The sequence below is a fragment of the Oculina patagonica genome, chromosome 4 (assembly GCF_052425735.1).
Source record: "Oculina patagonica isolate OP01 chromosome 4, crgOcupat, whole genome shotgun sequence".
In the NCBI taxonomy this organism is placed as follows: Eukaryota; Metazoa; Cnidaria; class Anthozoa; order Scleractinia; family Oculinidae; genus Oculina; species Oculina patagonica.
In genome coordinates this window covers 48,333,202-48,405,290 of record NC_135761.1, presented here as the reverse complement: position 1 = coordinate 48,405,290, position 72,089 = coordinate 48,333,202, and the positions used below count along the sequence as shown (strand labels likewise).

The 72,089-nt window shown below is 38.3% G+C and overlaps 3 protein-coding genes and 1 pseudogene across 4 annotated transcripts; 3 read left to right on the top strand and 1 right to left on the bottom strand.

Moving 5' to 3' along the window:
- Positions 1 to 1,200: 1,200 nt before the first annotated feature.
- Positions 1,201 to 12,482, top strand: LOC144652658 (uncharacterized). The gene is made up of 4 exons (XM_078512738.1): positions 1,201 to 1,389; positions 1,854 to 1,937; positions 2,726 to 2,809; positions 12,316 to 12,482. The coding sequence occupies exons 1-4, from the start codon at positions 1,336 to 1,338 to the stop codon at positions 12,475 to 12,477; spliced, it is 384 nt and encodes a 127-aa protein (XP_078368864.1). The 5' UTR covers positions 1,201 to 1,335; the 3' UTR covers positions 12,478 to 12,482.
- A 12,916-nt stretch (positions 12,483 to 25,398) lies between these two features.
- Positions 25,399 to 50,184, top strand: LOC144652489 (uncharacterized; annotated as a pseudogene). Its single transcript, XR_013570553.1, has 15 exons — positions 25,399 to 25,602; positions 33,208 to 33,291; positions 34,822 to 35,503; positions 36,049 to 36,228; positions 36,856 to 36,951; positions 37,709 to 37,765; positions 38,089 to 38,172; positions 39,660 to 39,755; positions 40,750 to 40,892; positions 41,051 to 41,195; positions 42,586 to 42,640; positions 42,901 to 42,996; positions 43,104 to 43,153; positions 44,284 to 46,666; positions 49,563 to 50,184. The product of XR_013570553.1 is annotated as an uncharacterized LOC144652489 (transcript).
- Positions 50,185 to 54,032: 3,848 nt separating this feature from the next.
- On the bottom strand, positions 54,033 to 57,822 carry LOC144648791 (uncharacterized). The gene is made up of 2 exons (XM_078508248.1): positions 57,740 to 57,822; positions 54,033 to 56,103 (listed from the first exon to the last, which is right to left on the bottom strand). Exon 2 carries the CDS (start codon positions 56,071 to 56,073, stop codon positions 54,343 to 54,345), a length of 1,731 nt encoding a protein of 576 aa, XP_078364374.1. The 5' UTR covers positions 56,074 to 56,103; positions 57,740 to 57,822; the 3' UTR covers positions 54,033 to 54,342.
- A 1,405-nt stretch (positions 57,823 to 59,227) lies between these two features.
- LOC144652647 (universal stress protein Slr1101-like) lies at positions 59,228 to 67,122 on the top strand. Its single transcript, XM_078512726.1, has 4 exons — positions 59,228 to 59,391; positions 60,717 to 60,800; positions 64,328 to 64,428; positions 66,621 to 67,122. Exons 1-4 carry the CDS (start codon positions 59,310 to 59,312, stop codon positions 66,819 to 66,821), a joined length of 468 nt encoding a protein of 155 aa, XP_078368852.1. The 5' UTR covers positions 59,228 to 59,309; the 3' UTR covers positions 66,822 to 67,122.
- The last annotated feature ends 4,967 nt before the right edge of the window (positions 67,123 to 72,089 follow it).

Sequence of the window (72,089 nt, the reverse complement as noted above, 5' to 3'; positions counted from 1 at the left end):
TGGTGTGCCATTTAGTTTTAAAGCAACAAGTCAATCATCCCATGGGCTCATATTCTGGGGCACAGTTACCACTAATTCAGATTCACCTCCCATGTCTTTCAAACAACCTGCCCATATTTACACTAATATACCAACTTAGGTATAAGGTGCAAGTACTTGAAACACACCATATTTTATTGATAACAAAACAGTTTGCAGGTGCAATTCTTCACTGTTTTGATACAATTATAGTTTTGTTCTGTTAGACAAATATTTAACAATTATTCCATGAGTGCGCATTGGATATGTGATGGTAGATATCCAAAAAAGCGCGTAGCGCCAAGTTGGCTATAATGATCTCATATCCAACAAGCGTGAGTAGAATAATTGTTTTATTAAATTAAAAACGCCCAAAGAATTGCAATATTTGAGCTTCCGGTCAGCTGTTTTCGTTGATGCGTATTGGCTACCATATTTGTGGTCAATGGTATATGAGCTCATATACCATTGCCTGTTAACCAATCAAAACTCAGGAATTGCAATATACCATTGCTAGTTTTTAATAATGAATGATATCTCACTTTTTGATGCTGCCAAATAACGTCCTTTTATTATTTTTGTTTAGTGATTTTGGCACTGCTCAAAATGGTCTCAGTTAAATCTCCTGATGAGAAATGAATCATGGAGAGTTGTTCAGGAATGCACTTGGAAGCAAAACCAGGAGAGAAGCGGAAAGGGAGAAAAAACAAGATGAGTTAGCAGTGTGTCGGATCAGAAGAAGTGAAGACGGTCAAAACTCACAAATTCTCGGTTATGGCTTTCTGGTCAAAAACCTGCAGATTAAGCCAAGCTATTGTCCCGATTTCTGTCTCATATCAAGCGACAAAGTCTTTCCCAGGGATGACTTCAAGATTGCAGAAAGTTATTACTTGGAGTTTAAGAAGTTAAAGTCAAACAAGGTGAAGACAGTTCAATTAAGGGACATTGTTGTCAAGTCAACCAGCATCCATCGAATTTCCGGCTTGGCTGTAATTCACATCAACCCCCCTGAGAAATGCAGCGCAAAAAAACGTATTTTTAAGTATCGACCATTTGAAGTCACCAAACGAGGAAGGCAACCTGATGTCATATTGCGTTGTTATTTCCTCAATGAATCAGGCGCAGCAAAATTATTTGATGTGAAACAACGAAAACAACAACAACAGAAATGGAAGACAATGAAACAATCAGATGTCCCAGGGCAGTACAACCTTCCAGAAGTCGATGAAACTGACGTTACTTGTGAGGGGGATCTGGCTGTCATCTTAAAGCATAGTAACGACAAATTTGCGGTTGTTGGTGCTTTAACTTTTAAAGATGATGATCACAAAAAGATATCTCCTGTGTTTTTTGATAAACCACTCTTTCCAGGTGAGAACCATGCAATGTTAACTGTGTCAAAATTGTTGCAACCATTTTATTTCCCTTCTCAAACTCTTCATTTATCAAGCAGCTGTAATCATGCCCATTTTGTAGTTTAATTAATTTCCGAATTAATTACAATAGGACGATGATGTTTCTTTCAAAAGATGTTGACAAAATGTTCACTTTTCATTGTCGCTGCTCATTAACCAAATTATGGCAACCTTTTTCTGTAAATAAATGATTATGTTTAGATACATAGTGCACTTATGGAATCATATTTAAATTCAAACTTTCTCCTGCTTATTGTCACCAACTTTGTTTTTACTTTCTTTGTTATTTATTTAGTATTTTACTTCATTCATTTAGTATTATTAATTACATTGTACTGTATATTAGTCACCTTTGTCCAACAAAAACCCTGCTTATTTCCCATGCTTCCTATCAATTTGACAAGGTTTCTTTTTTTTCAGACATTTCAGCAGCAGAGGAAAGTTCAAGGAGGGAGTCACCATGTTCAAGTGACCATCCAGATACTGAACAAAGCAGGATTGCAGGTAATTTTTTTAGGAGCAATACAATCAGACAAGCTGAGTTCACCCCAAGTGTAAACTTGAAAATTTAAAATCGAATACCTGACTCCAGTGCTTCAAGCTCAAGTTTTTCGGAAGTCGCCCTTTGTCGACTTCCTTTTGTAAAATGGTCGCCACTAGAAAAAATTGGTCCCCAAAAGCAAAAACGTTTTAGAAGAAGACACTTCATGTCGCTTTACATATAGTAATACTGCTGACCATGATGAGCCGAATAGAAATTGTTCGGTGAACGTTTCGACGCGGTAATTTTCGCTTGCATTCCAAAGTTTTTTGGTTGTGAATAGTAAATAAATGATAAGAGAAACAGGTAAGGAAGATAAACATGCAAAACAAGTTAATTCTCGTGCAGTACAGTAAAATAATAGAAACATAAATGTGGTGTTCAAATTAATGGCGGCTCCACGATCCGAAGACATCAAACAGCAAGATGCACGACTGAAATAGTTGTAATGGAAAATTTTGTGATGAAATTGCTTAGTAATTATACTGCAAAAACAAATGATGTCTAGCCAGCCCTTTACACTGCACTGGTCGCCAAATTGGCGATCTGTTTGGAACATTTAGTCGCCAAATTTTTTTTTCACTCGCCATGGCGACCAAAATGGTCGCAGCTTGAAGCGCTGAACTCCCACCGAGATTCCCAGCGATATCCCACCAAGATCCCGCTTTATTTTTAAAAGGGTAATAACATTTACAGCTATGGTATGATTTTCCATGCTTCCTATCAATTTAACAAGGTTTCTTTCTTGCAGACATTTCAGCAGCAGAAGGGAATTCAAGAAGAGATTTGCTATGTTCAAGTTACCAACCAGATACTGAACAAAGCAGGATTGCAGGTAATATTTTTAGTGGCAATAGCATCAGACTAGCTAAGTTCACCCCAAGGTGTAAGCTAAAAATTTTGTAACGAATACAGGGTTCAAATAATTAATATTTTTCAGACAGTTCTCGGTCATGTTGACAAGCCAAACAGATTTTAGCTCGGTCGCATGTAGTTGTACATGTAACTGACCGATCAAAATATTAAAAGTAGCAATTTTAAAGTACCACTCATGTTCATTCATTAGATCATCTTCGTTTGCTTGGCATAAAATAATTCACGTTTTCTTCACTGTTTTGGCTGCAATTTCTTGAATAGATTACATCTTAATGCCCTTGTAAGATGTGATAGGGACATGTAGTTAACACTAAATATACAGTTAAATCGCGATAAATTGATCCCTCAGTAACTTGAACCTCCCGGTAACTCAAACCTTTTTGTCTCGTGACATTCTACAGGGGGGAAAGGAGCATTCCATGCGTGTTTGCTTTCTGAGGCCGCCGAATTTTCCCGCCATGTCAATATTTTTCCCGCCATGTCAACATTTGCTTTGTGAGGCCGTGGAATTTTCCCGCCATTTGTTTTGTGATCTGAGGCCGCCAGAATTTCATATCAAAGAACAGATAATGTTTCTTTACAAAGGTCGCAACTAACGCGCTGGTTTATCAAACAGTAGGTTAGGAGTATTTATTGTAAAGGGCTATTATGTAAAAATACAGGCACGCTAAAAAGAGATGGCGTTTTTTCTGAACTTGCAGCAAACGAGCAAATTTTAAGTGGTCCAACAGGCAATAAAAATGGAACAGAAATAAGGCCCCTTTTAGCTGGCAACAGTGCCTATCCGCTAACGAACTGGCTAGTGAAACCCTACCCGGACAGAGGACGCCTGACTCAGGAGCAGAGAAAGTTTAAAACCTAAATTTCGGTGCGCTACGATCTGTAGTGGAACGAGCATTTGGCATGTTGAAAGTTCGTTGGAGAATTGTGTTGAAAAAGGTTGAACAAAAAACGAGCATCCTAAAAAAGACTATGATTGCTACGTGACTTTTGCAAAACATTTGTATTGAAAGGGGTGACCTTTGTGGCATGAATAACAACAATTTAATAACAGAAGATAAACGATTCGATAAAGACAATTATTTTGATGCCAAATCTTTAAAAATGTCAACTGTGGCGTTTGTTTGTTCCATTTGCTGCTCTGGGCGTCACGGAACATTTCAGCCGATCGTTCAAATCTTGCGTTGTGCTGTTCCATACTTTTTCCCACATTTCAAAAAAGAACTCTGCCAGTCTGGAGTCGTACTTTCTTGCCTTTCTTTTTTCAGGCGGTTCTGATTCATCGAGAGAAACATTTACACTTTCGATTTGCAAAGCCTCGTTTACACTCGGCTCTGAGGTAAAGGTAGAACTCAATGTATGACCGAAAGAGGGAAATTATATTTGAGGAGTTTTCTTAGGATTGAAGAGCAGAAATGTCAATCTAAAGCGCAAAACATACATTGTTTTGTATTTTTTTGACCCGAAGATTGACCTGAGTCAAGAGGCACTACATGTAGGTTCATATATCCTGCTGTGAATTCCACGCTACAATGAACACAACTTTTATAGACGACAACAACAGCCTTTTCAGTAGATGAATGAAACTCTAGATGTGACGCATTTTTTTTTTCTTTAAATTAGCTGTACGCTTTTCAATTTTGGATATATTTGAGCTGCAGTCAGCAGTTATCAAGAAAAATACAGACATGTTTTACGTTCTTAAAATAACATTCTAACCTTTGCGACAAGATTGTACTGAAAATTAATGAAATTAATTGTAACTCAAGCAGAAAACGCGTAAAAGAAGAATGAAATACACCAGGTTATTACAAACGCACAATACAATGTACTAACCGAAAGAGAGAAATTATATTGATGAGTTTTAGAACGGATCTGAAAAGCAGAAGTGTCTAATAATCAACAAGATGTCAGTAGATAGACCTGCCTGTAAAGTTTTCGTTGTCGTTGTTGTGCATATAACGCTAGTATACCGCAACTTAAATTGAGCGAGAAAAGCAGTTTTTAACATGAAGCTCTAAAATCTCTTTGGAGTGTCTTGTCTTGTGGTCGCTTGTAAAGTTTTGATTTGTGCAATTGTAAGATGTATCAGAATAACAGCTTTACTTTGCCAATTTAAAGAATAGCGTGCTTTCATTTGATATCTATTATTTTATCTTGAGAGTTTTGGAAAGTAGTTGAAAATCATTTCTGTTTACAACGCGTAGGAAAATGGTGCAGGTTTCAACAGGATATTTACTGTTACAACTGTATTTATAGAGATTACGGTCGTGGAATATAGCAGATATAGCTTTCATATCAACGTAACTAGTATACGATGTAAATATCAGTTGTTCGATCTGTAAGCATTGTTCTTATCTTTGTGTAGACAACTTTTTTTTTAATTAGCCGTGGGGTTAAAGAGGGATTGTAATCTAAGCAATTAGTTGGCGGTTCGGGATTGAATGTCAAAGTTAATTTTGCACACATAGCACATATCGTTTGAACAAAAGGTTTGAATCGTTTGAATCGTTAGTCGATTGAATACCCAACCATTTTAAAGTTATGACCAGTTATGGTACAGCGTAGCTCTGTGTAGAAGTTAAAGTCTCTCTTTAAAAGTGAGATTTGATAACGATTTTGTGCGAGTTAAACACTACTACATAGTTTATTGCGTACGTTCGCGCGGAATCACGTGTCAAGCAAGATCGAATGTTTCCTATTTAGCAGAACCTAGCAGAATATTTCATTCAGTAGATTTCATCCAATAACCCGTACGAAACATAAGCCGTTTATGCAGCGCTGTTTTAGCCACTCATGAGCGCTGCAACCAGCGCTGCGTGTAGGTTGCGCGAACGCTGTTTTCGTAGCGCTGCAGAAGTTTCGAAAAATGACTGCGTGAGTGCTGCAGGAGCGACGGTGAGCGCTGCTCGAGAGCTGCAGGAGAGCTGCTGATCATAACCCACACGAAGCCATGGGGTCGATAAAGCAGCTGTAAAGCAGCGCTTTGCAGCGTTACTTTAGGCTGCAAATACGACCGAAGCGCACGGCGCTTCCCTGATACACTCAGTGAGATACAAAATACATCACGCTAATATGACTATGCAAAATTTGCTAGCGCTAGAAAGACTACAAAGTTTTCTAACTAAAAGAAACGTACACAACAATCTATCTTAGTAAATCAACAAATCAAAACTTTATTTTCATTATCTTGAAGTCCAGCAATCGCACAGTCTATGATCTAGAGTCATCGCAAACAAAATTATGAGCTAATTAAGTTTTTATATCAGGTGGGTGTTATATGCTCGTGAGTTTTAATTATGAAATCAAACATACAAGGTTAAGTATAAACTACAACATCCATGTGATTTGGCAAAACTTCGAAATTTAAGTGGAAGTCCCGCTTAAAGCGGTCCTCTCGTCTTCGCGCCAAAAGAAAGTTTCCGTTTATTTTTTGCCTGTGTAAAGGCTTTGGTACACACATACAAAAAAGCAATAAATTATTTTATAGTTCTTTATTTTCGCTTTGCTACAGACCAAAATTGAATTTTAGCCGACATGGGGCCGCCAACGGTAGTCGAAGGGCTAAATTTCGACCATTTTGTGAAGCGCGCTATGTCCACAAAAATGTACTTGACGGAATATCATTTGGCACAAATTCTAAGACACCTTTATTTAGTTCACTGACGAAACGAGGAAAATTTTACGAAAATTCTAAGCATGCCAGCGCTTCTGAAATATACCATACTCTGAGGTCTTTATTCACACGTTAAAATTTAGGTAAATACAAGAGAATAAAACTCAAAAGTTTCAACATAAATTGGAGTAAAAAAGCACATCAATGTAATCTTCTTACCTCAATGAATCGTTTTATACTTTCAAACCGGTGGGTATCTCCTTGGATTGCACGCGAGAACAAATTAAAATCTGCCATATTCAGTGTGTTTACATAATTGTCGCTTCGTGCCAAAGCTCATTTGCATAACCTTGCAATCGATGAGAAAACTCCCTCCACCGTCCAAACTCGATTAAATACCTTTAGAATAAAAGGAAGTTGCTTCTTTTGATATTCCTATACCATACAAATCCAGCGCTGAGAAAAATTGCGTTGAAGATGACAAGAATACTCGCGGCGTGCGAGACTCCACAAAGTAAATATTGACGGTTAATTACACTGGTCGCACTTGTCCCATAATTTAAGTTCAATTCGCTCCCGTAGTATCTCTAGGGGAAGAAGAAGAGTCGAAATTCAGCCATTTAATAAATATAAAACGTGTTAAAACGACAAATTGAATTCTGACAACGGAAATCGATCATGCAAAGACAACTTATAACTTTACGACCAAAAGCATCACTTACAGGTTGCTTACTGAGGAAGCGTAGTCGCCAGATACAATCCACAAGTTTGAATAGAACTGTTTTATGTTATGAAGTGATGAAAAGGCATAAGCTTCAATTCATTCTTGATACGTTTGCTTTCGTAATCGGTCATTCGAAGCCACAATGGAAGGCTTGTGCTTCGGGATCCATCAACTTCATTTTTCCCCTTGCGACACGATGTCACACAACTGAATTGTGACGTGACTGGCTGATCAGAGGTCAAACTTTGGGGGTGGTGGGGAGGGGGTTGGGTTGTCGGTCGGTATTTACAGCAGGAGAAAACTTGAGGGATTGAAGAGATTTTTTCAAAGCAAGAGAAAACTCAGCAGTTGAAAGCATTTAAATGAATTTATGCTTTCCATTGGTCAACATTTTCTTTATTTTTCTTTGAATATGTTATTATGCCACTAAAAAAGTTCACTGCGACTTCAGCCAAACAAAATTATTAAACATAACTTGAATGAAGTAAAAGTACTTATGCCTAAATGGATATAGCGAAAAATCACTGATGAAAAACTCAGTGTTGGTTTGCGTTTGTACATCTATCCTGCTAGAAATGTTGTATTGCGTAGTAACCCGTCGCAAAACGAATGTCTGTTTGCCTTTGTCAAGTCCAAATATATCCATGCGACCCTCATATACTTGGAAAAGCCACAAATGAAGGGCGATAAAGGAAGGAGTGTAATTGGTATGACATTCTCTTCGAATTCTTGTGCATGAAAAGGAGTAAGAAACGCGTACGGGGAATAGAGACAAGTTTAGGGAATGGAAATGATTTAATGGAAAGGGAAGGTCATAAACGGGATACGTAATGAGAACTAAAAACAGTTCAACGGGCCGATTAGGAAATGAAAACGGGAACTGAAAAAGGTTTGAGAGAATCATTATATTTCCCCTCTGTAATGGCCCTAGATCACATATCGTAAAATTCCGGTTATAAGCCCTGGGCTTATACAACTTTGTAAGGGTTTTTTGGTGGGCTTATAAGTGAAGGAGCTTATATCCGGGAGGGCTTATATATAATTATAAGCGGGATAAAAAAACGTTCCGAAACGGGCCACGGGAGTGTTGATCGAAATACGTTTTTAAGTTAAAAACGCATAATAAAGCAACATTTAGCCCTGTTCAGTACTGTCATACGGCAGAGGGGGGCTTATAATCGGATGTATTTTTTTGTTTCCTGGTAGATGGGCCTATAACCGGGGGGCTTATAAGCGGAGGGGCTTATAACCGGAATTTTACGGTATGTACATGTCGTCAGTCCTGATTTCAATTCGCATTTTTTTAATTCCCTTTCAGCTTCTAAATTTTCCGCTGTCAAACGACTACGCTAATTAGATTTAGAAAGCACGAACTGTTCTTGCAAGCTTGCGGCTTGTTATCGGTAAAAAAAAATGCCTGTATGCTTTATGAACATCAAGGATGGAGGTGGGTGTGGGGATTAAACAAAGACCCAGGTGCAAGGATTTTTTTCGAGACTTGCAGCCAAATGAAGTAAAGGTACAGTTAATCAAGTAGAGGGCGAAGTCGATGACGACGATGACAGTCTCATCGAAGACGAAATTGTTTACCTTGATGACAAAGCCAGAGTGAAGCAGTAGAAGATATTGTCAGCCAAATGGAACTGGTCTTATGACGGTCATGATATTTGCGAGCATGCCAGACTCATGACACATTATCGAAATTCAATGTCACGACGCTAAAAGCCATGTGCGCTCACTTTGAACTTCCACACAAATCCAGAGATCTTAAGTCCTCCTTAGTGAACAAGGTAAAGGACATAGCATTTTTCATAATGCCCGTGCTCATTTGAAAAAAAAACTAGCAAACAAAGAGAGTAAAGACCTATAAAAAGGGACTGAACGAAGTTGTAAAGCAAGAAATTTCAAGAATGTGCACAAGATTATATATATTTTTTTCACAGATGCCCGTGACAGTAAGATAAAACACAACTAAGGGTAGCATTTTTTCATTTCAATATTGAAAACAGTTTAGCACACTCCGCCTTTTATCGGAACCTTTTCTTGGATTTTTTTTTTTTCTGTTCTGTCTTTTTGCGATTTGCTCCTAAATGCCCGACCACAGAGGTAAATTAGCAAAGGCACGTTACACTTGAGTGATACAAGGTGGAATAAGAAATAAGGAAAAAAGAAATATTTAGCGATAAAAACACGAGTCACTTATTAAAAATAAAAGATTATTTACTACTTCTGAGTTTTCTCTTGCTGTGAAAAAAGCTCTTTAATTACTCCTAATCTCGTACCCAGATCTTCTCAACCCCGGGAGAGAACATCTGGTAAAGTCGGATTTTGCTCGCGTCAAATGTGTCAGGAATCTGACACACGACGCGATTACGCATGCTCGGCAATTTAGTGGATGAAAAGCTCACTTGGCCGTTGTAAATAGTTCATGAACGTCTTTCCTATACAAGGAAAGTCAGGAAAGACAAGTGACACAATCTTGAGATAGAGTTGGTGAAGAAAAAAAGCCGCCACTCATGTTTTGCTGCTTAATTAAAACACTCAACCCAGCCTTCAACGGCAGGGAAAGGCGCGCACTAAGTTTGACGCGTACATGCTAGCTGTACGCGTCAGATTTTCAAAGCTCTTTACCCATCTTTTTACCCACGAATATCGTCTTTTTAAAACATTTTGTACTGACAAGCTTGAACTACAAACTGTACCTGTAGTTTATTCGCATTACTAACGTTCAAAACACGAACGCGTTTTCAGAAAAACCTTCAAATACGAATATTTTCTTACTAGCTAACGTACGGTGCGCGCGTGCGAAACAAAATTTGCATCATCCGCGCGCAAATGCGGAAGCTGTGAAAAAAGCTCTTCAACCCCTCAAGTTTTCTCCTGCTGTAAATACCGACCGACAACCCAACCCCCTCCCCACCACCCCCAAAGTTTGACCTCTGATCAGCCAGTCACGTCACAATTCAGTTGTGTGACATCGTGTCGCAAGGGGAAAAATGAAGTTGATGGAAGCACAAGCCTTCCATTGTGGCTTCGAATGACCGATTACGAAAGCAAACGTATCAAGAATGAATGGAAGCTTATGCCCTTTCATCACTTCATAACATAAAACAGTTCTATTCAAACTTGTGGATTGTATCTGGCGACTACGCTTCCTCAGTAAGCAACCTGCGTGAAGAAAGCGTGAAGAAAGCACATGGAAGTCATAGTATAAGTATACAGTAGAATGTATGCTTAGTGAACCAAAGTGCAATACAGCGTTTTTCCACAGCTAACTATTGGAGTCCTATAACTGTTCAACGGCCAGATGCTGAAGTGTACTTTGAATTTTGTTTTTTACATGATGTTACATACACGCTTTTCAATTTTCGATATCTTTGCAAGCAATAAATAGACATGAAAAGCGATCTCTTTTTTAAATAACCGGCACGCATACATGCATGCACAGGCGATGATTGCATTTTTTTATTCATTTTAATTTTTATTTGCCTTGACTACAAAACGAACCTCCAATACATTACAAACTTACAGTATGATAAGATAAATACATTAAATCATTATGAACTTCGTCATTTAGCAACAGAAAGGCCCAGGATTGATTTCCACACCTAGTCGATACTGATACACAGCATATAGGCGTTGCGTCACCGCCTAATAAACTCTAAAAAGTGACAAGAGACACTAAGCCGACATATAATGGCATAGATCACGGCGAATATGACCGGAAAAGCTTAAATTGTGCCTCTCGTGTTACTGTCAATCACTTTCAAAGCTTCTGGGTTGAAAACTAGGCTTTCTGTTAGAGTATGTAACATACTACGCTATCATATACATGAATTTATGAAAACCAGGTCAAAGAAAAGTCTCCTCGGTCTCTTTGGTCATGTAGCTTTGGGGCTTAAGTAGGCTTAAAAGAAGGCCTTGAAACAGAAAAAAAAAACATGATAAACAGCGCGAAAGGGTTAATAAGTCAAAGGAGACGAGAAAAAAAAATGACATTTCTTTTAGTTTTTATATCGTCTACTTTCGAGATAGTTTCTGGCCAGAAAAAAACGTTTTCGACGGATTTCGCACCAAGCGCTGAAAATAACGTTGACCCCTTTTTCAAAAAATCAGACATATATTTTTAGTTGGATTTTGAGCCTTTCGCGTGAGAACCTTTTGTAGTTGGAATTGGAATAAACCTTTGTTTAATCTTTAACTGTGAAATCGTGAAGTTCAGCGCAAGCATTCACGACAAAGGTTTCTGAATTGACAAGTGAATCAAGAGTTTCGTATATCGTGTTGTGAATGTCACAACTTTTATCGAGCGACAAAAGTAGCTTTAGTTTTAGTTCAAATTTTAGGGGTGAGGAGTCTAAATGTTTCTTTATGTTAGATGCACGCTTTTTAATTTTCGATATCTTTACAAGCAATAAATAGACGTGGAAAGCCGTCTATTTTCAAATAAATTAAACTCTGAAAAGAGTCACGAGACACTAAGCCCAGAGGGCTTTTGATTTGATTCCCCTTCAGGTCATTTTCTTATTTTACCCTCAATAACTCGAACTCCCGATATCTCAACCCTTTTTCGATTTCCCTTGAAGGTTCGAGTTATCGGCAGTCGACTGTAGATTGGTATCAAAAATTTTATTTAATGTTCTTGTCATCAGTTATCATTTTAAAAGACATGTACACCTGTATTTAACCTGTCAAAATGGCCGGCAAACCGAAACTCTGTCCAGACAAATTGTTATCTTGACCAGGCGTGGTCCGCTGAATGGCTGTTATTTTGAGCCCTGCGAATATCCACATAAAAAGAATATGAAGGTGCCAGAGGCTTAAGAAGAAATTGTCATAAATGAGGCTTGAGGACTGTGTCATTTGCTCCTGGAGCATGCTGCGGGAGCTTGCTCCATATTATGGTAAATACAACGAGCATTTTCAAGTTTGCTTAATTCACCCTGGGATCTTGCCTGGGGGATCTTGCTCCCAAATATTTAACGAGCCCTATATATTGGATAACATTTTGCGGGGTGAAAATTCTCTGCCCCACAATGCACGGAGGAGCTTTGCTGCCACAGCATATGCAAACACAATTACATTCAGTACAATACAAATTTAATTTCTTGTTTTTATTATGCAGAACCCTTTGACCTTAAGGAATGCCAAAGGCAGCTACAGGATATTTACAATACCACAAGTAAGGTTAAAATCATCCCATGGGACTCAGAGTCTGCCGTTCATATTACTGAGATATACACACAGCTATCTTGGGTTAAAGATGACAGAAAGGCTAGTGGAGTGACAAAAGAGAGACTTGAAGACTACACCGACATATTCAAGGGCGATAAACATTATCCCAAGCCTAGACGTATCTTGGTATATGGCCGGCCAGGAATCGGAAAAACTGTTTTCACCCAGAAAACTACTTTCGATTGGTCAAAACAGAAAAACGAAGCCTTCAGAAAGTTTGATCTTGTGCTTCTAATTAAGCTGCGAGATGTCTGTGATTTGCAAGACATTCGTGCTATTTTATCGGCTTCTGAGCTGCTGGCAAGTGATGGCATGATTTCAGATGATAACCTGTATGACTACATCCTTAAGAATCAGGAAAAAGTGTTGCTCATTTTGGATGGCTATGATGAATACAGTGCAGGAACATCATCGCCTGTTGTTGACATCTGGGAGGGCAGACTATTGAGAGATTGTCACGTCATTATGACAACGCGGGAACTGAAATCTGGCAAGTTAACAAGACATAGCCATGTCCAGTTTGAAATAAATGGGTTTGATAGCGTGGATAAAATAAAACAGTTTGCAGGAAAGATTCTAAAGGATGAAAAAGATGTTGAAGAGTTTGTAGAAGACTTGAAAGAAAAAGGTCTCAAAGACATAGCAGAAATACCTCTTCTGCTGTTAATGCTGTGTGTTCTCTGGAACAATAAAGCCGATCTTACAGGACTGCCAAAATCACGGGCCAACATTTACACAAATTTTATCCAGACGTTATTGAATCACATGAGCGAAAAACGTGCTGATTCAGAACACACTGAAAAGTTTGATGTCTACAAAGAAACGTTCTGTCAATTAGGAAAGCTCGCGTTCGATGCACTTTTGCGAGATAATCTCTTTTTGCATTTTTCTGAACTACCCGTCGACGATCCTTTAATTACAAGATTAATCGAAGCGGGACTTTTCCAAATTCTAAATCTCAAAAGTTTGAATCCCGGGAAAGGTATTTTCTTTATCCATAAATCCATACAAGAGTTCCTTGCCGCCGTTTATCTCAAGGAGGAGTTGTTAAAAGAACAAAGTGCAAGCTGTCTGTGCGAAATTGACTCGTTTGAAAAGATTGTCAAGATGATTGAAGTTCTAAAATTTGCCTGTGAGCTGTCAGCAGAAGCTGTATGCAATGTCGTAAGTCATCTGGGGATAGTAGGAAAAAAGGAAGGTCTGACAGAGTACAACTTCACTGAGACACCTTCTATTTGGGATTTGTCAGAGCGGGAAAGACAGTTTCTTACTCTTATTTCACGCACCTTCTTTTCCTCTGCAGCCGAGAAGAGACGAGAACTCTTCTCCGTGTTTCTGTCTTACGTTGGAGGTGTTTTATTAATTGATTCCGACCAGCTGCGTAGTGTTGCCAACGAACACTTGCTGAAATCTGCCGAGGCACTAGAGTTTATTTTCTTCGATCCTGAGTCCTTTTTTTATAATGACAAGCATTCAGAAAAAAGTTATCATGATTTGATCACTGTAGTGGAAGATGTAAATGCAGTTGTTGTCAGCTGTTCGGGTGAAAAGAAAGCTTCAGATTTTCTTAAAAAGTATCCGTGCTATCCAGTAAATGAGTTTTCCCTAAAGAAGGAAGGGACGAAAATGAACATCTATATGACTGAGATCAGAGAAGACAAGGACTTCCCTTTCCTCACTGAAATGCTAAAGGAGCTTATTTCATCACCAGAGTCTACTCAGGAGAAGCCAGTTGGTGACCAGTCAAATGAACAAGACAACAGAACTGCTTTGTGTTTGACTGACAACAATGATAGTACCACTTATACACCTCGACATTACTTGTCCTTTGTCAGCGATATTTCTTTTTATGACATAGAAAGCCAAGAGATGGAGACGCTAATTGAGGTTTTACCATTTGTGACTTCTCCAAAATCGATACAGATCATTGGTAAAGCTGCAGGTGCTCCTGAGTTGGCTGAGACCCTCACAGAGACCCTGGTCTCGCGTATTAACTTTACAAACAGACTTGAGGAATTAGAACTTCAGGGTATCAATTTGACAGCCAAGGCTGCTGCTGTCATCTTCAGATCTCTGCTTCAGTCTTCTAACTTGTATCTGCTCGACTTGTCATCTAACCCTCTTGGTGAAGCAGTAAGTGATCTCACACGACATCTCAGCTGTGTTCCTCACCTGAGGTGCCTGCACCTTGAAGATGTTAAGATGACAGCGATGGAAGTGAATGATTTGACTGAAGCTGTACGTCACAGCAAGATCACCCGCTTTCTGCTATCATACCACGTAAGTTTTGTGATTTTTGTTGCTGTCTGTTTCGACTGGTTGCCTTTATACTGAATACTACTGAGCTCGATTTCCTGATTAATTTTCTTTCCGTTTTTTTGCTGCACAAACGCGAGATTTCGTTTGACTGTAAAAGACGACAAACTTTAGTGCGTAAAAAGCGATGTGAATCAGTTCAAATTATTTTTTGTTAGTAATAATTCAAACACGAAAATTTAATTTTACTTATAATCTCTCTTAGTTCCTTGCCTCCGGGTGGGGGATAGGGCCGGATAGCGGGATATAATATCTATAGTAGTTTCACTGCTTACATTGTTGTGGCTCGGTTGTAAACTTTTTTGTTTTGCTTGTGCGGTGCTTTGCAGTTGTAATGCTTGTCTGAGTGTCATTTCTATGTTGTCTTGCTTGGCGTTTTTTAGACTTGCCACAAGTCGACCTCACGAATTTTCACAGTAGTTTTCACAGTAAATAAGGCGTTTTTAATTCTCTGTGGCATGCAATGTCTTTTATTTGTTCATCCAGGTACAGCATTTCAAGTGAATTATCTTTACTTTCTGTACGACGCTTTATTAAAGTGTCTTAGCTGTTTCGCAACGGAAAGCTAACGGGCGTGCACAGTTTAAGTTTGTGTCCGTTTCTGTTTGTGTTTTCCACTTGGAGTGATAGTAACTACAATTCATCAATGATAATTAGACAATACATGTTCAATGTTTGCGAAAAGCAGCTCACAAATGTGAAACAGCAGTGCAAAATTAAATACCATTCCAAAGGAAATCGCACAGTGAAAATGTTTCGCTTTTCGGATGCAAATAAATTTAAGGGAAAGGACTATTCAGGTGAAAGGGTACGAGTTCTGACGCTCTGAAAAGACAAACTAGAGTGTGTGCTTTATACTTTGTTAAAATCAATCATTTTGTAAAATGTTTCAATAAATAAATCAATTTTAAATTAAGAAACGAAGGAACCCATTTGAAAGAAGCTTGATTGCGTTAGAAGAACCTTGTATTGATAAACTATGGAAATTTTATTCATGCTCGTTATTTCAAATAACACCCAAACTCCTGTGAATGATATTAAAAGTTTTTCTGGTCAAAATGCGATACAAGATAAAATCTGATGCTGAAGTAAATCATTTATTACTGCAGTATACTGAGCTTAGATAGCGTGACAATTCTTTGCTACATTGGTGAAACACGAATTTACCTAAATTTCCTTTGTGAGCTCCAGGAAGGCGGCTGTAGTTGAACAGACAATTCTTTAATGTTTGTGAAATAGAAATTAAATTTCAAGAAATCTATCACCCGCCTTTTTATGACTGTTTAAGCTTCACTGAAAGACCCGTAGCTAATAATCAGTGGAAGGTCTATTACATTTTGTTACATGAAAGAATATTATTGTGGAAAACCAAAAGATTACCCGAAAAAAAACCCGCAAAACTAAGATTTAAAGATAATATCTTTAAATCTTTGCTTGCATACTTTTTTTAGTGAAGAGAATTTTTGAACGAAAATACCTTTCACTTCTTTAATTAAAAAAAAATCCAAACCTGACCAGAAATTACATTGTTTTTGCGTTTTCCAAAGCCTGAGGGGATATATTTTTTTAAAGAGAATTTCCATTAGCGCTACTGTAGTCTACGCCCGGCAATCGGTTTTAGCCGAAAGTTAAATATCAAAGACTAGTGAATAAACTTGTAGACGCCTGTTACAGATTTCTTTTAAGATTTGTCAATATTTTACCATCATATAGAACAACATGTATATTCGGGTAGAAATTAATTCGTTTACCAGGCTCCTTTAGACTGACCCAAAAAGATGGCTGCGAAGAAGACTGAATCCCTTAAAGGCTGAGGCTATTTACCAAAAAAGTTTGCTTTTGAGTACCGTTTTCCACAACAAAGAAGAAAAATACCTTTTTATTAATGTCGCATGGGTTATGGATATTTAGCATACCTCGATAATTATGTGATCATTGTGGCTCCACCGTATCTCTAAATTATAAAAACATTTGAATTCTTAGTAATTTTTATAGGCATTGTTAGTAAGTGATCTTTGTTTTTTGCTAAAAGCGTTTTAATAGAAAAGCTTTTTTATTGCAAGCTTTTATATAATATAAATAACTGCGGGGAACGGAAACAGTTTTTTAAGCTAACCGAGTTTTTGTCCGCAAGTAATGACCAATGTGTGTTGATAGAGAGGATTGTTTTTAGCATTGTTTTGTGATTTATGACAGGATGAGGAAGGGAACCCCGAACCTGAAGATGAATGGCCAACAGAGGACTTCTAGAGGTGGTGGGCGGATCCTTGGTAATAAAATGAATCAGAAGACGAGCTGCAGCCTGGGTCATTGATTTGAGTCAGATTCTATCAGCGACTGCAAAGAGGCCAACAAGAGACTGGATCAGAAACTGAACAAGAGGACGAGCGGCAGACTGGAAACGGAGAATTAGTCACGTGATCAACAGAATAAGAACAAATACAACTGATTTGGAATAAAATGGCAGAAGTCCACACACCTAGACAGAAATGTATTATGTGTATAGTTATACCAAACACACAGTGGTCAAATGTTAGGTGCGTTTGCATTTGTCCGTCAAAACTGATGCTGGGAAGTGAAAACATCTGTCTCAATTTTTTTATGTCTTTAACTTTGAAGCGAAATGTTTCAACATTTGCTGAAAAAAAATTAACAACCGTTATGTACTGCAGTTTTTTGCGGCGTTATACTTCAGGTTGCTATAATATTTTGTAATGATCCAAAAAACGTTTTGGGCATTACTCTCTAAAATCTTACGAAGTTCAAGGCAATTACAAACCAGTAGTGGCGTTGAGTATTTCATGTTTGACCGCTGTGTGTTTAAAACATGTAGGACTGTGACCGAGTTATGGGAACACTTTACGGCGAGTCAAAACAAAAGAACAGAGGGATCTCACATCAAGTAAAAGAAAACAACGTTAACCTTGCGGTGTTTCGGCCATTTCGAACTAGTGTCAAGTCTAAAACTGACAAACCCTCGGAAACTGCTCGGGGCTTTAGGAAAATTTCTTAATCATGGCCGACAATAAGATGTTCCAAAAAAAAGGTTGTAATTCGTGTCCCCGTAAATTTTGTGTTCCAGATCTCTGAGTTACTAACCAACAGTGTATTTAAAAATCCAGATAATTAAGACTAACGTTACTGTGAGAGCACCCTGTATCTAAGAAGTTTTTAAAATCATTGCAGTTCGTTCTCCCAATAGCTTTGATTTAAGGTGGCTCCGCAGTTATACCGGGTGCACTAGTCTATTTAGAAAATATTGAATTAGCATATTGATTTAAATGTCCAATCCGCAAATAATTGTGAATGAAACTTAGTTATAGAGGGCATAACCTTTGACGTTTCAATGTCATCATCACTTCATTATGACGTGAAATGTTTACAAACAATTACATGGAGAACAGTTTATAAGTACCTGTGAGATGACCCGAGGGAAAATGAATAGAATAGCAGGGGAGCCATCTTAGATATCTTAGGATATTTTCTGTTTTTGTGTGTGCGCATGTTCGCTGCTCGTAAGATCCAGTGTCTTCTAACCTTGTTCATTTGCTGGTTTTAAACCAACTTTTCTTTTGCGTTATGTCGCCAAGTACAGGGTCAGACAAGGTTAAAGTCTGTACTAAAAAGCTATGGAAATGATGTACATAGAAATATTTCATTTAGCATAGTAATTAAAATTTCGAATAAGCAAATTGTGAATGAATCTTAGCTATAAGGCATAACCGTTGACATTTCAATGTCATCATCACTTCATTAAGTCAAATGTTTGCTAACATGAAGAAAGGTTTATACGTAGCTGTGGGATGACCCGAGGAGGGATGAATACTGAAAACAATTGAAAAGATGCTACCACGAAAAACAGTGATGCCACTTGATGTTAGGACTGTATAATATAATGGCAACATCAAAATGTTTTGAAGGAATAGAGTCCATCTTGACACCTTTCGTTTTAGTACCCTCATTCCATGAGACTGGTTTTCAAGCGAAGCAAGCACAAGCGCAAGCATCACAGCTATTATTTCTCGTTGAAAACGGCTTCGACACAAGCATAAGCACTTGCTTTACCACAAGCACAAGGATCAATTTTTTTCCTTTTCTTGTGCTTGCGCTTGCATTCGTGTGAAAACGAAACACCGCATAAGCACAAGAAAATTGTTTACGTCTAGCCAATTAAAGCACTCGTTTTAGATTCCCTGAGATTCCCCCGCGTCTGTGCATTTGAAAAATGTGGCGAAGGTTATGATTGGTTTTGACAGTTTCGTTTTCCTCCTCATTCATAATCGCTTTCGCTTTCTTCTTCACAAGAGTAGAAGAGCCAACAACCGGCTCGATGCCTAAGCGTTTCTGCCGCCATATTTGCCGAGAGAACTGAGTCGAGAACAGAGCCTTCTAACTTGTAAACATCGTGTGCTTGTGCTTATGCTTTATATGTCGACGTTCGTTTTCACTTGGCACAAACTACTTGTGCTTTTGCCGCAAGTGAAAACCAGGCTATAGTGTCATCTCTTATTTGTAACTACGTTTCACACAGGTATTGAAATAAATATTGCACTAGATGATGATGTCACAAGGTCATCGAAACATTGCCAAAGAAATGACGTCTGTCGTTAACTATTGTCGTTGTAAACTTGAGAAATTAAAAAGGAGTGGATTTTTAGGAAAGCGGTGTAGAAACACAAGCTGTGCAGTGGACGTGTGTTTGCACAGTTCTTTCAAGTCCTTCCAAACTTGCAAGAATGCATGTCAACAGGGACAGAAAGCCTTCAATTCCCTTTCAAAAGTTTTTTGTTTTCTTATTAATGTTAGTTTATGCCTGAGTGACCATTTGTAAATATGTTTGAAATCTTGTTTATTTTGTGTTTTTCTTAATTGAACAACAAGGAAATGAAACCTGGACTTAAGTTTTTTTCTTAAAACACGCATGGCTGAATGACAAGATAAGCTTACTTACGTAGATAATATTAGTTTTAATATTTGCAGATACTGTAGGTTATATAGATATGTAAATAAATTTCTTTTCGACAAGCACAATAAAAGTATATTAATAACTTGTGGAGAGTTGTTTATCTTGTGTTTTTTCAGGGGGCTTGGGACGAGCGACCGCCATAAGCAAATTTTTTTTGAGGGAAGTTTTAATCTTTAAATGTTGCTTCACAGGAGAAGATTTAAAGCTCACACTGTGACTGTGAGTAATTACTGTTCTAGACAGTACCAGACAGTACCTGCCACTTGGTAACGGCTTTACCATTATCTTTTGTTATTGTAATTTTACTTTGTATACATTTCTATTTTTGTATTTGTAGCTTGGGTATATATATAGCTCTAGATTTTAAATTCTCAATAAACTGAAGATGGCATAAGTCATGCCGAAACATGTCTTTAAAAAGTTGTTTCGTGTTTTTAAAATTAGTAATTTAACTAGTGCTAAGAAGGAAATATAGAAGACATGATGCAGGGACATGTGTCACGCAGTTCACCGTGTAGAACTTTGTGCGACGTGTTGCAAAGATGAGAAGGATATTTTTGAACTCAAAAATTGCTGGAAGTTGTTTGTTTCTAAGGGAGTAAAAAGTATATTTCACTAAAAATATACTGCACCGAATATTCAATTTTTTCACGTTCGCTGCCTGGTTTCCTATCCCAAAATGCTAAAAAAACTGTACTAGACAAGCTTATTTTCAAACTTTCCTTGGGGAGAACACCCCCAGACCTCTCCTACAAGTTCGCCTCTGTAGCGCGATAAAGTACCCCCGCCCCCAGCAAAAACTCATTGAGGGAGGGGAAGCAGGATATATTTCACTCTGGGATGAGATAAGAAACATCGCTAACCCGGCTTTGATAACCTCTGCAATTAAATGCCTGATGAACCGTTCACAGCCTCCCCATCTTTTCAATGCAAGAGAAACGAGTGCCATTGCAGAAAGTGAGGTGGGGATATCGAGCAAAGCGAACCAAAGAAATAAACCGGTAATTCACTATTCTCCAAAGACGACCACACCTCTCTAGTTTTCTCGTTCCTCACCCTACATCCCCCACCCCCAGTTTTCTCGCATGTTTTTTTTTTTCTCTTGGGTTGAACAATCAAGAAAAATACGACAAATGGGAGGGTTAGAACAGAGTGTAGCTTAAAATAATACTTTAATATAAAAGAAATATGTTAAAAACTTTAATTCGCCAAGAATGATGAATTCTGGGATCAATTCAATAAAACATTTACAAGTGTAACTTTTGTTTAGAGGTTGAAAGCAAAAGCTACACTTGTAAATTACGCTTGTAAATCTTTTATTGAATTTACCCCTGATTTTCCAACAAAATCACTACAATGACAAACGTCACCCAGTGGATATTGATAAGTTATATGTATCCCAAACTCTCTATATGGAGATTATTAAGAAAAAGAAACTTACCTACGAGTCTGTAGATGTTTCCTTTCTCTCGTGCTTGTGTCAATGTTAAACAATTCAACTTCATTATTCGAGCTTAAAATTCAACCACCAAGTGAGTCAGCATGATAATTTTTTTAAAAAATCACCATCTTTATTATAATGAGGGGGGTGAATAGGAAAACGGATTGACGGATTTTGGCCCGGATTTCGGATTCCGAAAACATATTTTTAAACGGATTTTCGGAACCTCCAATCGAATTTGGTCATTAAATTACAACGGATCAACGGATTCGGTCATTCTATTGTGACGGATCGGCAGATTTGCATACCACTATTCACCCCCCTCTATAATTGATCTGATTAAGTTGGTCTTTAGTTACATAATTATTGGATTTTCTCTCTTTAGTGAACAAGTTGCCATCTCAAATAACTGGTTTCACTTTGAGAAAGATATCAACTGCCCATGGAACATGGGACCACTGATAAATAGAAAAACTTTAGCATGCCTGCTGGCAGAATTAAAATGATAATTTTGTGTACCCTTAATAAAAAAAAATTAATTAATTAAAAATAGATAAATAATGTTGAAATGTGTTAAGATTTCTTGTGGATGAGCACCAGGTTATGGCCTGTTTGTAATGTTTGTTCTTGGGTTAATAAGCTTGTTAATGCATGACTGGGTGTGCTGCTGTGAGAGTTTTTCTGTGTTAAACATCTGGCCGCATAACCAACACTCGAACAGTTTCTCACGAGTGTGAACCTTCCCATGCTCATCCAGCTCTGACGTTGTCTTAAAAGCGAGTTCACACTGACTGCATTTGAAAGGCTTCTTGTCTGTGGGCATTGCTTCCAAAGACTTTAAATGTGAACCTGTTTTAAAGTGCTTTTTCAGTTGCTCTGACGATTTAAACCACATTTTACACAAGGAGCACTCATTCTGACAAACCTTTTTACATACGCTGCACTGAAATGGCTTCTCGTCACTGTGTATAACAAGGTGCTTCTGTTTGCCAAAGAGTGTTTTGAATCGTACATCGCAGTGGTTGCATTTGTAGGGTCTTTCATCACTGTGACATTGGTAATGTTTAGACAGATGAGTACATGATTTAAACCCCTTTCCACATAATGAGCATATGTGTGGTTTTTCGCCCGTGTGCACCTGTTTGTGTCTGTTCAGAGTAGAGATATCCTTGTAACATTTTCCACAATCAGGACATTTACAAGGCTTTTCGTCACTGTGTACAGTTTCATGTCGCTTTAGTTTATTCCTTGCTTTGAATGACATGTCACACAAATCACATTTAAATGGCCTTTCATCTCTATGGGTTTTTCTGATGTGTTGTCCCAAATTCACAGAGGTTTTAAAGAACTTTTCATAAAGGTTACACTGAAAAGGCCTTTCATCAGTGTGAGCTCTTTGATGCAGTTTAGCTTCTGCCGCAGTTTTGAAGCGCTTCTCATATTTGTCGCAGCTGAAATGTCGCTCATCACTACGAACTCTGTTGTGATTCCTAAGCATGACTGCCGTTCTAAAACCTTTTCCACACAATGTGCATTTAAAGTGTGTTTCTTTGCTGTGTGTTAGAATATGTTGTTTTATACCATGCCATAGAAAATACAGCCAATCAAAATACAGGAAAGCCGTTGTATATTCGACGGTATTCAACCCAACCTTCCCATAGTGCGCTGCGATTGTATTCTCGACGAAATTTAGTAAGCGTATTTTCTATGGCATGGTATAAAATAGTTACACAACACTTTCTCGTGGTATACTATGGAATATCCCACTTGTCACTTGTATTTTCTTGGCATACACACTCGCCTAAAGGCTCGTGTGTATACCGAGAAAATACAAGTGACTCGTGGGATATTGCATAGTATACCACTCGAAAGCGTTGCATAACTAGTATTTAAATTCTTTGCTGTCATAAAAGCACTTTTACACTGGGTGCATTTAAAAGGTCGATCTTGTTCAGTGTGTGTTTTCTCGTGTTCCTTCACATCAGCAAATCTCTTGAAACATCAGCTATACAGACACACTGCTTGTGACCATTTACCACGGCTAGGTCGCTTAACCTTTCATCAACAATTCTAGAGCTAATCCACGTCTTCAGAAGTCGGGAGGATGAGAATGAGCACTCGCCAGCAGCTCTAGTAGCAGGGCCTACAGCAAGCGGCGTACAGATAGTTTGGACTTCATGAATGAGCTTCTTTCTGGTTCTGGAACCTTTGTCACCGCCGGCTGCAACGCAGGCTACCGCCGACAGAATGTCGTCGAAACACGGTATCTCCTCCTTCCTCAACATAACTTCCAAAACACTTAGTTACAAGTCCCGGGGTAGCGACTCAGTTTCAACATCATTATTCGCTGTATAGTGCTTCAAGAGACTTGAACTCTCACTCATTCGAGACTCATAGTCATCACCAGCTTTAACCAACAAAGTTTTCATCTGGGCGTAGGAGTGACTCAGCTTCAACACCTACGACTCATAGTCGCCACAAGTAGCAGCTTTAACCAAGGGGGTCTCCATCTAGGCGTAGGAGCTGATGCTCCTCTGGTTGCAGCGCTAGTCATTAGCACTAACGATAAAATCAAGGGGCACATAATACACCCTTCTAAAGTGAATTTTTGGCAGTTTGGGGACCAGCACCAACCTCCAGTCTGGCTGGAGTCAGTGTGGAGTGCGTCGCTTTCTTGGAACCGTTGGCTGATCTTGGTTCGTAAGGAGATTTTCGATTGCAGTGCAGTTGACATCCTACAGAACCTATAATGAAACTATCTAATTTGTTTCACTTATCGCACCAATAACTGGTTAAATAGTCAAAAGGATTTAGGCATACTTTTAAAAAAAGCTCGTCACCCTTCTTGAAATTTCAAACGGAAAAACGAAGACAAATAGAAGAAGATTGAGTTTGCACAGTGAACCACTAAGAGAAATGTCTGCAAGTATGGAGTTCGTCGAGCGTGTGGGCAAATCACCCTAGCCCCCTTATTCGTGTTTTGCCATTCGGCAAGAACGACTGTGAAAAACATTAAACTGCCGCCCCGCAGCTTTGCTGAGCCTTTGTCTTCGTGAAGCGCAAATGCAAGAGTAGACGCGTTTTGTCACTTTCAATTGGTAAACTCATAAATTATCCATGTCAGCTGCAGCCCTCAAAGATCAACCCAAGCAAAAAAGTGATAGGGCCATAGCCTACCAGCCTCCACCCCCCTCCCCACCCACCCTCCACGGTCCCTGCAGTACCTGTCTTTTCGTCGTAAATTCTTCGCACGTACGAACGAAACACGCCGAAACTTGGAATAAACCTTTAAACTAGCTCCAGCTTAAAAAGAATGAAAACTGAAATATATTTGTTAGAATCGAATTAGGCATTGAACCATCCTTCTTTATTGATTGCTAAGTTTTGATCCAATTCTCCGATCTTTTGACTTTCACACTGAAGTTTTGGGTGATATCAGCCGGTAGGCACTGGGACTGTATAGGTATCGCATTTGTGCGGTTATTAGGTCAGACTCAGAGATTGAACAGTTTTAAGAGCAATATCGAGAGGTCGCTTGTTTGAGAAATCAACTGTTTGGATTATCATGTAACTTAGTGTAAACTTTAACTGTTTGGCACCTTGGCTATTAAAACAAAGCTCACCGTGACATATGAAAAATACTTGCATGTTTTTGAATAAATAAGGCTTTTGAAAACCACTTTAATACAACCAAAACAAATCAAGCTCGAGTGTCAAACAATCGATTATTTTATATTAGTTTAAGATTTTTCTGTCAGTTTAGGAAATTCCTAAGAAAAAGATTGAAGTTTTCTTTTCAAAAACGCGATTTAAAAACGGACCTTTTAGCCTGACAGAAGTTCATAAGCTATACGGTCCTATACCCGCCGGACCTAATTACCTAATAGAGTTATCTCTATGGGGCGGGGGGGGGGGGCGCTTATTAGAACACACACTCCCTTGGCTGATTTCGTACCCAGATGTGATAACGAAAAAAAATCAGCTGCATGACAGGGTGAGATGTTAGCACACAGGCTAGCTATACAATGCTAACTTGTTGTTAACGATGTCAATAACTTACATACAGCAATAAAGCTAGTGTAAATTCCTTCCTTTGCACTCTTTCTTGTTTCAAATAAATTGGTGAGAGACTTTCGCGTGACTAGCGTGACTCCAAATGCAAATGAGTTTGGTTAGTCACGCAACGTCTGGTTCTCTGACAACACGGGGATGACTGGGGACGAGTCTGGCGGATGGGCGGAAATGTCTTTGATTCTGTCTGCGCTGCGCTATGCGCGATGCGCTGCTAGGATAGCTTCTGGTTCGTTTACTGTCCTTTTGTGTGGTAAACAAACTAGCTTAGTGTTCAAAAGATCAATCAGTGTGTTCTCAAAGATGTAACTTACCGTCTTCACGTGTGTTTGGTGAAAACTTTAGCTGTTCTTTCTGCTACAGTGTCAGAATTCAAGGATAAGGTAAGCTTTCGTTTTGTTGATCGTGGTTTTCTATGTTTAGTTTATAGACAATTCCCTTCTTTTTCTCTGAAGTAACAAGCTTTTTTGTCTTTAGTCGTATCATAGATTACAACGTCGCAGTTTTAACTGCGTTCGCAGGCTAATAAAATCAGACAACCCTTTGCACTTTCACTTTCGATTTTCATGCATAAAAATATGCCCAACTTGCAAAATTTCTCTTTTGCATTGTTAATGTGGTGGTCTTTGATCGGGTTTCTTGTAAGCAGTTGAATCCAGGCCTGTGTTATAGTTTTTGTGTTACGTTAATGTTCTCGCTTTGCATCGATGAATCAGTTGAAGCTGTAGTAATTTGATCAAATAATTATATAAAATAAAATAAAATATAATACATAGAACTGGTTGCTTCCCTGTGGCCTATATATAAATGCTTCAATAACTTGGTAAGTGAAGATGTTTGTGTGGGATTCAATAGATCCGGGAATAGATGCCACCAAAATATCAATTTGCCTCAACTAATCACTGTGCAACCCTTATAAAAACAGGGCCACAGTTAGTATTAAATTTGCTTTTTTTCCCTGAATGTAACACTTTGAGTTACATCTGATGATATGATACGTTGCTTCCATCCTCGTACCCAGGGTCTTCGTTCCCTTTGACCCGCGGTCAGGAAACGAGCGACCCTGGAATGTTCCGATTGGAAGTCCGAAAATATCGGACTTCCGGTTGAATTGCGCATGCCTGACCGCTAAAAAGAAAGATGGCGTCTGAAGTGGAGGAAAGATAAAACCTTAGGAGAGATTCTACTGAACGGCAAGCAACTGGAGATCCTTTAGATCATTACTGTTGGAAAGAAATGTTTTGCCTGTCCTGTCAGCCGTTTTCGGCAAGTTCTTGCTTTCCAAATGACCGCATCTTTTGCGGATTTATGGATTGTGTTCGCAGTCACTCGCAAACTTCTACAAAATTTTAACTCATCAACACTATAACACTATAAAGCCACTGGGGAACCTGAAGAATTTTCAACTCATCTTTGCTCACCTCGAAACCCTGTTATTTAGAGCTCCTGAAAACGGCAGAATACGTTTTTAAATCATACGAGGGTTTAACTGTTGCACATTGTGGACGAAACACATATAGATTGCTTTGACTGACATGGTATGTAAAATGTGGATTGCTATTTTAACAGGCGATATTAAAGATAGCTATAGTTTTTAATGGTCATACTGTGTATCACAATTTTTAATAGCTGTATTGTTTGGGAAATCCTGTAAATCTGTTTCTATAAATTAAATTGTAAGATTGTTTGAAAACCTAATAATTATATTGACAAAGCAGTGCAGACAAGTGGTGGTTAATTTGTAGTTTGCCAACAGTAAAACTGTTTGTCTTATGTAAATTAAAAGGGCTTACTTTGTGTTTTAATTAAATAGGGAAACAAATCCACAAGCATACTGAAACATGTACAACCATTAATAGGCTTAACTTTGGTCCAAAAAGCTGTGAAAACTGCTGTAAAAGACAATTTCAATAATATTTTTATAATTTTGATATTATTGATTGTACTTCTTATTGATTAACTCCTACATGGCGGAGTCAAACTAAGCATTGATGCACCCATTCAACTAAATTTCTAAATTGTTTTGTTACAAGCTGGACACCCTTGGGACCAGCTCTAGCTTTTGACCTTAGACATAAATTCCCTGGTAAGACTTAATTTCCCTGACCAAGAAAAAATAGAAATCAGGTAAAATTGCAGCCTCTGACCATCCCCTACAGTCATCCTTTCCACCTATCACAAAGATAGGCTGTTTCTTTTCTTTCCTTTTTTGTTTTGTTTTATTTGTTGTTGACAAGTCAAACTGTCAAAATTGAAGTTGATTAAGGATAAATTTAGGGTGGCAGGGTAGCCTAATAATTAAGGAGCTGGACTCCAGATTGAGCGGTCTAGGTTCAAGCAGTGGCCACGGTACTGCATTGTACTCTTGGGCAAGGCACTTTACTCTTGTAGTGGCTCTCTCTCCCTGGGTGTATAAATGAGTACCAGCGAATTTAATGCTGGAGGTAGCCCTGCGATGGATTAGAATCCCATCCAGGGGGTAGAAGCTCTGGCCTAATCAGCCACTAGGCTTGAATGTAGATTTTATCTAAGGTTAAATTTCCCAGACTTTTCTTTGTAATATCAGTTTTCTCTAATTCTGATAAAAATTCCCCAACTTTTTTAAGACATTATTTCTCCAGCCATATCATATCCTGAAAACCTCTCCTGAGCTGTGGCAACCTTGTTATATCAATATCTGCCTTATACAGCAGATTCACAGGTAATCATAATGGAAGAGGGGTGGAAATTTTGGGCCCATTGGGCTTTTTTTGACCATAGGGGACCTGGGGCCTTCTCTGGATCCAGTGTGGCCTTTGGCATCAGATTGGACTTAATAGATATTGGGCTGTTTGTTTTTATATGTCATTAAAAGGGTACTTCCAGGAGGCAGTGAGGACTGGGAGGCAGGGGGATGGAAAGAAGTATTTTATCAGCAGTCCCTGAACCAGGAGTTAATATTGAGTTAATATTGTGCACTCCAAAAATACTTGTGGAGGCATTTTTAAAAAGCCAAATAGCAACATACATGTAAAATGGAATTTACAGTGGAATCCTCTACATCTTATCTCTGGTATCTGAGCAACATAATAATTTACGATACTTGAAGTGCATCCTTACAATATTTAAATCTTGGTTTCTCCACAATAAATATAAGGGAATTTTGCCCCACTTTTATTGGATGTTACTATTGAAATGACCTTCCTTTATCTATACATAACTTGCCAACCAGAAAACATTTTTAAAAAAGCACTCTACCAGTATTATTTTGCTCACTATTGATTAATTCATACATCTTCCTCTCCTATGTTAAGTTAATTTTTTTTTTCGTAAATTATTATTGTTATTTTAACCAGGGCATCAAATTTGCTAGCTATATTTTGCCCTTTTCCATTTTTCTTTTTCTACTTGTTTTGCTTTATATTTATCTTTGTAATTTTGGAATGGAATTAATAAATAATATGAAAACATGAAAATGAAAAATCTTCTACATAGTGGCTCTTCCAATCCCACTGATTCCAGATTGAAGTGGAATTTAGCAGTGTTGTAGCCTGTAAATACAGCTGACCATCACGCTCCGATCCGCTTGCCGCGTGGAGCGCAGCAAAAGTTGGGTGTTTTTGTGGAGGAACGAATACTCGAGAACCTAGAGAAAAATCCTTGGAGCAAGGACCTAGCCTGCATATACTGCCACCTCTCACGCAGCAAGCAGATCAGAGTGTGAGAGGCGGCTGTATTCGCAGGCTAGCAAGGACCAGAACCAACAACAAACCCACATATTAGGCTTGGTATGGGAATCGAACCCGGGTAACATTGGTGGAGGATGAGCACTCTCGCCACTGATTCGAACATGAACTTGGAGTACCGGTAAACTAAAATTATGTGACCTCAGTCATAAGTAGCTTAAGAATGGTATCTCAGGTCTCTGAAACTAAACTGGAAGTGTTAGTAAAAAGGCATTCTCCTATGGGGATCCAGAATGGAGGGGTATACTTGATACCCCCACATAAAGCTAACAAGGGGTGTCACCCAATAGGGTAAGTTCTTTAACCTAATTGAACATCATAAATTAAATAGGGTACTGGGAATTTCAAAATCACATTGTCATAAGCAACAGGGTACAAAGGTATTTTTTTAAATCATTTTCTGCCGTTAGTCCCTTGGATTCAACACAAACAAAAATACTGATTGTCAGGCATAGTGTCCTTTCATTTTCAATGATGGTCAAAATATCAAAACTTAAAGAAAGGTAAAATAACGAATTAATGTTTCCTTATGAAAGGTGTTACCAAGAGGGTCACTTACAATGTAAGTTAAAGGATTTTGACTGCCTGGCAGTGTCGAGCTAGCTGACCAATCCAGTAATTTTATATAACTGATTATGTAAACTCAGTTTTCATTGTGATTTGCAAGGTAGTAGAGAAAAATGTACGTTCACACAGCAAATGCTAAAAATGACATTGAACAATATTCTATTCCATTCGCTCTGTATATAAAATTACGTCCATAAAACTTTAAATAAATACTACGGCCAGGTACGGCATGTAGAAACCTACCGCTGGATAATATAATACATTTGTGAAGATCAAATCAAAATCTCAGTCCACAGTTTTGGGTTGCGGCTACAGTTGATTAATATTCCCCATGGTAGGACAAGTAATTTGGGCACTCCTTCTTCTAGCAGCTCGGTTGCAGCAACCGATGAAGCAGGTTATAACGGCCTCGCCGTCGAAGAGATTACATTAAACTCTCACGCGATCAGTCTGCAATCCTAGGCCTGTCGGCTCCAAAGCACGAAATATAGTTTATGATTCATCTACCATCTCCTAAGCCTCTCCAGTAGAATTAAAACTGATTCGTTACTGGTTTTTGTTCTGTTAAGATCAATCGAATGTTTTCTTAAATCGTTGCAGCATCTATCGATCTACAGACAAGATTTAGAGTTCGCCACTTCTCTTGTGTTCTTTCCGCCATATTGGAAATCTGGGTTACTTCCGGTGGTTTCCATTGTCTTTCAAAAACCAATCAACATCGACCCTCCAGCGGAAGTTTCGAGAGTCGCTCGTTTCTTCAAGCCTGCGCAGAAGGGACGAAGACTCGAGGTACGAGAATGCGTTGCTTCTGATTGGACTTATCATTTTTTCGCATGTGTAAAAAGCAATATGCGCCATTTTATTGTTTTTTTGGCTTTTCAGTGGGTAAATCTCAGTATGTATATAATAAAATTGCCTCCTATGCAGACGCTGCTCATCCCATCAAGATAAGCATCTCAGACTGTTGAAGTAAATGAGCATCAAACCACGCCACTTTAATAATAGTCTTCTTTTACTCGGGCTACTTTTCATATATTTGCATATGGAAGGTAGAAGCGTTGCAATTCAGGACACAAGTTTAATAGAAAACGTCTTACGCCTTCTTAGGATACAAACAATTTTAAAACTGTGTGCGTGTGTGTGTTTGTGTGTGTGTGGGGGGGCTCAATTCAAATTTTCTGACAGGCATCTTTGTACCTTTTGTAATGGGAGTCCCCCCCCCCCCCAGTCAATTAAGTGAATATCTGTATGAGAGCTACACAAAGTTGTTTAGTCATCAAAATATATTCATCAAGTTGGTACTGGACAGTTAATGAGCCCTTAGGTTATATAAGGGTGAATTTACATGCATACACAAACAATGGTAGAATTGTTTTAAACTGTATTATAGAGCTTTAGTCTCACATTATTTAGTCTAACACAACCCAAATATTATTGTCATTGTAGAGTAATTAGTTATCTGTAAGATACACTATTGATGTTTTAGTTATAATTTTCTTTCAGCGCAATCAGCCTGCAGGCCTTAAATGTCATCATGTGATTTCTCTACAACACAGGACAAGAATGTCATTATGCCTTCGTAGGTGAGCTTATTTTTCTCCTTGTTAATCGGGCAGGGCCTGGGCCCGATTCATAATCTGCACGGAATTTTTTTTGTCGGTAAATCGATCCAGACCCACGCGGCCCAGCCGGCTCTTCTGTCAGGGTCACGCAAGATTTAATATTTAATAGTGCTCAATCAGCCGATCACTCGCATTTTACATGAAGACTCTGCTCTCTGAAATGTATAATTTTGTTTCATTCCATATTTTACATGAAGAGAGCTCTGAATATAATCACATAGCGAAAACAAAGACCGCTTGAACGTGTCCAAGCTATTTAAAACTACCACTACGTCAGACCCATGTCACACGATCTCTCGCTTGTAGCTATAAATAATCATTCACCTATTTTCTGTTTGAATACTCTGCGGTCTGTTTGTGTGAAATATTTATTGTTGTGTTACTCAAGCGTTTGGCTCGGAGCGAGTACAAGTCGTACAATTTACCCGGAACGTGTTAAATATTGCAAAACGACGACTTATTTTCTGGATATCCCAATTTTTGTTTTGAGTTTACGGTATTTTGAGAATCGAAACGTTATCGAAACGTAAGTTGCAAGCTCAGCAACAATGTGTCAAAGCATGGGATACACGTCATCACGCCAGGGGATTACCAAAAGCTTGTCGGAAGACACTAAACGGAGAAACACAATGGGATGGCCTTTGTCTACTCTTTATTTTGGCGTGATTTGGCTTTCTTTTAAATGAACTGGTTGGGGTTTATTTTATTAAACATTTGAAACAAAATAAATATTTGCATGCGTAAGCAGGCATTTTTCCGGCTAGGCATGTGGTTTTAAAAAGCAAAAGATGACGTGGTAAAGGAAATTCATGTCAAGTTCACTCCGTGACTAACGCAAACACGACTTGTGTGTTTCTCAAGTGACTGCTTTTCTAAAGATTTTACTGTGCGGCACCGTGCCTTTAAGCCAAAGCACTGAAAGAGGTCAGGTGGTCAAACATTACCCGCACTATTATAAACTGCTTGCAGTTCTTGTTTATTTTAACATGATGTTATAAAAATAACTACAGTTGAGTGTTATTGTTATTTATTGTTGAGTTCCATTTATATAAGGGGGTGCCTATAATTGTTATAACTTGCTGACCATATATATATCATTTAAAGAGGTGTCCATGTTAGAAATAAAGGTGTCAATTTCAAATTATAGATTGAAGTGTTTATATTATAGCAGTGTTCTCACCAGGCTGCGGCCTTGCAGGATTCCCGCACTAAAAATTGAGATGGCGCACTACAAGCCAAGAAGATGTGCCCATTAGGGCTCAGGAGCAAGATACGAGTCAAGCGGATTTTTGAATGAAAGTTGAGTAGTTTTAATGGTCAATCGAACACCCCAGCTTTTTCTTAAATCAAATGAATAAAAACACTTTTAATTATAACAAGATTAAAGCCTTTAAATTTACTGTCTGTAGCTTCATTGGTCACAAGTATGTAGCGAAATTTGGCGCAAGCATCGTTATCGAATCGTAAACATCTTGGCCGCCATATTGGATCAGTTTGGTACTTCATGTAACAGACCATTTGGAGTGTGGGCTCAGGTTATTCGTACCATGTGATTTTTGTTGATACACCATGGTACAGCAGAGCATGACAGCATGGGAACTCTTTAGAGCATAATTTAAAAGTTTTACAAGAATTCATTTTCTAGTCTTCATAAACTTGCTGCTGTGGTATTGACATTGCTCATTCATAATGCAGACTATGAGAGGGGTTTTAGCCTTCAAAATAACCTTAAAAATTGTCAGTGGTCAGAGAAATAGACTTGTAGCAGAGAGGTAATGGACACACTCATGGTAATTACAACTGGACCACCATTACAATAGTTATTCCCATTTAGACATGCATTGATGATTGTAAGGCAGAGAAATCACGAAGGATTTTTCCACATCAGCCATGAATCATGAGTAACTTGTCCCCCTAATGTTCTTATAGGGTCCCTATTTTTCAGCAGAGGGGGCCCTGGGACTCCCCAAGGCAATATCCTGGCGAGAACACTGTTATAGTCTATTATATTACTGTCCTTCATTAAAGTGGTGTCCGTATTAGAGTAGTGTTCAATGGATTGTTTTGTTTGCAGGAAATATTAATGAAAGGGCCAAGACCTCTTGAATGTATATTCTCCAAATCAAAAGTTTAAGAATGATGCTTTCAGCAAGAATGGGTGAGTCTTTATAAGTATATATTTAAGTGTTATTACTTCACTGCACAGACATAATAACAGTGAAAGCCCATTAGGGCATGTGGTTACTGTGTGCAGTTATATATATAGAATTTATTACAATTTAACTAAGCTTCATGAATAATCTAATTTGCATAACTAATAGCTTATATATTTTTCAGCCAAGCAGCGTCACAGAATTTTGAATATTTTTTTACCTCTGTTGTCCCAAAAATACCCTTTTCTGCAAAATATAACGATCTCCTTATACTCAGAGATAAATTCAGACATTCATTCCAAGCAACAAGCAAGGTTTAGAATGCATAAAGTAAATATAAATAAGCGTTGATTGCATTTCAGACCATGTGCGTTTGTACGTAGTACACAACTCTTACCTCGATTTCAATCGATTCATCGGTTGTATTTCACAGTTGACAATCAAAATCAATAGTCATTCTATTATTACTGTCTTCTTGCTCTTAAAACAAATTCAAGAGCTCTCTTTGCCCTGACAAATGCCATTCACAAAAGCTTCGGGTCCGATGCCATTTTGAATTCCCATTTTACTTATCGCGAAATATATGTCGTGTAGGCCACATTCAAATTTGCAGGGGGATTGGGTAATAACCTTGTCACGCATTCTACCAAAATTTGTAGCAATCAAACAAAGCATAAATTTTTGGTAATTTTTTTCGCCATCATTCCTGAAGAAAAGGGTAGTACGAGAAAGAGTTTTATGGCCAGAAGTTAATAGGTAAATCCCTGTGCCGTTTGAGGTACACTTTCGTTCTTCCTTCGTGCTTTGGAAAGTCTTACTTCGAAGCAATATCCACGTGCGAACCATCATGTTCCAACTATGTTCAGCCATATGCACGTGGCAATCATCATATTCCAACTACGTTCGCCCATATGCATGTGCCAAGCATCATGTTCCAACTACGTTCGGCCAGCGGTTCATCAAAGCAATCGATTGTCGATTGTGGACAGTTTGAAAGCGCCATAATGATTGTGAAAGTGGCTTTTTTCAATTGGAATCCTCATATTTAAGTAAATCCTAACAATTCATCACCATATAACTCATATATCCTTCTATTTAAGAATTGTATTGTAGAACTTGAGAAATCCTTGTGCCGTTTCGGTACGCCCTCGTTCTTACTTCGTGCTTCAGAAAGTCTTACTTAAACTTACTTACCCAGACTGTAGCATAGAGGTTACATTGGTAACCTCAAAAATTACTATGTATACTTTGTCAGTAGTTGACAGTTGGCACATTTGTTAATTTTTAGTACCTGAAACTTTTCCTAGTTTGCCATCAATTAATTCACAACCACTGACATGCTGAATACTATAATGTTAATTAGAGAGAAGCCATAGGCACAGTGTACAGTTGCAGTACTAAGGATAACCTGTTGACCAGTAATAAACTGATGTTTGTTTATATTTTTCCAAGAGAATAAATTTTCTTTAAAAAGCTTGGCTACTTATTTGTTTTCTAATATTACTGCCGATTTTCTTTCTATACTTTGCTTGTAGGCACATCTCTAACAAATCCAGTTTGGCATAATGTCATCACCTGAAAATGAGGGTAGCAGTTCAATGGATGACAATGGAGACCCACCCCCTCTTAGTATCAAACTCACGAGACTTGGCAGTCTTCAAAAAACATCAAAACCTTCAAGTGATGTCCAGCTTCCAGTAGACATTCTGTTATTGACTGTTGAGAATTGTGAGTTCTTGGCATGTCATTATTACCTAAGAAATGCCTTTAGAAGTTATTTCCAATTGTTTGGTTTTGCATACTTTGGAAACATGGGTGATGAGCAGAAGCCATGGAAAGTTGCTTTAGTGAGGTGTTCAAGATCAGATCCTGGCGGCTCTCAAACTGTTGCTAGAAATGCAGTTACCCAGCTGAGACCCAAGGTCACCTTTTGTGTTGGCTCCTGTAAAGGTCTGAGTCATGAAAAAGCCAAGTTAGGAGATGTGGTTATATCCTCTAAGCTTACAACAGATGCCTACAAAACCCCAGTGAGCAAAGATGTTGGCAACCTAGTCAGGAATGCTGCTGATGGGTGGGAGGCACCATTAGAAAACCCAGAAGCACGAGATGTCCAAGTACACTGTGATGGAGAGATTTTGAGTTGTCCTGATCCAGTTAGTGTTGAACAGCAGTGTAAATTACACCCAGGAGCCATTGCAGCAGAAAGAGAAGGAAAAGGTGAGGTTAGGCTACACATTACTTTAGAGCTACATGTATAGACACTAACACTCCTCCCTTGCCACTAGAGAGTAAATTATCGTGATAGGAAGTAGATATTAATTAATAACTTCAAATCTCCAATCTGGAGGAATTAAAGTAAAGTAAATAAGTTTTGAGTGAGTCTTAAAGGCTACCAGCTAATATGATGTGTTTAGAAAGATTATTTCCTCAGCGAGCTCGCTTGTTGATGCATGTTGCGACGTGAATTACGTGTGCAGTAAGGATGCGCATACACAATTAGCGTGAATGTCCTTAATTATACTTACTCTTGCGAATATCGCCATGACGTTCTCACTGTTCAGATTACTTTTGTCTTCTCTACACAATTAGTCCTATTATTGGTTTGAAGTCCATAAGTAACTGACATGCAGCTAGTGTCAAAAGACATACTATTAATAATTAGTAACCATATTCATATACTTACAGTAAACAAGTGTTAATGATGTGCAACATATCCCCTTTTACCAGTTTTTCTTTCGTTTTTATCCTTTTCTTTTACTTAGGAATTTTTGCAGCAGCCCATGACATGAAGTCAGAATGGGTTGTTGTCAAGGGTGTGTCAAATTTTGCAGACAGCAGTACATGTCAGTCATGGGAGACTTTTGCTTGTGTGATGGCAGCTTCTGTTGTTTCCAATATATTATGTGATCCTTTTGTTTTTGAACATTGGCCTCACTATGGAGGTATGTAAACCAGCTTTTTCTGAGGGTTTGCATATATTACTTTTCTTTCAGATGATAAAGGAATTACAGGGTAGGGTAAGGGAGCATGTGAGCCTACTATCCATAGCAACTACCTGTTTTAGCCATGAGGGAGGGGTGGAATGCTTAAGGCGAGGGGTCAGTGGGAGGACAGGCTGTAAGGAGTCCTGAAGGGTTGGAAAGATGAGAGTTTGCAAAACAAACACTTTAAACAGCTGGCCGTGTATGCTTTGTGTTGGATAAAGCTTGGCAATTGTTTATAGTCACTTGCAGTCATCTACATTATTTATGTCTTTCTTTTTAATTCTTACTTTTTGTTTTACTCGTTGTTATAATATATTTTTGCTGTTGTTGTTCTTTAATTTATGTTCCATGTATGTCAAAAATTCAAATTGTTACATAAGATTAATGACATCATAATTTAAAAAATGTAATTGCATGTAAACAAAGAAAATTCAAATTGTACTACAAACATTTGCATCTGAAGATTAGATAGGAATGTCAAAACATGTTTTGTCAAGTTAAAACTGTTGTATCCTTTATATAAAATACGTCTTTTAAGTTTAGATGTATCATGAGCTTTTTATATCTCTATGTTTCCTCTTTCAGAGGGGGGCAGTTCAACTATTTCAACAAAGAGAGATTTACCAATATCAAGTTCTCAGGATGCTAAACGAGTAAAGCTCATGACCTCTGACCTTCCAGGTTAGTAATAATTAAGAAATTGTGCATAACTATAACATTATCCCGGTGTTGGAAGTAACCACTTTCTTCTCAAAGTCATCAGTAATTCATCAAGTTAAGACAAAGAAAATCATAACTGTGAAGGACTGGAGGTTTGGATATCGATCACAACATGTTTTCACTGCAGCAGAGAATGGCATTTAGACTTAGTTTACCCCCGAGCACAAAAACCTGAGCAAAGAAAACATTCTGAAACTGCTAGAGGCTTGAGAAGAATTTTGGGTAAATGAGGCTTGAGACTTTGAACTTTGAACAACTGACGTAACAGGCAACTAAGGTCTATTTGACAAGAGATCTAAGAACAAAATTAGGCCTATCTCAGATGTGACATCTGCCTCAGCTTCGATATCATACTGTGGTGCTGTTCTTGGTCAATGAATTTTATTCTGGTTTTTCGGATTGAAGTCAATATTTGGCAAATGGCTTCTTCATATTGACAGAATGAAGCTCATGAAGATTAATATTATAGTCTCCCTCATTCCCAACACCTGGCATCAATTATAATTGTGATTAAGTTTTTCACTATCTTCTACACAAAAAAATCAAAACAAGTAGTGAAGTGAGATGTGAAAACTCAAACTCCAATGGGTGGCGTGAGTGTGTGGAGTGAAGATTCCTTATGATGTCATGATGCTACGACAACCATAAGATGAGATAAACCAGCTACTGTAAACTACTTAACACTTTCAAGTGCAATTTTTCTGTTTTATTTTTGCAGAATCCTTTGACCTAACGGAATTCCAACGGCAGATACAGGATATTTACAATACCACAAGTAAGGTTAAAATCATCCCATGGGACTCAGAGTCTTAACCATTCATATTACTGAGATATACACAGTCACAGCTATCTTGGGTTAAAGATGACAGGAAGGCTAGTGGAGAGACTTCACCGACATATTCAAGGGCAATAATTTTAACATTATCCCAAGCCTAGGCGTATCTTGGTGTATGGCAGGCCAGGAATTGGAAAACCTGTCTTCACGCAGAAAACTAACCAGCAAACTGACTAACTGACTGATGTTTTTCCATGGTTTCTTTTCGGTGTAGTTATGCGTTGTTTTTACCAGCACAATTTGTCAATGTTTTCTCCTTGCAGACACATCAGCAGCAGATGAGAGTTCAAAGAGAGATTTGCCATGTTCAAGTCACTGTTCAGACCTTGAGCAAAGCAGTATTGCAGGTACTATTTTCAGGGGATATGTAGCGGCAAACTTGCTTAATTGTTCATTCTCAAGCACAGATTTGAAAATGTTATAAAGAATATACCCATGTGAAAACAATACAAGGGGCCAGGCAGGCAGACAGATCCTTCGAATTGATTGAATACAATTCATGAAGTTCACTGCTAATCTGCTTCATTCCTAACACCAGCCATCAAACTAAAATTCCTAGGACTCACGGAGCCTACTATTGTTTACATTAGGTAACTGAAATTGTCATTAAAGGGACTGTGTCATGGCTAAATGACAAAACCATAGCTTTATTGCAACCAAATGTGTCTTTCGGGCGTTATAATTTAAAGTTACAAGTGAACAAGATTAACTTTGAAAACTGTTTAGCCCAACAATATTTCTAAAACCGATATGACAATCTGTTTCAATCTTCGTTGCTTTTGGCCATCCATACGTTCTTTTGTATTTGGTGTGTTTTTATAATGTTTGTCGACTGTTTAAAGAGGTTATTTTTATATTTCAATGAACTAGATGGTCATTTCCCATGCTTAAATTGTATACTTCACAGAGTTGTGAGTGCAGGTCTTATAATTATTTGTTCAACATCCCTTTCATGGGGGGGGGACTATTTTTGAGGAGTGCTTAAATAAAGGGGGGGTGGGGGTGGAATTTTGCATTTCAAAAGTTTTCTGGTTTCCAGATCTAGACAGGACACTGTGTCTGGAAATCGTTATCCACACAGCACAATTTCCAGACGTTAATCAGGCAGTGTGAGATATAAGCCAGCCTTGTTTAATAATTACCATTACTGCTATTTCTTTTAACAATAAATATAAACAATTTGTTAAAGTACTCCAGCACAAAAAATTATGGAGATCAAAACAAAAACAAGCACCCTAAAAAATTCCCTAAACACTCAGGAGAAAAATAACAAAAATATAAACACATGGCTGTCAACTGGTAAACTAAAAGTAGCACCACTCCCTGGGAGGGCGGAGGGTTCATTGAAGGAAGGACTTCTACTTTTTATTGCTTGTGCAATTACATATAAAAACGCTAAACTAAGTTATACCAGCAAAAATTGTAACATATAGTCAATTTGAAAATAAAACTGAAGCTGGGCAAGTATAAACCCAAGCTAAATGGTTTCATTTAAATCCACCTCGGACTAGTACAGACACCTTCATTAGTGTCCCTAATTAACCTAAAGCTAATTACTTTGACACTTACATAAAGTTCATTCATTCCCAACACTCAGCACTACCCCTTTGGTTTCCATTTTAGACAGAGTCAATCAACTATGACAAAAATATAAACGAGTGCACAAACAAACAATCAAAAATGAAAGCAAATAGGCTGGAATGTATAAAAAGGACAAAGATTATTTTATTAAAACAGGTTACACATATATTTTTTATGTGCCTTAGTTAAATATAACAGGTCTGTTTGTCTAACTAAGCATCACAATTTGACAAGAATGTTTTGCTGCTTGCAGAGGAAGATACTTCAATCATTTCAACAAAGAGAGATTTACCATTTTCAACTTCTCAGGATCCTAAACGAATCAAGTTCTTCACCTCAGACCTTTCAGGTAATATTTAAGAATTTTTACAGGGATCTATAAAACTCTAAAACGATTACTGCATGTCTCAATGAGCCTTGGATAAATTTATTTGTGGCCAGGAACTTTCATAAATTAATAACAAGGTCAGCAGCAAAAATGAAAGGACTTAATTTGTCCTAAAGTTTATGTAGAATCTACTATACAGTAATCTAAAGTTTAATCTAATGTACAGATAATCTAATGCTGACCTTTTGTGAACTCTAAGGAGAGTGTGGGAGAACTGCAAAGTCCTTGTGTGAAAACAGTGTGAGAAACAAGAGTTTATAAAATTGTATTACCCTGGTAGTAAATTAATAAACTTTACAGCTGGCAGACTCAAAGTTTCTGTTAACATCCTAACACAGTAATCTTTAATGTGACATCTACATTGAGGGGGTCTTTCAAAGGGAGACATACTCCCATCACTTCAAGACATTAAATGAAAAATAAAGAAGTGTGGGAGGGATAAAAGACCTTAAAAATATATAACGAAATATGTACAGAATTTAAAAAGATAACTAAGAAAAAAATAACAAAATTAAAGAACCGGAAGTATAGTCTCACTGGAAGTACTTGACCAGCTTGAGCTTTTACCCAGTGATACTGAGCATTATTTTTTTTCACTGCCAGATTGCTGTTATTGATATTTGTGTAAGTTGGATTTATTTGCTTCGAGGTTCGATTTATTTTTGCACCATTCGATTGATTTTTTGTTATTATTTTATACTTTATGTAAATGACCTTCGTTTTATTTGTGACCATTTAATGATATTTATACGCATTTCATATTGTGTATTTTGTGCCTTCAAGATTTTGGCTGAAACGGAACACCATAAATTATGTTCTTGAGCGAAATTATTATTATACTGCTGTTCAGATTAAATTTAGCCTGAAAATCTGGAATCAGCAAAATAACACCTGATCCTTTTCCCTTCAATTTGGCACGTCAAATAGTCCTAACTTTTTTCTCTACTGACTGCAGCCCAACCTACTGAGCAGCATATGAATGAACAACAGGAGCTGGATCAGTATAAAGAACATGATACTTGGTTGGAGTTGGTCAAACGGGACGACATTTCTTTATTTGGCCTGCTCAGGGAGAAACGGACGGACCAGCAACAAAAGGTTTGTGTCACATAATAAATATTAAATAATAAATACACCATTTAAATTCTTATCACAGACCCAAATTGTCTATGAAAAAAATGCCAGGCGATCAAGATTAAACTGATACCACATATAGATAAGTTAACATAAACACAATTTTTGTTCTTCTCCTCTAGCAAATGAATCTATTTCTCGCACGGTTCCGACACCACTTTACTGAGTACCTATTTCGGTGCAATGGCTGTCACGTGAATCTGTCAGGCAGGTATTACCGCTGCCTTGACTGCATTGATGTTGCCTTCTGCTACGACTGTTACGTGGGTGAGTAGTCATGATATTCTTAGCAGCCAAAAACAGTATTGTAAGGGGTAATATCACCTTACTATTTACAGGAAAGGTTCTCTTTAGCTGTCAAGCACGAGTCAAATCATTTTTATGTAATAATGATAGTTGCCTCAAACTCAATTTTGCCCTTAACCTTCCATAATTTGACTTCACTCACTGACTGTCAGACTGTTCTTTGTAATTTAAGGGTTTTTTGTCCATGTCCTTAAGCTAGTGGTAGGTGTAAAATTCATTTCAGAGGCAAACTAATATATTTATGTCAAAACATTAAAAGCATCACAGAAGTAAATAGCTGTGGTTTACATTACATGTTTTTTTTATCAGACTTATTTGATGCTTCATTGACCTTCACCTGAAATAAAATAAATAAAATAAATTACTATATTTAGAGAGGAAGCCACATCAGCGCTAGCTGGTTTTCATGCGGGTCCTCTGTCCAGGTCGAATTGGAATTTGGAAGTGTTGGTTTTTTCAGGAGGGAGGAAAACCGGAGAACCGGGAGAAAAACCCTCGGAGCAAGGCGAGAACCAACAACCTGCTAATGAGAGTCTAAAAATGTTTGGGTTGTAGCCAGGCATGTTAAAAATTACGAATGAAAAAAGTTGACACTGGCTTAAAATATTGTTTTTGGACGTTTCGGCCACTTCTGTTGCCTTCTTCAGCAAGATAAAAATGCAAATGTTCAACGGCGTCCTGTTAAAATACTATGTAACGAATGTGTGAAAACTAAATGAACTTTCCGAGTGCAACAAAAGTCTCTAGAGCATTCTTAATGATCGAGTCTATAAATTCTTAATGCTATTGTAAACGTTTGGTAGCGCTATGTGTTCGTTTATAGCGTTCCTATCTCGCACAGAATACCAAGCTTCAAGAATTAGTCGTTGTTTCCACACCGTTGACCTGTCAACAATTTCGACGCTCTTCAAATCTATTTGATGGTCGTTAAGCATATAGTGTTTTGCCAACAAAGAGTTTTTATCCAATGTTGTGATGGACTTTGCGTGGTTTGTTTGTGTTTATTATGTAGCATATATTTTCTGAGAAAGATCTTTATCACAATAAAAGAATACTGAATTCTTCCAGCCAACAGGAGTCCAAACCATGACCATGTCTCTGGCACACTCCCTCCCTCCCCCTCCCCACATAATGTACCCTGTCAACTGTTAGAATGCCCATTCTATTTCTGTGGGACAATGGGAGTTGCAGAAACTCATGTCCTTATCTCAGCACAGATTTAAAGCGCGGATTGGCCAAAAACACGACTTAATTGTTTGTTTTCCTGTCAGGGGCGTGTTAGTAATTAAATAACAAATATCATGAATATGTTTTATGCTTGACATTGAATTTTTTTTTGACACACAAACAGCCGGGATAAAACTGGAAGAAAACCACACAGAAAATCATGAAGTTATTGAAATAAAGTAAGTGTTGAAATTCACAGCTCACAGTGAAGTTAATATGGTTGTACAAACAAAAGAATAGAAAATACGGAAGGAATAAACGTACTAGGTTTTGTTAGCCATATTCACTGGGTAGCTTTTTCTATTCACATTTGGTTAAACCTTACAATTTGACCCGTACTAAAAAATCAAACTTTAGAACTACTTGCCATGAAATGGAGTATTTTTTCATTACTTGACCTTCCAGCTCTAATGATGTGTTTGGTTATTCCGTTATTCAGATACAAGTGTGGTGTTTGTAAAGGTTTCATACTTGGGACCCGGTTTTGCTGCTACGAGTGTGAGCACTTCTTTTTGTGCATTGTATGTCAATCAAGGTAACATACATTTTCTTTTATAGCAGTAGGTTACCAGCTATATCAGCTTTTTTAGTTTTCTAAACTTGCTTAGTTATTAATATTTGCCAACAATATCTTTATTTTAGGCACCCTGCTGCCCACAAAGTGACGAAATTTCCAATGAAGATCAAGAAAGGTGAGACAGGCAGAGTGGTAAACGATCTGGAATTATAAGTCTAATTTATCAGTTTTTTCCTGAATACAATTTTGTCACAACTGCAATCATTAAGAAGCAACAAACGTCCGAAATAAAAGTGCTACCGTTAAGTTCCGTGCATAAGCTGCACCGCCGATTTGGGAGCTCAAATTTCGAAAAAGAAAAAACACTAAAGACAATAAGTAAAGTTTAAAGTTTAAGTGAAGTTCTATTGGTAAACAAAATGGGAAACAATCATGGTTTCAAAACACTGACACGGTGGTTTTCGCAAAGGTTAATATGAATTTAGTCTTAATTTGTTTACAAGGTGGACAAGAAAGTAACGGCAGTCTCAGAGTCTACGCTTGATTATGACACAGTTTTCCAAAAAGGCTAATAGATTATACGCCTGTAAGAATTTTCTGTCAGTCAGTGTAAGAGGCTAGAGATCTTGACCTTCTCTTCAAAACTCTTTGCGAGTACAAACCAGCTTAATTTGCTTGTCTGGCCTGAACTTGACTAAGGCTCTGTTTACAAGGAGGTAAGGTAACCCTAGTGCCAAGGGTTACCCTTGCACTTGCACATTCACTTCTTTTTCAACGACGTGTTTGCAAGGAAGCTAGGGTTACTCTGGTGCTAGGTTAACGCTAGCACCCAGCTACTGTAGGGTTATCTTAGCGCTAAGGTAACCCTAGCACCCACAGAATTTGGAATTTGACTGAGCTTAGAAATTGAAATCTGATTGACTGGAACGGAAATTGCGAAAAAGCGGAAGTCATTAAAATTAAGTTTATTATCCATTGCGTTGGTTTATTTACAATGTTAACTAAAGCATAATCCGTGTACGTCGTCCCAGGCAGTAGGGTTACCCGACCTATTAACGTTTTCCTTAAAAAAGCGGCCCAGGCTATCTTTAACCCTCTTGCTAGGGTTACCCTGGCAGTAAGGTTACCCTATCCACTTGTAAACAGGGCCTAAGAATAAACTAAAAGACTTCCCCCCATGCATTATAATAACTTATTTATCAAGTTGGTCAGGTCTTCGAGGTAATTTCGCAATTAGGTGTCTGGTGAAAGGAACTGGGCCCAAGTGCTTTAAATTTATACTCATTTCTGTTTTATGTTTTACAGAACTGTTCGTGGAGGAGTGTCAAAAACAGCTACAGTCTCATTACAACACCTTCAGTAAGGTCAAAATTGTCCCGTGGGAACAAAGCTCTGCTGTTCACATAGATGAGATATACACACAGTTATCTTGGGTAAGGGATGAGAGGAAGCCAAGTGGAGTTACACAAGAGGAACTTGAAGACTATACCGACATATGCAAGGGTGATAAGCATCATCCCAACCCTAAGCGTATTTTAGTCTTTGGCCGGCCAGGCATAGGGAAAAGTACTTTTTCCAAAAAAACTGCTTTCGACTGGTCACAACAAGAAAAGAGAATCCTAATGAAGTTTGATCTTGTGCTTCTGGTTAAACTGCGAGATGTGTGTAATTTGAGAGATATCCGTGATGTTCTAAAGGCTTCTAAACTACTGTCTGGTGACGGCGTGATTTCAGTTGATGATGTCTTTAATTACATCCGTGATAATCAGGAGAAGGTGCTACTCATTTTGGATGGCTATGATGAATACAGCTGTGCTGGAGAAGAATCACCGGTCCGTGACATCTGGGAGAGTTCGTTACTGAGAGACTGTCACGTCATTATAACAACGCGGTATATGAAAGTTGATGAATTAAGATGCCCCAGCCATGTTCAGTTTGAGATCAATGGCTTCAAAAGCGAAAATCAAATCAGAGCGTTTGCAAGAAGGTTTCTCAAAGATAAAGAAGACGTTGACGAGTTTGTAAAAGATTTGAAAGAAAAAGGTCTCAAAGCCATGGCGGAAATACCTCTTCTCCTGCTGATGCTGTGTTTACTCTGGAAGGGAAAACATCAAAGTGGGCTGCCAAAATCACGGGCCGGCCTTTACACAGGTTTTATTCAAACTTTGTTGGACCACCTGACCGAAAAAGATGCAGATGCAAAGCAATTTAGAAAAGTAGATGACTACAAAGAAGAGCTTTGTAAATTAGGCAAGCTTGCCTTTGGTGCTCTTTTGCAAGGCTGTCTTTCTTTTCATGTCAGTGAACTGCCCGACGACATTTTTAGTACGAAATTAATTGACGTCGGGTTGATTCATGTTCAGAATGTTGCGAGTTTGACTCCCGAGAAAGATGTTGTTTTCATTCACAAATCTTTACAGGAGTTTCTTGCCGCCTTTTATCTCAAGGAGGAGGTGTTAAAAGAACAAAGTACAGGATGTCTGTCCGATGTTGACTCATTTGAAAAGATCCTCAAAATGGTTGAAGTTCTCAAATTTGCTTATGAGCTGTCAGCAGAAGCTGCATGCGCTGCTCTGCATCATCTGGGGATGGTAGGAAAGAAGGAAGGTCTGACAGAGTACAACTTCACTGAGACACCTTCTATAAGAGATTTGTCAGAACAGCAAAAACAGTTTTTAACACTTATTTCACACAGCTTTTTTTGCTGTGCAGCCGAGAAGAGACGAGATCTCTACTCCATGTTTCTGTCTTACGTTGGAGGTGTTTTATTTATTGATTCAGACCAGCGTCTACATAGTGTTACTAGTGAACACTTGCTGAAATTTGCCGAGGCGCCAGAGTTTATTTTCTTCTCTTACTCCCTTTATATGACAAGCATACAGAACAAAGTTATCATGACGTGATCACTGTAGTGGAAGATTTAAATGCAGTTCTTGTCAGCTGTTCGGGCGAAAACAAAGCCTCAGATTTTCTGATAAAGTATCAATTTCCCCGAGTAGATAAGTTTTTTCTGAAGAAGGAAGGGACGAAAATGAACATTTATATGACTGAGATCAGAAAAGACAACGACTTCACTTTTCCCACTGAAATGCTTAAGGAGAGCCCCATTTCATCGCCAGAGCCTACTCAGAAGAAGAAGTCAGTTGGTGGCCAGTCAAATGAACAAGACAACAGAACTACTTTATGTTTGACTGAAAACAATGATAGCACCACTGATACACCTCCACATTGTTTGTCTTGTGTCAGTGATATTATTATTGTTGATATAGAAAGCCAAGAGATGGAGACGCTTGTTGAGGTTTTACCTTTTGTGTCGTCTCCACAAAGGATACATATTTTTGGTAAAGAAGGTGCTCCTGAGTTGTCAGAGACCCTCACAGATACCATGGTCTCGCGTATTAACTTTACAAACAGACTTGCAGTGTTACAACTTGAGCATATCAATTTGACAGCCAAGACTGCTGCTGTCATTGCCAGATCTCTGCCCCAGGCTCCTAACTTGCGTGTGCTCAACTTGTCATCTAACCCTCTTGGTGAAGGAGTAAGTGATCTCACACGACATCTCAGCTGTGTTCCTCACCTGGAGTACCTGTACCTTAATGATGTTAAGATGACAAAGAAACAAGTGAATGATTTGACTGAAGCTGTACGTCAGAGCAACATCCGCTACTTTGTGTCATCATACCACGTAAGTTTTGAGATTTTTGTTGTTATTTGTTTCGACTGGTTGCCTTTATACTGAATACGACTGAGTTCTAAACTTCCTGATTTATTTTCATTCCGTTGTTTTGACGAACAAACGCGAGATTTCGTTTGACAATAAGTCCGTTCAAATTATTTTAATTTGTTAGTGAAAATTCAAATTCACAAAACCTTCATTTGACATGTAATAGCGGGATACAATATCTATTTAAGTTTCACTGCTTACATTGTTGTGGCTCTGCTGTAAACTTATTTGTTTTGCTTGTGCAGTGCTTTGCAGCTCTGCTTGTCTGAGACTCATTTTCACGTTTCGGCGTTTTTAAATCTCAATTGCATGCAATGTCGTTAGAGATAAACGTCTTGCATTTTTCATCCAGAAACAACATTTCGTGAGAGAGTTTATATTTCAACTCTCATGTGAATTATATTAACTTTCTGGCAGTTGCTTTTTGTGCGGTGCTTAAATACAGTGTCTTAAACGAAATACTGACTCGTGGGATACAGTTACGTTTGTTGCTTTTTGTGCCTGTCTTTTCCCTGGATTCATAGTGACTACAATTGATTAATGATAATTAGACAATATATGGTCAATGTTTGCGAAAAGCAGCTCACAGGCGCGAAACAGCAGTGCAAAGTGACCCAAAGTGAAATACCATTTCAAAGCAAATCACATGGTGGAAATGTTTGGCTTTTCGGATGCAAATAAATTCATGGGAAAGGACTATTCAGGGAAAAGGTACGAGTTCTGACGTTCTTAAAAGACAAACAAGAGTGTGTGCTTTATACTTTGTAAAAATCAATCATTTTGTAAAGTTTTCAATTAAATCAATTTTGAATAAGGAAACGAAGGAACCCATTTAAAAGAAACTTGTTTACGTCAGAAAAACCTTGTTTTGATAAGCTATGGAAATTTTATTCATGCACGTTATTCCAAATAACACTCAAATCCATGTGAACGATATTAAAAGATTTTCTGTTCAAAATGCGATACAAGATAAAATCTGATGCTGAATTAAATCATTTATTACTGCAGTATACTGAGCTTAGAAAGTGTAACGATTCTTTTCTCTTTCCGATCCCTAAATTGTGTCCTTTGTGATTTCCAGGTAGGCGGCTGTAGTTGAACAGCCGATTCTTTAATGTTTGTGAAATAGAAATTTGAAGAAATTTATCACCCGCCTTTAAGTGACTGTTTAAGCTTTACTGAAAGTCCCGTAGCTAATAATTAGCGGAAGATCTATTGTTCTATTAGGCCAAGTAAAAAAAAATGTTTCTCGTCCCCGCCCGCTTCATTTTTGGAGGACCGCTTCTCTTTTTTTAATATTTGTTATTGGGAAAGTAAGAACGAACAAAAACCAACAGGCGTTACTCCTCAATTAAGTACAAAGGAAATTTTGTAGGACATGGCTTTTGTCTGCGTTTTAATACGAAATCAGGCCAAAATTTAAAAGTCTCGGCACGCTAGGTCCGTATTGGAGAGGTCAGGATTTATTTTGCAAGTTCGCATCTGGAGAATTTGACAATGGAGGAAATAACAAATGACAAAAAAAGAAGCGCCCACCCGCTCTTTTTTTTAGAAATCCGGACGAGAAACATTTTTTAAAAGAATATCTTTGTGTAAACCGAAGGGTTTCCGAAAAAAAAAACCCGCAAAACTAAGATTTAAAGATATTGCTTGCATACTATATTTACTGAAAAGAAATTTTGAACAAAAACGCCTTTCAATTCTTAAATTTTAAAAAAATCAAAACCTGACCAGAGTTTAAATTATTTTTGTGTTTGTTTAAAACCTGAAGGGCTATTAATAATTTTTTTAAAGAGAATTTCCTTTAGCGCTACTGTAGTCTACGTCCGGTGATCGCTTTTAGAAAGTTAAGTATCAAAGCCAACGAAATATTTGTGAATAAACTTGTAAACGCCTGTTACAGATTTCTTTTTCGGTTTGTCAATATTTTACCATAAAAATATAGAGCAGCATGTGTATACAGCTATTTCAATAAACGTTGTCGGATCAAAGCTAAAACCTAAAAGGCAAGACCGTATGGCGTTTTGGGTATTCACCGCAAATTTACATATATTTGTATTTCGCACGTAAAGAATTCACGAGTTTGTTTTGCACTTCAGGAATCCTTTCTGTAGCTTTACTTTTACTGTCGCTTGGCTCTAAGTTTTTAAAATTCTTCTTTAATTCAGTGTGGCTAGAAGCACCTTGATTCTCATGTTTGAAGAAAAAGAAAACGCGCAAATTCGCGTTTGTCATGTCACTATTATATATTTTAGTTTTCAGCACGTGCAGTTACTCTCTTCTTCTACCCATACTGCCTTTCAGTCTTGTCTTTAAGCTTTGATCCGGACAACGTTAACTGAAATAGCTGTATCCGTTAGAAGTTTTATTCGTTTACCAGGCTTTGCTAAAGTTTTATGAGTCAATCCCACTCCCCCCCCCCCCCCACCCCCTCTCAATGTAGGGAACTGTAGACTTATCCAAAAAGATGACGTGAAGGAGACTGACTCCCTTTAACACTGAGGTTACTAACAACTAAGATGGTTTGCTTTTGAGTACCGTTTTCTACACCAAAGAACAAAAATTCCTTTATATTAATGTCGCATGAGATATGGAAATTTAGCAAATACCTCTATAATTATGTACAACATTTGAAATTTTAGTATTTTTTATAGGCATTGTTTGCAAGCGATCTTTGTTTTATGCTTAAACCGTTTTTAATCAAAAAAGCATTTTTATTGCAAGCTTTTACATAATATAAATAACTGTTGGGAACTATTACAGTTTTTTAAGCTAACCGAGTTTTTTTCCGCAAATAATGACCAATGTGTGTTGATAGAGAGGATTGTGTTTAGCATTGATTTGTGATTTATGCCAGGACTTGAAAGGGAACCCCGAACCTGAACATGAATGGCCAACAGAGGACTACTGGAAGGAGCGGCCGTGGCTGGAGCCTGGGACATCAACTGAATCAGAGGACGAGTTGGAGCCTGGGACATTAACTGAATCAGAAGACGAGCTGGAGCCTGAGTCATTGATTTGAGTCAGATTCTGTCAGCGACAGTCAGCGACTGCAAAGAGACCAACAGGGGACTGGATCAGAGACTGAACAAGAGGACGAGCGGCAGACTGGAAACAGAAAATGAGTCACGTGATCAACAGAATAAAAACAGTCAACACGACTGATTCAGAATGAATTGTCAGAAGTCCACACACCTAGACCGAAAGGTATTATGTGTATAGTTATACCTTCCATGTCTTAAACACACAGTGGTCAAATGTTCGGTGCGTTTGCATTTTCCCGCCAAAACTGATGCTGGGAAATGCAAACATCTGTCTCAATTTTTTTATTTCCTATACTTTAAAGCGAAAAGTTAACTTTGCTGAAAAAAAATTTAACCGTTATACCGCAGTGTTTTTGTGGCCTCATACTTCAAGTTGCTATAACATTTCGTAATCCGAAAAAAAGTTTTGGCCTTACTCTCCAAAATCTTACAAAATTCAATGCAATTAAAAACCAGTTGGAGTATTTCATGTTTGACCGCTGTGTGTAAAGTATGTAGAACTGTGACCGAGTAATGGAATCAAACACGGGAACACTTTACGGCGAGTCAAAACAATGTAAGAACAGGGGGATCTCACATGAAGTAAAAGAAAACAACGTTAATCTTGCGGTGTGACGGCCATTTCGAACTAGTGTCAAGTCTAGAACCAACAAACCCTCGGAAACTGTTCGGGGCTTTAGGAAAACGTCTTAATCTTGGAGGGCAATCAGATGTTCCAAAAAATGGTTGTAATTCCCGCCTTATTTGTGTCCCCGTAAATTTTCTGTTCCAGATCTCTGAGTTACTAACCAACAGTGTATTTAAAAATCCAAACGTTCATCGCAGATAATTAAGACTAACTTTACTGTGAGAGCACCCTGTATCTAAGAAGTTTTTAAAATCATTGTAGTTCTTTCTCAATTGTTTTCAAACATGAATAAAGGTTTAAAGGACCTGTGGGATGATCCGAGGGGGAATGAACAATGAAAATAATTGAAAAGATGCTACCACGAAAAACAATGATACCACTTGATGTTGGGACTGAATAATATCATGGCAACATCAAAATGTTTTGAACGAAAAGTGTCCATGTTTCAGTACCCTCATTTTCCATAAGACTGGTTTTCACTAGTGACGCAAGCACAAGCATAACAGCTCTTATTTCTTGTTGAAAACGGCTTCGACGCAAGCATAAGGACTTGCTTGTAAGCGCTAGCACAAACACAAGGATCAAAATTTTTCCTTTTCTTGTGCTTGCGCTTGTGCTTGCATTCGCGTGAAAACGAAACGCCACATAAACACAAGAAAACTGTTTACGTCTGGCCGTGTCCATATTCGTATTCTCGGTATTGGACTGGAACTAGCTTGCAATGGAGGCTCATGCGGGGGATTATCATTAAGACAATGTAATATATTGTAGTGTAAGTAAGGACTGTAAGTAATTTAGCACGATCAGTAAGGAGAGATTGTAATGTATGTTTCTAAATAAAATTTTAATTGCAAAAAAAAAAAAACAGCTTCATGTCATTTGCATTTGAAAAGATTACCCGCATTAGCCTCCATTGCAAGCTAGTTCCAGTCCAATACCGAGAATACGAATGAGTCCTATTATAGCACTCGTTCCAGATTCCATGAGATCCCCCCGCGTCAGAGCATTTGAAAAAAGTGGCGGAGGCCGCAATTTTTTTTGATAAAAGTTTTCCGAAGTTCTTCGGAAAAGTGTGAACAAAAAAAAAACAAAAAAGCACAAGCGTGGGTTCGAGTAGCGAAAGAAATAAAAATGACTTCTTTCTTTAAAAATATCTATTACCCCAAACATTTCGTAATTTTCCTCTTTTTTTGTAGTCGCTTTTGCTTTATTTCGTCACAAAAGTAGAAGAAATAACAACACTCAATGCCTAAGAGTTTCTGCCACCATATTTGCCGAGAGAACTGAGTCGAGAACAGAGCCTTCTAACTAGTAAACATCTTGTGCTTGTGCTTATGTCAACGTTCGTTTTCACTTGGCACAAACTCCATGTGCTTGCCTTGTACTTGGTCGCTTGTGAAAACCAGGCTATAGTGTCATCTCTAATTTGTTATTTTTGTAACTACGTTTTACACATGTATTGAAACCGGTATCTACCAAAAGTTGGTAAATATTGCACTAGATGATGATGTCACAAGGTCATTGAAACGTCGTGAAGGAATTGACGTCTGTTGTTAACAATTGTCGTTGTAAACTTAAGAAATTAAACACAAGTAGATTTCTTGGAAAATGGTGTAGAAACACAAGCTGTGCTGTGGACGTGTGTTTGCACAGTTCTTGTTCCAAACTTGCAAGAATGTTTTGATTACTGGATGATAACAGGGACAGAAAGATTTCAATTTCCTTTCAAAAGTGTTTTGTTTTCTTAGTAATGTTAGTTTATGCCTCTTTGACTATTTGTAAATTTGTTTGAAATCTTGTTTATTTTGTGTTTTTCTAAATTGATCATCAAGGAAATGAGACCTGAACTTACAAGTTCTTTTTTAAAACACACATGGCTAACTTACAAGAGAATCTTACTTACGCAGATAATATTAGTTATAGATATTCAGTTGCAGATAGATTATATAGAGATGTACATAAATTTCATTTCGACAAACACAATAAAGTATACCGTATTTCTAACTTGTGGAGAGTTGATTATCTTGTGTTTTTAGTCAGGGGCTTGGGACGAACGACCGCCATAAGCAAAAGTTTTTTAGGAAGTATTAATCTATAAATGTTGCCTACACACGAGAGGACATGACGCAGTGACATGTGTCACGCAGTTTACCGAGTTGAACTTTGTGCGACGTGTTCCAAAAGAAAAGAAGGATATTTTTGAGCTCAAGAATTGTTGGAAGTTGTTTGCTTCTGAGGGAGTCAATATATATTTTACTAAAAAATATACTGCACCGAATATTCAATTTTATTACGTTCGCTGTCTGGTTTCCTATCCCAAAACGCTAAAAAAGCTGTATAAGATAAGCTTATTTTTAAACTTTCCTTGGGAAGAACACCCCCAGACCCCTCCTACAAGTTCGCACCTGTAGCGCGATAAAGTACCCCCTCCGGGGGGGGGGAAGCAGAAAATTCACTCTGGGATGAGATGAGGAGCATTCTCAGCGAAACTGATAACCTCTGGAAGTAAATCACAATTGAACTGATTACATTCCCTTCATTTTTTTCAGTGCAAGAGAAACGAGTTCCATACGGAAAGTGGGGTTGGGGGTTATCGAGCAAAGTGAACCTAAGAAAGAAACCGTAATTCACTTTTCTTCAAAAACGACTACACCTCTCAGCAAACAATAACAACAATACTTTATTTAACCACGCGACACCTAGGAGCGTGAGCGCTCGTTAAAATGTGTACGTGAACGCAAAATTGTATAAAACTAGTTTTAACTAGTTTTCTCGTTCCTCACCCTAGAAACTCCAACCCATCCCCCTCACACTTCTACATTCACGTATGCGTCCAGGTCTCTCACGATTTTTTCTCTTGGCGACAAATGAGAGGGTTGGTACAGACTGTTGGTCAAAACGATACTTTTGTTTAAACCTTTAAGGCCCTAAGATTGATGAATTTGGATTTTCCAGCAAAATTAATTAAAACCCATGCAGGGCTCGAGAATTACAAGACTAGTAAAAGTTGAGTTTGGTCTAATATTAAAGTTTTTGGCTTCCACTAGCTATTTTAGCCTCCCATGCAGTCGTTTTCAGGGGCAGCGGGCGATTGTGTTTCACTCCTCCTGTGAGGAGGAGTGAAACAAAATCAAGGCTCAGTTAGTAGAGCAATGCACCAATATCCCAGAGATCATGGATTCGAAGCTTGCTGTACAGCCTCAAAATATTTTAGAGCTAAAAAATCAGTTGCTTGAATTGCTTTTACTGACACTGGGGGCGGCTGTACACAGGCTACAAAGATTATTTCATTCATTTCATATTTCTACTGCAGGTCTCATATATGTCTTTCATATATTCACTATGTTGCATTCTCTGTTTATAATATAGTTGGATGTAAATATTAAATTTGCCATCATTTTCCATCATTAATCAAAATACAAAAATATCTGTTTCCTTGGTGGGAATCGAACGCGATTTCCGTTGGGGACTCATATTTTTTCTTTGTCACATGCTTGTGTCAATGTTGAACAATTCAACTTCATTATTTATCACCGAGCGAAAAATTCAACCATGAAGTGAGTCTTTCTGAAAAAGTACAGCACGATAAACGTTTTGTAAAAAAACTCACCATCTTTATTATTATTAATCTGATTAATCATCAAGTTGTCACATTTCTCTGTATAAATAGTTGGACATTCATGTTGGTCTCAGTTACATAACTGTTGGATTTTCCTCTTTAATCAACAAGTTGCCGTCATCTCTTGACATCTCAAATAACAGGTTTCACTTTGAGAGAGATAAAACTGCCCATGGTACATGCATGGTGCTGTGGGACCACCAATAAACAGCAAAATTTTAGCATGCCTACTGGCAGAGTTAAAATGATAATTTTGGGTACTCTTGATAAATAAAAAATGAATTAAAAATACCGGTAGATAAATAATGTTGAAATGTGTCAAGATTTCTCGTGGATTAGCACCAGGTTATGGCTTGTTTGTAATGTTTGTTCTTGGGTTAATAAGCTTGTTAATGCATGACTGGGTATGCTGCTGTGAGAGTTTTTCTGTGTTAAACATCTGGCCACATAACCAACACTCGAACAGTTTCTCACGAGTGTGAACCTTCCCATGCTCATCCAGCTCTGACGTTGTCTTAAAAGCGAGTTCACACTGACTGCATTTGAAGGGCTTCTTGTCCTTGGGCATTGCTTCCAAAGACTTCAAATGTGAACCTGTTTTGAAGTGCTTTTTCAGTTGCTCTGATGATTTAAACCACATTTTACACAAGGAGCACTCAAATGGTCTATCCTCACTGTGTACAATTTGGTGTTTCTTTAATTCAAATTTGGACTTGAAGGATTTTTCACACAAGCTGCAACTAAATGGCCTTTCATCGCTGTGCACCCTCTGGTGAGCTTGGAGTTGATGCGAATTCTGACAAACCTTTTTACATACGCTGCACTGAAATGGCTTCTCGTCACTGTGTATAATAAGGTGCTTCTGTTTGCCATAGAGGGTTTTGAATCTTACATCGCAGTGGTTGCATTTGTAGGGTCTTTCGTCACTGTGGCATTTGAAATGTAGAGACAGATTAGTAGATGATTTAAACCCCTTTCCACATAACGAGCATATGTGTGGTTTTTCTCCCGTGTGCACCCGTTTATGCAGGTTCAGTGTAGCGATAGTCTTGTAACATTTTCCACAATCAGGACATTTACAAGGCTTTTCGTCACTATGTACAGTTTCATGCCGCTTTAGTTTATTCCTTGCTTTGAATGACATGCCACACAAATCACATTTAAATGGCCTTTCGTCTCTATGAGTTCTTCTGATGTGTTGTCCCAAATTCACAGAAGTTTTGAAAAACTGTTCACAGAGGTTACACTGAAAAGGCCTTTCATCAGTGTGAGCTCTTTGATGCAGCTTAGCTTCTGCCGCAGTTTTGAAGCGCTTCTCACATTTGTCACAGCTAAAAGGTCGCTCGTCACTATGAACTCTGTTGTGATTCCTAAGCATAGCTGCCATTCTAAAACCCTTTCCACACAATGTACATTTAAATGGTGTTTCTTTGCTATGTGTTAGAGTGTGTTGTTTTAAATTCTTTGCTGTCATAAAAGCACTTTCACACTGGGTGCATTTAAAAGGTCGTTCACGTTCAGTGTGTGTTTTCTCATGTTCCTTCACATCTCCAAATCTCTTGAAGCATTTTTCACACTGACTGCATTTAAAAGGTCTTTCTTCACTGTGGACCACTTGGTGATTGGCAAGTGTTTCTTGCGATTTGAAGTATTCACCGCACAGGTCGCACTGTAAAGGCCTCCCATTCGTGTGTACAGTAGAATTATGTCGGCCCAGCTTGCCAAGGGTCTTGAAGCCCTTGTAACACTGATTGCATTTAAAAGGCTTTTCTGTTATGTGTACAACATGGTGTTGCCTCAGGTTGGAAAGAGCATGAAACGTCTTCTCACAATGTTCACATTTATAGCATTTTCCTTTTGTTTTAGATGAAGCATTGCTTTCACTCTTGGCTTCATCCTTACTGCCTGGAGATTTTGCATGCATTGCAGACCAACGTGACTTCTCTTTCATCTCTCTTTCAGGGATCAAGCCTTGTTTTGTTGTTTCATCACTGCTTTTGAACAAGCCTTCTGTCCACTGATCACCATTTGAACTTTCAGCATTCATCATTGTCTCATTTACTGTATTGAGTTCCATGATGTAAACAGCCAGGTACCGTGTCCTTGTCTGGAAATAATTAAGATTAGCAAGCCATGAGAAAGAAATTTATTTTCAAAACAGGAGACAGATAATTTTGTAGAATGTTCTGCTATGTAATGACAACCCTCCAAGTTTACTTTTTTCCTTAGTGTTTGGCCACCAACTACTCAAGTTTTGGTCGCAAGTGAAAAATTTTAGTCACCAAATAAAGCTTATGCTTTCAATCATTCCTCTCAATTTTAGTCGCCAGGCTGGCGACCTTGATTCAAATTTAGTCGCCAGCTCCAAAATTTTAGTCGCTATGGCAACTAAAATGGTCTTAACTTAGAGGGTTTAATGACTCAATTTTGTGCCCAGAAGCTCATCAAGGGGTGCACTTATTGATGTTTTATTATTATTATTATTATTATTGTGCACTTGTATCCCCCATCGTTAACTTTCAGGGTGATGTTCTCCCAAATATTCTGCTCTCTACCCATCGCCCATTGTTCCTGTTGCATTACTTCATTGGCCTATATTTTAAATAAACATTTGGTCTCATAGTAAGCCCAATTTTGGAGATTTTGGGCACTCGCCTCCTCTCCGCCTGTCCGCCATGTTTGTTTGATTGTGATTGAAACTACCTTGTGCGCAGCCGGTTCATAATCTGGCCACCTAGCCGGCTCCTTTGTCACGGTCACGCAAGATTTGATGTTTATTAGCGATCACTCATATAACATGAACACTCTACTCTCTGTTTAAAGTGAAAATTATAATGTTGTTTCATTCGAGTGTTTTACCAGAAGAGAGGACTGAATAGTCACATAGCAAAACCAAAGACCACTTGGACATGTCCAAGCTATTTAAAACTACCACTAAGTCAGACCCAAGCGATTGCTCGCCTGTAGCTATGTAGCCAATCATTCACCTATTTTAAAAATATTCACGAATACTCTGCGCTCTGTTTGTGTGAAATATTTATTTTTGTGTTTGTCAAGCGTTTGGCTCAGAGCGAATACAAGTCATACAAAATAGTGCGAGCGCTCTAAAATAGCCATTGTTAATGAAAATGTACCATTATTTTTAAGTTTCCTACGAGACAAATACAAATTCTGACTGTTCAAAAATCTGGTAAAATCTGTGACATAGTCCCTTTATAATGAGAAAGCCTATGTCAACTGTATGAAGACCTTACGTATGTTGTGTTACAGATCGTTCAGTATTGCCTTTAAAAACTCTCAGAATCAGAACAGGCAATCTGTGATTTTCTTTTAACTCATCTAAAAGGTTTCAGGCAGCTTTCTACAAACAAACGATGCTTCGTTAACTAAATCGATAGCGTTTGTTAATTTTAGACAAAGGAATTATAAAAGCACAGGAAACAAAGAGGTCAAGACGAAATGACCTCGATCTATACTTTGAATCCAAAAGTAATTAGTGTTTACAGCTTGTGTCAGTCTGATTGTTGCTTTGTTTGAATCAAGTGGCTATGTATTGTTTTAATTACGGTTCAAACTTTAAAAACAGAACCTTTTGAATTCCGTTCTGTGTACGTGGTGCGAGTCACCACAGATAATCAAATCAAAGCAAATACATTGCAATACAAAATACTACGAGAACATTCATTTCTAACAGTAAAGCTTTAAGTACTTGAACAGACTGAACAATAATATATAAGACATACCTTTACAGAACTTTTGATATGATGAACTTTCAAACAAAAACTGTAAAGCTTTTATAAAAGCTCACTGCCGCGCCGAGTGTTTCTTTGTCAAAGACATCCAATCGAGGCTGTTTTATAAATAGATCGTCCCGGGTGGGGAGCGTTAGCGAATCGAGCGAAAATAAACCCGGCATGCAGGAAAACTCTTAATTCTCAGCGCTCTATTTAATAAAGGAATTATGTGTCCATTAAGAGGCTATCTTTATAAAAAAAAATAACGACATCCTTAGAATGAGGGCATCTTTTTTCTTTTCCTGGGCTGCGACGCGAAAGCCCCACCCCGGGGCGGAAACACGAATGATGTGGAGCAGCCTCGCCCCATTCCGCCCTCGGTTTCCCCCTGACTTGCCTAACTTTTTTTAAACTCTTCCGTTCATGCTTGGGCCAGTTCAGGAACAAAAACTGAATGCTCTCCGTTTATAACGACTTAGGTAAAGAAACGAGAACATGCGGGTATTTGAATTACGGTATTTGAATTTCTGGTAACCACTCAGCCCGTTCAATCAGTTAAACAGCGGTACACTTTGAATGATTGATTGATTGATTGATTGATTGATTGATTGATTGATTGATTGATTGATTGATTGGTTGGTTGGTTGGTTGATTGATTGATTGATTGATTGATTGATTGATTGGTTGGTTGGTTGGTTGCTTTATTGATTGATTGATTGATTGATTGATTGATTGATTGATTGATTGATTGATTGAATGATCGATTGATTGATTGATTGGTTGATTGATTGATTGATTGATTGATTGATTGATTGATTGATTGATTGATTGATTGATTGATTGATTGATTGATTGATTGATTGATTGATTGATTGATTGATTGATTGATTGATTGAAACGTAATCTGTTTTTCATCTTCAGTACAGTGCCGGTTTGTTAGGGAAAATATAGACGGCAAACTGATCCTGAGGGCTAAAGCGGTCAAAAATAAACAGAGTTGATAAAAAGAAATTTAAAAAAAAAAATAGAATATACTGAAAAAAACTTTGCCCTATATTTCGGTTTGAAAAACAAACCTTCCTCAGGGGCTGGGCGGAAAATAAAAAGTGAGAATTTAAGTAAAAGGATCGTTACAAGTAGAAAAATTTAAAATAATTTAAATTAATTTAAAATAAAATACAAAACAAGTGTCAATGACGTGTTTCGTCACGTCTGTTTATGCCAAGAGGATGTAAAATTTTCGCTTTGTTAATTAAATTGTCGCTGTGATATTGCCGTTTTTTATTAGGTTTGTTAGAGGGACTGGAAAAACTGAGACCGAACATGAGAAAATGGATAGATAACTGTGTGCTAAGATAGGCCTAGTTTGGTTTGTTATAGTTTTGTTGCACAGCCAATAAAGTTCTCATAAAGCTGCAAGATTAATGTTGCGTGATTTGAAAAAGCATACCTTGCGTGACTGTACATGAAATGCTGGTCACGCGAACTGAAAACGTGCGAGTGAACTCGTCCAAGTCCTTCTCATTTATTTCGCGCTTGAATATTGAACAAACACCAAACATCAACTTGGGTCAGAAATATGGCTGAAGCTCCGGAAAAGCGTGCGAGAGTTATCGCTATGGCAGTGGATCACAGCGAATGGAGTGAACAGGCTTTTGAATGTGAGTATTATTTAATTTATTTTCATATCGTTCGAATGTTGTTGTATCAAAATTCCCTTGATTTTACAACAAAGGACAAGCTCGTGCAGAACAAACAAAGCTTTTGATATCTCTGCTCTACTCGAGCTCATATGTTTCTACTTCTACTACTTTTAAGAGTTTCATTTCACTTTGAGACCAAAACGTCGAGTGTTAAAAATAATAGAGGCACACTGGTCTTTGAAAAACAATCAGTTCACACCTTAGTTTAGGTGCGAATCTATTAAGGCCTCCGCGGCCACGTGTACGAGTTTAATTTGTTTTTATTCAATTTAAGCTTAAGCTTCTTATTTGGCTTTACTTTATACGTACGATGTTAGTTTCGGTCGTTTATTGATTTTTATTTGCTACAATTTTTCAGATTCATCTCTGAAATTGCTAGAACGTGCTCATTGCTGGGTTGTAGCTGACGTCACGGCGGCCATGCTTGTGAACAACAACAAAGCATTTCCCTCCGCTGGGAACTAAACTCTTTTATCACGCAAATTCCTCGAAAAAAATTTTTTATTGTTTTGTCCACCAACATGCATGGCTGCCCTGTCACATGTTTGCAAGCCAGGAATTTGCATATCCCATTTAAATCTAAGTAGGTTGAATCTTAGCATCACTGATCAACAAGCTTATATTAAGAAGCTATGTTTATACCAAACACACCGCGACTAATTATTTTATCAAAATTCGCAATTGTTTGTAATTGGAAAGCTTTTTTGTGTTACCGTTTTAATTTGGTTTTTACAATTATGTTTTCCTGTCCATGCATGCAAATCTGGAGTACACATGACAGAGTTGGGGCTGGTTGTATAAAGTGGGGAGGGAAGGGAAAATGGAGTCAGGGGAGGGGAGGAGAGGGAAGGGCAAATGGAGTCAGGGGAGGGGAGGGAAGGGGGATGGAGTAGGATATGAGGGAGCCTGGAATAAAGATGAAAGGATGCATCTTGAGGGAAGTAAGTATCCATATGGATGGGTTTATTCAGCTCTGAATGAAGGGTGTGGTTTTTTAGCTGTTTGGGTCTGAAACAGGATATGGCTTGTGAATAGTGGTCTAGAAGCATTGGTTATGATTTTCAGAAAAAAATACTTTTATTGTTGTTTATCTCTTGAAAAGTGCTTTGAAGTCTGAAAATTATATGGCATCAAAATTTGGGTCAGGTCTTTACTTGTGATAGCAAAAGTGCATTTCACACCCCTGACCAAATTTTCAGGAGTAGCTATACCCCAGGGTACAAATTTGATGTAAGCTTTACTAAATTTTATTTTTCACTTTATTTTATCATTTACCTCTACAGGGTTCATGGAAAACATCCACCGAGAAGGAGATCAATTTATTCTATTACATGTTGTGGAACAACCGCATCTTCCATTCCTAGCTGGTATGAAATTACAGTAGTTAAAGTCTTGTGTCCCAAGCAACTGTACCTACAGTCAGACAATACACTTTGTTTCTGATTGCAAAAAGATTGCAGAAGTGCCTCTAAGAATGGTTGATTGCAGGTTATGCAGACGAGGGGTGGCGAATGGTAAAATCCGAGACTCGCCGAGACGCCGAGACCCTTGTTTCAAAATCCGAGACCGAGACTTAAATGATTTAAGAAAATCCGAGCCCGAGACTGTGAGCCTCTGAGCAGTAAAAAACCGAGCCCGAGACTCTGTACAGTAAAAAATTAAGCCCGAGATTAGTATTTTTTTAGTGAGACGTAAAGAATTGGCGAAATGTACTCACAGTAAGACGCCAGCTGCTAGTTATGGTTAAACTTCGCAACCTTGTTACGACCTATCACGACCCCACATTTAACTATCCAAGGTCACACGCTCTGTCATACTATGCGAGCTTTTGCGTCACGACATCTTCCCGATTCCGGTCGGAAAGTATCAGTCTCTTGTAAAAGCTTTTTGAAGGTCGCCAGATCGATCTGATCCCTTGAATCTTGAAGGTTTTGGTCAGCTTTTTCCAACGTTTGAGAACTGGTTCATAGATAAATATGGACGAAGAAGGGGAGAAGGAAAAGCATCGTCAAAAAAGAAAACGTAAGTAGCGTAGTATGAGATAGTATAAAGCTTAAGAATAACGAGTAAGTGGTAGACTGTCCACAGCCTCTCGATTTTTCAACGCAAAAAACGTCCAGTTCTCTTGCCGTTCTCACTGCGCGCTCATCGATCGAGAAACACGAAAATAGAGGGCTGTGGACAGTCTAAGTAAGTGGTTACATGATCGCATGGTCTCCACGTGTTTTGGCATTGCCCTTGAATTTTACCAAAGCTTTGGCTAGCTTTATATTTAACAATCGATTATGCATAACTGCTTCCCAGGGGGGGTACACCGACTTGTTAATGACGGGGATGATCGAAGGATTTTTTTGGGTTTGAAATTTTCGATTCTGGGATTTTTTTGGGTTGGAAAATTTGGCAAGTATTTTTTTGGGTATCTTGATTTAGATAGGGGATTTTTTTGGGTATGAAAAACGAACTAATGTGCCTTGGCACGGCCTTGGCGTATTAATGGTATCATGAATAAACAAAACGAGCGTTCTTTGTGTTATTTTATTGCACCTCATGGCAATTTAGGGGTAATTTGACAAGGGATTTTTTTGGGGGCTATTTTTGGTTCAGGGATTTTTTGGGTAATGTCGGAAGACTTAGGGATTTTTTTGGGTCCTGAATTTTGCCTCCATTCGATCATCCCCGTCATTTACAAGCCGGAGTACCCCCCTGGGAACTGCTTACTTGCGTGTTCTAGCTAAACAATTTGTAAATAGGTCAACGTTTCTTATATGCGCGCAATTCATTGTTTTTGCGACCACGTTGGAAATATAGCTAAATCTGGAAACATTCCAAGACTAATCCAGAGAACCAGGAATTTTACCTAACATGTGTAACGGTATCCCATTCATGTGATGCATTAACCTATGAGAGTTTATCAGCTTTCATTAGCGTTTATACCGTAATGATATTAGATTCACGCTGCACATACACTCTTGTTTTTTTTCCTATTTGAATATTTTTTCCGGCCCAGGCTGTGTATTTCAAGTTTTTCCGCCGCTGTTAGGCTGAAAATACTCTTGTGTACATTCTTAAACTGGTTTAGCATATTACATCTCCGTTTATGTCGTATACTGTGCATATCGTCGTATTGCATCGTCCGTTCATCGAACTGTCATAAGCATCGGAGCATTTGGCTAGTAACGGTTTTTTAATCTCATTTTCAATTTTTCTCGTTTGGAGAAACAAAGAGCTTTACATGTATACGGTCCATTTTAAAACATATAATTATATGGTATTTGCAATTTTAACACAAAATTTATACTCTGTTCAAAATCTCAGGCTTTGGATCATTCTTAAAAATTTTCCAAATATTCATATCAAAGAAATTGTTATAGTATTGTTACGGAGAGTTTTATATGAAACGGGTCAGAGATTCTGCTATTTCAGTACAGCTACTTGCACCCTGAATTGAATATCAGTCCATCGCATCTTTCTCAGTTCCTGTCCTATGCTGAATTTCCTTGAGAGTTCACCGCTACCGTGACTTATATATACTCCAGTGTAAGTAAGGCATAGGAGAGCAAGGTGTCTTAATCTTGAATGCAGTACAGCACAAGACTAACCACTCAAGATACTACAGAGTTCGAAGAGCACGAAACATCGGATTAACAGGGTAAGACAAAACCTATTTATTTAAAGTTATATGGTTAGCTATAATTAGAGTAGCGATACGGATAAAGTTTCCAATTCTGAACCATGAGTAATCGGTGTAATCCGTACATTCCGTGTACGTAATCTTTGACTGAATATACTGGCTGGTCACGCCATTATACTCGAAAGACCACGATCGTACACATATATAAATCGTATTCAAGCGATTTCAATACGGGCGTCTGAAACTTAATGTAGAGTTCATTGGTATTGCCTGGGAACGAGAATGCCTTCTGACCAGAAGGATCGCGGCCTCTGGGCGACGAGAATGAGCGGACTTTCCTCGTTAGCTCTCGTAGCTTTTCGTTAACAACGATTCGTTTTGTCCGAGATTCTGGCTGAAATAATATAAAATCCGAGACTCCGAGACCTTGCGGCCAAAAATTCGAGACTCCGAGACACAAAAAAATCCCCAAAAAACGAGACTCCGAGACTCATCACAAAATCGTCCGAGATTTCGAGATTTGACCGGAATTTTCCGAGACCCTGGATTTTCTGGGTACCATTCGCCACCCCTCAGACGAAGTTAAATTACAAAGCTATTAGTAGAATGATTTTACACTAAAAAGTGTACTAATGCAAATGCTGCAATTTGATTGACTTAGCTATCAGCCCGGGGGGCTACTTGAAAAGGTTTGATACGGGGAGGCTCTGCCCCGTGGTCCAACCCTTTACCCTTTTGTATACCATTTTGACAGAAAAAGCACTCCTTACATATATACCTTTTATTGAAAAAAGATACCCCTTTCACATACCTAAATGACATGACATATACCTAAAACAGGAAGTCTTTATGTAGCATTTATAAGGTGCGTCTGTTCGAAATATTTTTATTAAAGGCCCTTTTAAATATCTAAATGACAGATTTCCGTACCCTTTCACATACCTAAACTTGTGAAATACCTATATCCTTTTATATCATTTTAGGGAGTGCCGGCCTCCCCCCCCCCCCCTACCAAGGGCTATCAGACACTCAGCTACAAGTTTCAAATGTTATTTTAGTACTTAAAATGTCAAGAAATGTTAGAAATCGTTGTATAAAGCAAATTCAACTAAAACAGTAAGATTTAGTTGCTCTTGATTGGGTGATAGTTAAGTTAGCATTCAGCCTCATCCATTATCACGCCCCCAAAAAACTCAAGCTTATAATCTAATTATTAAATAGACTATAAATTTTTATTTAGTACTAATAAGTATTTTGTTTCAGATGCAATGGTCATTGAAGAATGGAAACATGAGGTCCAGAAAATAGAAGAAAAGTTAAAAGCCTTGGAAAAGAAGTACATTGATAGGTGCAAGGAATTGAAGGTATAGAAAAATCGTGAAAAAATGTTATTTTGCCTTTTTGTAGTTATCTTGGAAACATTAGGGACTTTAAGATACCTGTACGGCTGACCTCGAGGACGGTGCGAGGACGGTAGAATTTCGCGCAGAGGACTGGGTTGATGTTGACGTTCTTGGCAGGAACTTTCAACGTTAAAAGCCGGCGTGTGTGAACGTAGGACAGCTTTGTTAGTCCCAGGGGGGTACTCCGGGATCAAAGTGACGGGGATGATCGAATGGAGGCAAAACTCAGGACCCAAAAAAATCCCTAAGTCTCCCGACATTACCCAAAAAAATCCCTGGACCAAAAAAAAAGCCCCAAAAAATCACTAGTCAAATTACCCCTAAATTTCCAAGGTCGCGCCAAGGCACTTTAGTTTGATTTTAATACCCAAAAAAATCCCCTATTTAAATCAAGTCACCCAAAAAAATACCTGCCAAATTCTCCTACCCAAAAAAATCCCGGAGTCGAAAATTTCGACCCCCAAAAAATCCTTCGCACATCCCCGTCACTTGGATCCCGGAGTACCCCCCTGGGTCGTTAGTGGATCAACAATTCCTTAGCCCAAAACATGCGAAGTAAAACATTTGGCGCTTCTAGAGTTCGGGATGAGAAAGCGCAATTTTCATGTACAGGGTACAAATTCCAAGTGAAATATTTGTAGAAACACAAGCAAAAAAGTTCATAATTTCACCCACGTGGCTTCACCATCACCGTTTATGTGAAGTACAGCAAATATATTCGCAACCGCAAATAAAACTTAACTTCTTAACTTTTTATCAGTACCAAACCAAGAATACCATAAAGGAGGGCCTAACAAAGTAACAGATTAAAAAATAATGAGATTGTTAAATTAAATCAAACAAAAAGCATTCACGTTCACTGGTGGATGGCAAAACTCTACTTCTCACGTCCTCGACAACAGATGGACGGAGCTGGACGGCAATGTGCGTGGAGCGGGCATGCGCAATATGGGCTACACGCCAAAAATTACTTCCGGTCAGCCATCCTCGAGGTTAGCCGTCCAGGTATCTTAAAGTCCCAATTACATCCCGAAGGAAGGTCACTGGAATTTTCTCTGCTCCAAGGTCCAAACATACCCTCCATATGAGACATATGGACATATGAGGATATTTTGAAAGGGCTTTTAAAAACCTAAATTGCACTTTCCCCTGCCCTTTTTGTACTTCAACATGTGAAAACCCTTAACCCTTTTATGTATGCGAGGCCTAATGGTTAGCATGCCAGACTCCAGATTGAGTCGTCCAGGCTCGAGCCCTGGCCGGGGTGACTGCGTTGTGCCCAGGGGGGGGGGGGGGGTTGGGTACTCCGGCTTGTTAATGACAGGGATGATCGAAGGATTTTTTTGGGTTTGAAATTTTCGATTCCGGGATTTTTTTGGGTTGGAAAGTTTGGCAAGTATTTTTTTGGGTGACTTGATTTAGATAGGGGATTTTTCGCGGCCTTGGCGTATTTATGGTATGATGAATAAACAAAATGAGCGTTCTTAGTGTTATGTTATTGCCCCTCCAGGGATTTTTTTGGGTAATGTCGGAAGACTTAGGGATTTTTCGATCATCGATCATCCCCATCAGTTACAAGCTGGAGTACCCCCCTTGGGGCGTTGTGTTCTTGGGCAAGACACTTTACTCTCATAGTGCCTCTCTCCACCCAGGTGTATAAATGGGTAATGACGAAATAATGCTGGGAAAACCAAGATAAGCTCTGGTAGAATGGGCCACTTATTGGTTTGAGGCTTCCCTTTATATACCTCCAGCCTAACAAAAGGTAACCCCTTTTGGGTGGAGCCTCCCCTAAGAGGCCATTATAGGGAGTAACCCCTGGGTGTGGTACAAGCCAAAAAAACTTTTGTGGGGTGGGTATTAGTCTGAAATGTCAGCCGTCCTCTGGTCCCAACCTCCCAACGGAGGCTGACATTTCAGACTAGGTGGATATGGGGTTATTTGTCTGGAAGAACACAATTTTTTTAGGAGAGTCCCTGACATACTGCCCTTTTAAGAATAAGGAACATTATTGCTAATTTTCAGAGTTCTAGACATGGGCAGGATAATAAATTAATTAATAAATTTATTTATTTATTAATTCATTTATTTATAAATTTATTTATTTATTTATTCATTTATTTATAATTTGTTTATTTTTGTCTTTTCTGTAGATTCCAATGAGATTCAGGGTTGAACAGGGCAAACCAGGAGAGAAGATTTGTGAAGTAGCTTTGAAAGAGAAAGTCACACTAATTGTGTTGGGAAGTCGTGGCTCTGGGCTCATAAGGCGCACAGTTCTTGGAAGTGTCAGCAACTACGTCATCCATCATACAAAAATACCAATTGTCATGTGTCCTAAAGATCATTTGTAATGCTATGCTCTGGGTGTTTGTGGTCAATCTATGACTTCCCTGCCCTATCTTCCCTGTTCTTTATGTATTGTTATTTTAAGAGTACTGTCTTGCAAAAGCGAATGAGTACTTCAGTAAACTAAGTGATTGTTTCTTTTTAAGGGACTGTGAGTGACATTGTTTTACTAAAGGTATTATTTAATAGAGGAAGCGCGGTTGGTTGCCGCATTCAGGTTTACTTGTATACATTCGGTAATTTGAAAACTGTGAAGACTGATCTTAATACGTAGCAGGAAATTGAGCATCAAAATGCCTTTTGTTGGAAATATTGTTTGAAATAGTTTGACATACAAAGTGAACAATCTGTTGTGAGTATATCCGATATGAGACAATTTAAAAAATGAATGTTGATTGTTACCAGTGTTTTGGTTTTCACTAGTTGGTTGTATTTCCCCCCTTCCCCTCACCCCCCCCCCCCCCCTCCTTCTTCTTCCAGGAAGATAGCCACTTTTAATTGAAATGGAAACATGCAACTTAGGCTGTTTCACACTTGGTGCCTGGAAACGCTGCCCGATTACGATAATCGCTGGGCACTAATGTGAACATACTTTTTTAAGTGCCCAGGCCATTATTCTGCACTTGGGTACTTTGGTTTTCTGTGTGTGAACATGAGGCTATTTTTTACTGCTGCTTCTGAACCAATACTCAGGCACGAAGTGTGAACACGACCTTCTTAACAGGGTATTGTTTTCAGAGTCTTTTCCCTGAAACCATGAGGGGTGGTTGAGGTACTCCTAATAGTAAACTTTACGGGAAGACTCTGCCCATTAAAGGTACCTTTTCCAGGCTGTAGGCCAATAGAAGGATAGGGTTTTCACGAGTTGGAGTTTACAAAAACCATCAGTAAGGAAATCTATAGGCGTTGCTGGAAGTTCATTGGCCACATCCTTAGAATGGATGCCAACCAAGACGGCATAAACCTGAGCTCCAAACGTTCTTCTTGATAAGTAGAGAGGGAGCGGAGCACAATCTCAGGTTACAAATAACGTCGTTGTTGTTGTTGTCAGATTAACCTGTCCCGAACTCGTTTTAACCCCCCACTTATGTCCAGGATTGAACGCAAGTATTGTTTAATGAGTACTTCATGTTTGACTGTGTTATTTGCCATTTCCATATTGCTTCATATGTGACAGGTTTTGGTGAACTTTTATTAATGAGGACACTTTGTGATGCCTGTCATGAAGAACGTGCATCTCATTTGCGTTCAATCCTGGACATATCTGTCACCCCCAGGAGGTGCCCTGACTTACTTCACTTTTGGCCTTTACCGCGATGGGGGAAATGGGCCGACAATGCCGCCCGGTCACGTGCAACCACTGCCGCTTCGCTCCACAACGAAAAACCAAAGGCTGTCCTTTCTTTCTCTGCGGGTGTACGCCAGGTCTCGGGGTTTTCTTCTCCTAACGCCTGATGGCAGGTTACTGGGAGAAAGGCCACAAAACGAATATTTAATAGCCTTCTACATAGACTGAAAGCAGTCGGTGTTTGTTGCTGTAATCCTGCGCGCGACAAGGCAAAAAAAAAGACACCCATCCCGAAAGAGACTACTCGCAGCCTGCCTACTACATAGACGCTTTGGGATCATCACGCGTTCCTCAGTGGGCGTGGGAATGCGTTACCGGCATATTAAGGTCTTCCTTTCAAAATACCCCACTATCTCCCCCGTGACCTTTTTTAATGGGAATTCCTTCAAGAGGAACTGCCACATAAAACGGAACCTTTCCGGGTACGTTTGGTCAACACAGTTCTAGGAGTTGATGACATCATGAATATTATATGAGAATCTCATCATTTCCAATATAATCCCACCTCTACCACGCTCAATGTGATTAATAACTACAATATATCTATTATAAAATCATAAAAATATTCATAAACAAAATAATCCGACAGCCCGCCGCAAATAGCCACGATAATAGAGGTTTAAAGTGACGTGAGAGAAGAAAGAACCAATACAGAAATCAATAAAGATACAAGCTTGATGTAAATGCTTTTTAACACAGAGACAAGAAAAGCAAGGCTGACACTACGTAGAAATGAAAAAACCTTAACGGGACAACGACATGATAGAGTCCAAACTGAAAGTCAAAAATGCAAACTCTGGACAGCTGTTTCGACCTGATTGGGTCTCTTCAGCAGAGTGTATGCCGCACAGAATAGAACAACCAGCGCGAAGACAGTTGTCTATAAAGTGCTCGTGGTAATGACAATCCGGATGGGTTCAAATTCAAACACTCGCCCATTGATCACAGCCGCGTGACTATTACTCAATAGGTCAAGAATTCGAAATATCATGTCGTTGTCTCGATAAGGAAAGTGAGAATAGACAGAACTATCCTTACACTGAAAACATGGACAAAACCATGTGAAAAACAACACTGCAAACATGGACAAAACCATGTGAAAACAGTGAAAATGTACAGCATATCGGATTGTTTTGACGTAAATACTTTTATGTTGTTGTACATTACTTAATTTAAATCGTGGAGCACCTGGAACCTAGCTAACAGCTTAGCGTGTACTTGTCCACGTTAAATAAAGTATGTCTATGTTTATACAAAAAAGAGAAAGTTAAGAGACTTGAACTAAAATGGTTATAAATCATAACCAATCAATTAAACGAAAGCCTGGAAAGTGAGCGAGAAAAGTGCTCACAGAATTGGTAAAATTATTTCAATACTTTCGATAAGGTTTTTGGCTTGACGTAGACATTCTTAGACGACATTTAATAAGTGTTTCAAGGGTCTTTCAAGTAATTGGTGATGAATTCTATTTTTAAAAGATATTTTAGGTTTTTCTTTAAAGATAGACAATTCGTTTTCCAATTTTTGTTCCAGGACGAGAGTAATTAAAAAAGGCAACATTTTCACATTCAGTTTCTAGCCTATAAACCTTTAGATAGTAAACCATAAATAATGAACTAAATCACAAAAACTAACCAACAAAGCAGCAAACTTTCATAAAAAGCCATAATATACCCTCCAAAAACCTCTTGGCACTTTTTGTTGACATGTATTTGAAGTATTTATTGCTGTTTAATTTCTCGACTTCAGACCTAAAAAGGAATCATCCTCGCAAATAAACCAACAAAAATATATTGCTTTGTAGATTTCAAGTGGGAAAACCCACAACGCTTCAAAAATAGAGTGATGGTTACGCCAGTAGCTGTCGGGTGTTTTTTATTGTTATTTTTTCACCGTTTTTGCACTCCGTTTATGATTATCACTGATTGGTATTGTTTTCGTTTATTTACTCACGTAACGCCTAGTAGTTCGACAGCCCATTAAAATACGTACGCTTTCTGCTGATTTATATTGTTGGTACTCTGCCGTTAACACCAAACACGTAAATGACTTTGTCAACTGTTGCAAGCTGCACAAGCATTAATTTATTTCTTTTCCTTTTCCTTGACAGCGTCGAGTCCAATATTTGAACAATGTCTCCCTTAATTTACAATATGGGCCTGCACGCAGCGTAGTTAGCCAGACTTGCTGTTTGTACTATATCGCGCCGCAAGATGTGACGACTTTAAAAGTAGAGTTTATCTCTTTAGACAACCTGTTGGACAACGCCGGCGTAAAAAAACCCGAACAAACAAGAAGAGTTTGTGTTTAATTTTCGACGTTTTTTGTCCGTCCACACACAAGATGCTGGCTATTGCGGTGTTCATTTTGACGTGCGTTCTACAGCGTCAAGGTACTGTGAATGTAGCTTTGATAAACTTGCCCGATGAAGATCATTAATGTGTTTATCAAGGTAAAAGATAGCAAAAAAATAATGAATTGAGCAAGAGAGGGGTTAATTCTTTAAAAAAAAAATCGGGAAAGGCATTACCTTATTTAGAAAAGTTGTGTTTCTTCCATCTTTCGTTTTTCAACACCCCGAAGAAAGGTTATGTAATCTCAAGAGAAAATGGTAATCTTCAATGCATGACAAAAGCAACTTGAATTTTTATGAGAAAGGCTAATTTCCACTCAAAACTCAAACTTTACCTCGTAAACTTTTATTTTTAAGTGAAATTCTGGTAACTTACTTTCTTTAAAAATGCTGTCTTTCATTCACTGATACTCTATCGTCTTTTACGTTAATAATTATATCTGAGAGATCGAAATGTTACGATGTAAGTTACAATATATTAGCTTATGCTCACGCCATGAATTATTCAGTTCCCCTAATGTGTTTGTTATAAAATTAATTTGTATACGCTTTTTCGTTTTCTTTTCGGTTTCTTGCTTTCAAAACGGCCTAATAGGCTCAAAAAACATTTAACATTCACCTCGCTCAGATTTGATCATTAAAAGCAATCGTAAAAGATAATGGTTCTTTGGAAATAACGGGGATAAAACGTTTTCTAAATCGCCCAAAGACGTTGTCGTTAATGGCCTTAAATTACCCACAATTCTCATATCAGCAATGCCTCAGGCACGTTTTGAACGATCCATTGTCAAACCGAGGGACGTGACCTCGCAACATGTCCCTTGTAAATTTTCTTGTGTATGAACATGTTGTAATTTTATCTTTACTACATGTAGCCACCATTATTGGTAAGTTGTTATCTCTGAGAAATAAATACTAAGGACCTCTTCGATGATTTCTATATATCTTTGGTAATTTCAAATTAGAGAAGTATGTTTTGATGAATCACCCCCAGCAGTTCTAGAAAGTAAGAGCTTTTTTTGTCAGTAAAACTTGATAGTAAGCTAGATTGGTTCTTTCTTAAGAATCCCCCTCCCTACCCCGACTACGTGTCTGCGTCCCTTTCTTGCAGGTAAAGATGTAATGCTTATGCTTTTCGATTAAAACTATAAAAACATTACTCAGTTAGAAAGTAAAAATGTACAGAGAACTTTTGGCTTCTTTACTGCCGCCTACGAAGGCTAAAAAATAGATGATAAATTAGATCAATTTGCTCTTTTATTTACCTCAAAGACTGCAGTAAGGCATCCGACAGCTCGCTATATTTTGGCTTTAATTTCAGCTAGAAAAACTTTTCCTACGTTAAATCGAAATAGCATCCAGGTTACGGTTAATCTATTATGCAATGCTTTTCGCTCATTATGCCAGCATGTATTTTTCTCAAGTATCAGCTAGCGAATTTAGTGAGGCAAAGTATTAAGCAGCTAAGATACCGTAAATTTTACGTTTAAAGCTCTTCTGCGTTGCTCCCTCCTTTTCTACATGGGAGGTGGTGATCATTAATCAACAAGAAAAAGAACAGTTTTACACTTT

Coding starts and splice junctions, on each gene's coding strand:
- LOC144648791 (XM_078508248.1), bottom strand. CDS start 56,073: ATGGAACTCAATACAGTAAATGAGACAATGATGAATGCTGAAAGTTCA.
- LOC144652647 (XM_078512726.1), top strand. CDS start 59,310: ATGGCTGAAGCTCCGGAAAAGCGTGCGAGAGTTATCGCTATGGCAGTG. Junction 60,801..64,327: donor GCATCTTCCATTCCTAGCTG/GTATGAAATTAC, acceptor ATTTTGTTTCAG/ATGCAATGGTCATTGAAGAA. Junction 64,429..66,620: donor ATAGGTGCAAGGAATTGAAG/GTATAGAAAAAT, acceptor TCTTTTCTGTAG/ATTCCAATGAGATTCAGGGT.
- LOC144652658 (XM_078512738.1), top strand. CDS start 1,336: ATGATGATCACAAAAAGATATCTCCTGTGTTTTTTGATAAACCACTCT. Junction 1,938..2,725: donor TGAACAAAGCAGGATTGCAG/GTAATTTTTTTA, acceptor TCTTTCTTGCAG/ACATTTCAGCAGCAGAAGGG. Junction 2,810..12,315: donor TGAACAAAGCAGGATTGCAG/GTAATATTTTTA, acceptor TTTATTATGCAG/AACCCTTTGACCTTAAGGAA.